The sequence below is a fragment of the Tyto alba genome, unplaced genomic scaffold, assembly GCF_018691265.1.
Source record: "Tyto alba isolate M040663 unplaced genomic scaffold, T.alba_DEE_v4.0 Super-Scaffold_40, whole genome shotgun sequence".
NCBI classification, from domain to species: Eukaryota; Metazoa; Chordata; class Aves; order Strigiformes; family Tytonidae; genus Tyto; species Tyto alba.
In genome coordinates, this window is record NW_024881316.1 from 45,891,783 (window position 1) to 45,963,871 (window position 72,089).

The following is a 72,089-nucleotide window of genomic DNA, read 5'->3' on the forward strand; positions in this document are numbered from 1 at the left end:
CAGGCTGTTTATTCGTAGATGGTACTATTTTAAATCAGTCATCATCATTTTTGCATGGTTTTAATTATATACTTTCAAAGACTAACTTACTCATCAAGGTCTAATGCTACATTTTGAAGAATAATTTATTATCTGGAAACTCTGACATCTTCCACTACTTCTGATTCCTGCAAGACTTCTATTAAAATAGGCTGGCTAAATTGTACTTTGAGTTACTACATTTTGCTCCCAATATCCTGTCTGGTTCCCATATCCTGCTGTGTTTCCACTTCTGGATTTTATGATAAAACCAAGCAAAGAAAAATTTGAACAAATAAAGACAGGATGAATGCACAACAGCTAGATCCAGTAGATTACCAAGCAGTTCAGTATGAGAAGAACTAAAAATCCCTTTGGCTTCTGCAGCTGTAATCCCATAACCAGCATTCTAGCTATGTAAAAAGTAATAACAACTGACATATTGATGCATAGGAAACATTTAAAATCAAAGGAAAGCTCCTTTTCTCAAAGTACTTGTTTTTATTGATGCTTCCTTTCTCTTTTCCGCAATGGGTTTGTGTGAGTGGCAGGGTTTGTGGTAGCGGGGGAGGGGGCTATAGCAGTGGACCCTCTGAGAAGCTTCTTGAAGTTCCCGGGGCTCCAAGTCGGACCCATCTCTGTACCAAGGCCAAACCAATTAGTGATGGTGACTGTACCTCTGTGATAAAGTATTCGAGAAGGGGAATCTGAGAGGGGGTTGGGGGACTCATGAGGAGGAATTGCAAGCAGGACACCTGTGTGAACACCAAGGTCAGTGGAAGAAAGAAGGAGGGGAGGGAGTTGTGCTGGAGCAGAGAGCCTCCTGTAGTCCATGGAGGTTCACAGTAGAGCAGATGCCAACATGTAGCCTGTGGAGGACCCCACACTGGAGCAGGCGTCTGCATCTGAAGATGGCCGGGACTCTGTGGGAAGCCACCAAACATTGTAGTTCATCCCTGGGAGGACTCCAACACATGGGAGGCACCCACGCCAAAGCAGCTCAGGAAGAGCTGTGGCCTGTGGGAGTGACTCACATTGGAGAAATCTGGTGGGAGACTGTCTTAGTGAGAGGGGGACTGCACTGGAGCGGGGGAAGAATGCGAGGAGTCCTCCCTGAGGAGGAGGGAGCAGCAGGACTGCCCATAACCTCCATTCCCTGCTCCCTGAACTGCTGTGGGCGAGGAGGTAGAGAAATCGGGAACAAAGTCTGTCCTTTGCCCATTACCTAATGGGTGAACCACCCCTCCTCATCCTTATCTCTATTCCCTAGCCTTTTGTTTTATTTTCTCCTTCCCATGGGAGGGGGAAGGGGTGAGCAAGCAGGTGGATGGTGCTCAGTTTCCCTCTGGGCTCAAACCATGACATTTCCTTATTAAGTATCTTCAGTGATAGGTCCTTGATAATGAAATGGGTTATCTATTCCAAAGCAAGTTTTTCTTAAATCCTTGTTGTTTATTTATACATTTAGGAATATGTACACATACACATTCCTAGAAGGGAATAAGACTGCTTGATATGACATCATTCTAACAACCACAGTGCTGCCATGTTTAAGTGATGATCCTTAAAAGACCGTCTTGGTTAGATAATATTATTTTATGTTCCAACTTAAAGAAAAGAGACATAAGGTCATAATAAGTAGAAGTCATTGGCCTTAGCTGTACACATCTGGGACAGGATTCAGTGTGAAATAAAGGACACAATTCAGTTGAACTGAATCATACATCTAGGTCAGGTATCATCACCCAAAGCTCCTTTATGCTCAAAGGAAACAAATAGGTGCTTCCAACTGTGAATCATCTGATATACTTTGAATTTTTTTTTGTTTTAGGATAAGATGAACCACCCTCTAGAGACAGAAAAATCCCTTAACAGTGACTTCTTAGCAACCTCTGCTGTTAAACTATAGGCTAAAAGAGAGAGTGTATTTCTGAAGTTACCTCAGAAAATCTTCTCTCCAAGAAATTAAAAATTTACTCAGCACCATGATGAAGGTAAAGAATAAAGCCTCTATGTCTTCTGATTATTACATTTTGACACCAAATCCAGGGATTGCAGTGTTTTCCAAGATGTATCACATTCACAATCCCTCTAACTTTTTCTTTAAATCTTTATTTAATTGGTATATACTCTCTGCATTCCTGTCATTTATAGTTAAGGTACAGGTCTCTGCCTTTTCTTCCCAGTTACTCCACCTTCTCTATTCTACCCTCTCTTATGTAATCCAACTAGTTTCCCTTGCCCTTCTCTTCAGGGAATCTTAGTATTATTTTTATACAAAGTATTCTTGTAATTTTGACTCTGCTATGGTATCACAGTAGCGCAGGAAGCTAAATATATCCTCTAGGTAGTATGGGCATTTGGAAAAGAAAGATGTTCTAAGAATACAGTCTGAAGCTGTATTTGAATTAAAAATCCAAGTCTTTAAAGTATTAAACAGTTCATTGTTAAAGAATTAAAATGTTTTTATTAATTTAATTTCCAATCATTTCATTTGAGCTTTTGTGTTATATTAAAACATTAAATATTTATTACATTGCACTAAAAATGGTCTGCATGAATAAAATGCAGTATTTAAATGCAGTGTAAATATTTTTTAAACTAGATAAGATCAGAATGATAATGGAAAACAAAATATATATGCCCCTTCCCCCATTATTCCCTCATCTTTTTTATTAGTATTAAAGCTTTCAATATTAGAAAATATGAGTTTGGGAATGAAAAAATGATGTTTCATTTTTTCTTTCTTTGTAGATTTATTCCTGCTGTCAACAAGACCTGCTTATGACCTCCTAATCCATGAATCAAAAGCCACAGAAATAAAGTAAAAAAAGACACTATTTTCCTCAAACACTTCACTGAGTAGATAAGCTTTACTAGTTACAAATCTGTAAATACTGTGATTGAACTGGCACTTGATGGAAGCTGCAGTGGTAAAAAGCTCCTTACTGTTCTTTAAGAAAATAAGAAAATGAGAAAGGATGGTAGAAAGAAAGAAGATGGAATAAAAAGAAATCACAGCTTAGAGGCTTACTCAGAGTTAAAGTATAAGTCACTCAGTTGTGTTATGTTGTGCTCTAATGAGCAGAACTCTATACAAATTCTATCACCTTCTAATTAATTTTTGCCATTTCCCAGTCATCTGATCTTAATATACTATGCTAGTGGATGTGAAATTCTTATTTCACTCCAGAGCCTTCTACTCTTCCAGTATGTTAAGAAAAACACTGGAGAACTGCTTCTTTTATTTCCCTTGCATATAGGATGCTTACCAGAAGAGAAAACTAAACATTTGTCCTTGCTTATGCCCTCTGTCACAGACAGAGATGACCAGAATTATTTCTTTCAGTTGGCTCCATGCAAGAACTCAAAAGTCACCCCTAATAAGAACAGGATTCAAAATGAGTTCTACCACCAAGTAGTAAATAAGGACAGAAAATGTACTTTTCATAGTTAAACAAACATTGAGCCAATTTATTTAAATAATAACAGCACATTAATTTATGAAATATTTATTCTCTAATTCAAAACCTATTGGGATATTTCTAGATATCTGGTTTCCATTATGAAGAGGATTGGGTTAAAATACAGTTTTACTTTAGAATCTGTAAATCTAGGTGTATTACACCACCTCCCTGTCACAAGTAGAATCTCCCTACAGGAGAACAGGAACTGTAAGTGTTGTGTGAACTACGTGAGCCATCTGTAGTGATAGCTTAAACTGAGAATTCAGGTAAACCTGGAAAAAGAGCAAATATATTGCAATAATCTTGAAGACTGACTATACTGAAATAAAGCCTTGAAAGTATCATTCTTTTATTATATGAAAAAAGTAAATAGTTTAAAACTTGTAGCTCACCAACGTCTTTGAGTCCACTTACATGCCTGCAGGTCCTCCTGTTTGGAATGCCACACAAATTTATGTGAACTTTAAATCTGTTCTCTGTGGGTTTCTATACCTCCCTTAACTCAGAATTCTCTCAGAGGCTTCCAAGGCGTGGCAATAATTGGTGAGTAGAATTTACCACATACAGGTTGCTCTCTCACTCTCTCCTGAGAAAGAGAATTGTTTGAACAGCAGGGTGTTTCATTTCATCCTGAATTTCACTTTGGACTTCCTTATTATTTTTCCGTCTGCACACTACTTTGAAAGTGATATAGTTTCATATCAACAAAATGTTTTCTGAAAGGTCTTCTGTGGTCATTCAGCAACATATGGACTTCATTTTTCAAAGTCAGTAGTTACACATGGCCAGAGTTGCTCTAATTATAACTGTGAAGTTCTTTTTGTCTCTGTACTTGGAATCTTCTGCTTCAAGTAAAGCTGTCAGGCAGGTATATGGCAGAGGAAGAGAGGTCAAGGGGCTCAACATCTGTTGCAACTGCCCTCTACGTTGTCCATGACATGAAACAAACACCCTTCTGCAGGACAGCCCTGAAGGCTCCCTTCCAACCATCAACTCCACACAATCATATCAAGCATGTGGTGTCCAGAGCTGTGTTTCTGTAGTGCTTGGCTATAAATGTGAGAGGTGCAGGTTTGGCTTCAAGGGAGCAGAACCCACTGTCAATTTTCTAAGACCCAACTGCTCTGTATTGTTTACTTTAACATAGCTCTTAGAAAACTCTTTGTGCTGAAAACTCTATTGTTACAGACAATAGAATTGTCTTTAACTATGTAAAAGTTTCCTGGTTTTAGCCATGTAAAAGTCTGCATCAGTCGTCAATATTTCTTCTACAGGTAATGGAGAAAGAAAGAGCATTTCAGGTGTGATTCATCCTATTCTAATAGGTATATCTAAAATAGATATAAAGAATTGGTCTCTGGAGATGCTTGACTCTTGACTGCAGAAAAAGTCAAGACTGATTTAGAATAAATGACTAACTTTTAGACAATTTTATTTAGACAATATGACTACCTCCTAAATTTATCTGCCCTGACTCAAAGGCTTGTTATATATTCAGAAAAGACCAATAAGGAAAGTAGCATGTTTTAGTTTCACAGGCAGAGAAGCATGTGGTAAAGAGGGTAGCATTTCCATGTGCACTTCAGTGACATAGGAACCCAAATTTCAGAATATTTAGATGCTTGCAAAAATGGGTCCAGTAAGATCAAACAACTTGAATAAAGTCACACACAAGGTCTGTGTATCGGCAGGAACTGAAGCCGACTCCAGAGTCCCAAGCCACTGCTCAACCTCAGCACCATTGATCCTTCCTCCATCAGCCTCATGACCTGACTGAACATCACTGTGAGTGTCCTTTTCTTTTCTTTTTTAAGGAAAAGCTGTGCAGGTCTCTGAAGTTAAGCAAGTTTCTTCTGTTTTACACATTTAAATTAAAATCTATTTAAGAAAAAACTACAAGACATAGTGCAATTTTAAAGTCATTTGGCAAACTGATTCTGTCAAGAAAGCTTAGTTTCATTCTGTTTGCTTGCAACAGCTTTTTTTTTCCATAACTCTGCTGTTCTTGTTCTTTTAATACATTTGGGAGGCCTGTCAAGGCCTATCCACTCTCTAAATAGCTTTGCAGATTAAATTTTTAACTCTACTCTCTTCATGCAGATGTATATTTCTGACAAAGAATTGCACTGACATGTCATCTCCCATCTTTCTCACAAGAGAGGAAATAGCTACGTGCCAGTACTGTTCGAAACTCTGACTACCCAGCAAACAATAAAATAAAATAATTATAATTATAAACCCTTGCATCGAGAAAACCTACTTCTTTATTTGAGCCTTCACTACAATAATTCCATTTGTCACAGCAGTTTTGAGCTTTCCTCTTCTTCACCTTCAGCAACACTTTTAGCCAACTAATGAGAAACTACAGAATATGGGGCAGAATAAAAATGGGGTTTGTTGATTTTGTTGCTGCTACAGTCACACCTGAACTTTTAACCAGACAGTGCAGTACATCCCGCCTAACTTTTGGCTCTTGTTTTCACTTGGAAATGTTTTTTTCATATACATATTTTTTTTTTACACATAAATATGAATAAAATCCTACGAATAAATGCCCTGCCTAGGAAAAAGGTGAAGGAGTCATAGGAATTAAGGTATTTTCTGATTTACTAGACCAAGAATGATGGGTTAAGGACTTTTCAATAATAGTTGTTTCTTAGAAGGGGACAATAGACAGTAAAGAAGTGACAAACTGAAATTCAGTGTACAGAATCCATCCTCAGATTAGGTATGTAAATTAAATGGGTCTTCAATGTGTCGTGTAGTTTGTCATCTTAGGTTCAGTTTCCTTCTCCCCACAGAATCAATTGCATGTAAATAGGTTGTTGCTTATGCATAAGTCATTGCTTATGAATTCTTATTATCAAACACTTCTTTGGGACTCAAGATGCTTTTCTGAGATAAATATAGAGCAGAAATAGAGGAACATGTAAAAAAAATACTGGTAAAGATAATGGGAGATCTCTGGGGTAACTCCACTGTATCTAGTACAAATGCCCATTAAAGAGTCTGAGCATTTATGGTCATAAATACTTATTCAAGGTGTGGAGAAATCAACAGGAATACTTCACGAACCAAGATTATTAAAAAATAAAGGAGACTGTGCTTTCTGATTCTGCACTTTGACAACAAATGAGAAATGTCAGTTTTTGTCAGTTTAGGGTATCTTCACGTTTATGTGTAGTGCTGGAGAGAGGAATTAAGCAAGGTACTTCCTCTTCTCATTTTATTACTGTGAGCCTAGTTTATGTCTCCTATTTAGAGGTTCAGGTTAAAATTTATTCTTATAATTGGAATGCTAAAACAATTTTTTCCAGTTTTAGCACAGGGCATGTCACGCTTCCTAGGATTATTACATAATATTAATTAACACATTCCCTGCTATCGTAGACTTATGGGCTTTTGGTAATATTGTTGCTCTCCCCTGCTTACTTTGTCATACTATGGATAAAAATTTTGGTCATGCACAGCAATCTGTATAACAAATACCTCCTATTGACTATGAGGCCAGCAGTGTATAATAGAGTATATAGCTGACATTGTGGTTTCTTCTAAACAAGACACCTATTATATGGTTGCCCATTTCTTCAGAAGATCAAACATCTGGTCCTTTGCAGTCCAATATTCTGATCTTGTCCTTGGTTTTTTCTGATGTCATGTACGGTTGTTCTGTGCATGGTGGGATTTGTGTTTTAATTAAGAGAATTGTTTCAGAATTGGAGATTGTGACATCAGGCATGTTGTAAAAGACAGAAATTTCATCCAAAGTATTGTAAAATATAAGTTCAATGTATAAATATAAAAATGTATAGAAACAAATTTAACTAGTCCTACTTGCTTTGCTATAAAGTATTAGCATATTAACTTCTTATAATAATTGTAAAAATTTAAAAAATTAATATAAATCCATCACGGATAAAAATATATTAAAAATTCCTTCATATATATTGTTGTAAAATTTTTACATGCTTTTGTGCAGGCTCTTTACTATATAGCACCTCTACACTATTAAAAGAAATCATAAAAACAAATCATTAACTGCAAAGCTTTAATTTACATTAATACTAAAGTAAACAATTTCAAACTGAGTCCCTAAAGTTAAACACTCTTGAAAAGATCTAGATGCTTAGCTGCTAGACTATCCACTCTGTACTGAAAATGTTGTCTCTGATCCCCCTCTTCTATAACATTTTTGGTGAATTGCTCCTCTCTTTTGAGGTTCTGGGTTGTTCCAATCGATTAGAATCAATTAAACCATCTATGGGACTTAGGGAGTGTTTATTACATATTCAACAGGAGCAAGACTGTGTTGCAAAATTTGAATGAGTTAAAAGTAATAATAATTCATTTTGAAGCAATTTCCTTTGTGCTTGTTTTGCCATGCTTTTTTTTTTTCCTTTTAGAAGATATCTTACTGACAACTTATATGCTAATACAATTTTATCACTCTGAATGGACATAGGCAATTTGCTACTGAATGGAAGTGATACTTGTTTGGGCCTTGCTCTCAAAAAAAAAAGAAAAAAAAATGCTTCACATTCTTTAGGACCACAGTTGAACTTCAAACATCATGGCTATTCAACAGCAGTCACAGAAAAGCTCCATTATTCTTTTACATGTGGAAATTTAACTAAGGAAAGGAAAAAGCCAAAATGCTCAGGGTTATTGATTGTTAAATATTTAAAAATCTTTTGAAGCTCTGGCTTTCAATGGCTTAAATGACCCACTCAATTAGTCTGTGAGAAACTGAGAAAGTGAGACAAAACACTTCACACTGGATCATCACCCACTCAGCTGCTCAGCTCAGTTTCTGACAATATGTTTTGAAGTGATGGAGTTCATCACTGATTATTGTGTGTGACCCTCTACTAGAAAGAAACAAAGGTTTTCACTGATCTCTGTCTGGAAAGAGGAGTTGGATGTTTTTTTCAGATTCAAGTACAAACATTTATTAGTATTGTACCAGAATTTGGTATGGAACATGTTTTTGTGTGTGTATGCTCTTGGTCTCATTTCAAATGTCAATATTCACCAAAAATAGTGCAAAATATTAAAGAAGGGGGGAAAATCCATTTTCATTTAATCATTTAGGTTGGAAAAGACCTTTATGATCATCAAGCCTGACTGTAAACCTAACACTGCCAAGTCCACCACTAAACTATGTCCCTAAGCATATCAACATATCTTTTCAATCCCTCCAGGGATGGTGACTCAACCACTTCCCTGGGCAGCCTGTTCCAATGCTTGACAACACTTTCAGTGAATAAATTTTCCCTAATATCCAAACTAAACCTCCCATGGTACAACTTGAGGCCATTTCCTCTTGTCCTGTCACTTGTTACCCGGGAGAAGAGACCGACACCCACCTCACCTCCTTTCAGATAGATGTAGAGAGAGATAAGGTCTCCCCTGAGCCTCCTCTCCTCCAGGCTGAACAACCCCAGTTCCCTCAGCTGCTCCTCATAAGACTTGTGCTGCAGACCCTTCACCAGCTTCATTGCCCTTCTCTGGACACACTCCAGCACCTCAATGTCTTTCTTTTGGTGAGGGGCCCAAAACAACACAGTATTTGAGGTGTGGCCTCATCAGTGTTGAGTATGGGGGATGATCATATCCATAGAATCAGTCTCATGAAATGTGAAAAACTACATGTTTAGCTGTTCAAACCAACTCAAGAATTTGGGGTGTTAAATATATGATCCTTTTAATACTGGAGCCTCGAATGGTAGAGTATTCAAACATACAGAACATGCACACTCCCAAAACAGTCCAGAGCCTGAATTACAGACATTAGATATTTTAAAAATGTCTGTTACTGGGCAGTCACTCTGCATTGTTCTGCTGTAACCCTTAATCCTTTGTTTAACCTTTGGGAGGTATTTAATTACATTGCGATTTTATGTGTGGTTAGGGAGGGAGGCTGAAGTAAACAAGGCTTTCTGTAGTAGAGCTTCTGAACCAGGTGTGATGGAAAAGAGAATTAAAGAATGGAGTTAAAAGTTGTTATTAGTAATTGAAATACTAAGAGGTTGTTTTTTTTTTTTCTGATTCATCTGCTACCATGAAGCAGGTGAAGACTTTAAACCACAGCTCAAGAGTGAACTTGACAATTTGTTGAAAAAGTGTTACATTTGAAAAAGCATCCAAATCTGTTTTGCTTTTACTCACATCTTCCTTAAGGAATTTCAGTACAGAGCATAAGGTCTGTCAGAACAATATTTTAGAGGAATAAATCTATCAACAGCAAAATAATTCCAATATGAGAAAAAAAAAATATGCATTTGCAAAATACTATTCCATTTCTCATTTTCTGCATCCATTACAGTTCAAGGGATTTCAATTCCACATAAAATCTGACAACATTTAAAGCAGTAAAAGCAGGTTATTTCCATTGTTTCCCTCATTTCTGGAAGTCCTGAAGGGCTTACTGATCATGGAAGTTCAAGTGATCTTGTAGATCAGTTGTGCTCAGCACTGTACAGATACACACACATAAATCCCTGCCTGTAAATCCAATATTTCCAATACAAAACCCCTGCTAAACAGAAAAGAAAAAGAAGCAGTGAATTCATATCACTCTGAAAACTCATGGTCCCATTATATCACAGCAGGACAGTTGAATGACATATGAGGTGTGAGGGTGGAAATGTTTCCTCATAACATGAGGATTTCAGGGTGCAATCTGCTGATTTATTTACTTTACTGAGTGAAGCTGCAATAACTAGCAGAGAAGAACTGAGGGATCCAGGTAGCAATTCTGGCAGACTAAAAACAGTTGAAGGTTTGTATCTTCACATCTATTCTAATTCTTGGTGTGTTATTTAAAATATTATTTTGCATTTCTTTTTCAGAGGGACTGTCAGTTCACCTTTAAGAGAGATGCAATTGCTGTTATGTCACCTCTTGTGAAAGGTTTAAACCTGATAAATGATAGCAAAGCAGATCTGCACAAACAGATGTACACTTTGCTTTGCTTATGTTAGTTATACTCTTTATGGCACTTGTAAATTAAGGAACAGAATGATACAGAAGAATATTAAACAAAAATGCTGTTACATTTGACATGTTCCCTGCACCCATTTGGTTTTGCCTTGATCTATTCCACTTCAAACTGGTTTCCTGTCAGACCACCTTGTTCCATACTTTTTCCCTTCTTACATATATTGATCTCCATTGATCTGGACCATAGTAATTAAGTATTTTCTCAAAGAAATTAGTATTTTTGTTTCCACCATGACCTTCCTCATCTGTGCAAGTGTTTTAGGCAAGAAATCTCCTGCTCCCTTTTTGATGCAAACTTGACCTCTGTTGTCTTAGTTGGAAAATGCACTTGATTTCTAACAAGAGCTTTTCAAAATGTAACACTGCTGATTTGTTGGATAATGAAATCCAAATTGTTCCACAAAAAAAGGTGCAATTATACAGCGTGTAATACACAAATAAATTGACTTAATGTTACATTATAATGAAAACTGTGCAAAATCCTCTACACAAGCACAATAAAATAATAAAAAGTAATAGAACAGGTAATAGATGTAAAATAAATGCTAAAAAAGTAGTTCAAATCATTTTCATACCAGTCAAAAGATACTGAGAAGGGCGCATCCAATCACAATAAAACACCAGAATGAAACACTTCTAAATAGTAATATAAATTTTTGTGGACACTTCATGTCCCATGATGTGGAATTGACATATAGTTTGATTTTCTTTTTCCTAATGTAAGCCACAGTTTTACAGTCCTAGTGAAAACATTTTATTGCTGGGGATGTATTAGACATGGTTCATTTCCCTTCTCAGTATGGCTTTAATTTTCCACATCCATGGCTTGACACAGACCCAAACACCAGAAGATGGTTGTCTGCTATAAAGTGTTTGGTTTTCTTTGATTGCTTTACAATTTAATCTATAGTTCATTCCATTAACCCTTTCCATTTTAACACCACAAAAGTCTTCCCCCTCTCCTTAATATAAAGATAAACTTCCCCTGAAACACTTATGTTCTCATGTCCAGAGGATTACAAAGAGAACTGGAAGGAGAGCAGTACTGGGGGGGACAAGCAGTCTCTTTCTTAGTTAACTTCCCAATGGCCATATGTAATCAGTAAAATAATTGAATGCACCACAGCAACAGGATTTTCCCTTCTGTTTTCATAATACATTCATAATTATTCATTCATTTGGTTTGGTCATATTCATACCAATGCACAGAGCCAAGAAAGTGCCACTGTCATTCTAACTTTCTCCGCAATCCCTGCTCTTCAGGGGGGAAAAGAAAAAAAAAAAAAAAAAACATTCCCCGTCTGCAGTGTTGTCACATCCGATATCCAGTTCCTTCCGGCAGAGAAAGTGTATCTGGGAGGGTCACCAGATCAGCCTGTGCCTCGGGGCTCCTCGCCTAAAGTACAAAAGACTCGACTCAACTCACGTTAGTCATCTAGGTGGCCTATCGGTGGTGACGGACTGCCAGCTCGGTCTGTGGGCTAGCCGTGATAACTGCCTTGAAATGCTAAGTGCTTAATTAAGGACCTTTCATATCAGTTATTGAGGGCTCCATCTCCCATAGCCCAGGGCATTGTACTTTACAGAGGACTCCCCAGAGCCACAGCCAACTTTATTGCAGTGACAAGTTAAAAAAAAAAAAAAAAAAAAAAAAAAAAAAAAAAAAAAAAAGGAAGAAAAGAAAGAAAAGAAACAAGTGGTTTTAATCCTCTTGCAAGCTCCCAAAATCTAAATACAAGCAGACAGCTGAGCCGACATTATGATCCCCTACTAAAAATACATTTTTTTTTTACTGTTTATGAGAATATTGCTTGCTTGTGTTTTGGGTAAGGTATGGAGTCATTTCTGACAAGATGATCAGACCACTCGTGTTAACCCACAGTGATATTTTGCAGTGTGCATCATTTCCCTTCCCCAAGAACACTCAGTACCAGCTGAAGGGACATGTTTATTTAAAAGCAGCAAAAACAGATGTTTGTGACTAAAACTTGTATAATTAATACTTGCTTTTCATAACAGTAGATACAGTTCTGACAAGAAAGGGAAGAAATATTTCACAACCGAATAAGTAGATGAGGTTTGGGAAGAAATACCTTTTATTTCTGTCTGTGGTAGAGTAGAAGAGCCCTGCATAAGAGCGATTGGTTCTGCTTTTGATTACTTGTGAGGGTATCTATGAGCAATAACTCTGCTGAAGTCATTAAAGTTACATCACTGTGAAACCACTGTAAGGACAATCAGAGTCAGGCCCACAGTGTTCATTCAGGAGGTTCATAGATGGGATAAACACAGTGGTTACATTTCTTATTGTACACCAATTTCATACCAGAATTATTCTTAATTTGCAGCAGTGTAAGAGAAGTTCAGATTCAGGACAAAGGGCAAAATGTTGCTCCCTATTCCTTTAGAGCCTAATTAAAGGAGCATTCATAACGTAATCCTAGGCTGAAACTAGAATCAACTGAATTAATCATTATAATAACAGGCCTAATTGCCATCTCATTTACCCCCACCATAATGCAGCTGGGGAGATGGACTGAGTGCAAAACCAAAGTAATTAAAACCTGAGTAAGGCCCAAAAAGCTGTTCAGGAAAAACGTTCTCTGCAAGTTAAACTTCAGTTCGTAGAGCCTTTTGGGACCTCCTGAACCTGTGATTGGGCTGGTCCAGGTGCTACAGGCTGGACAGAACCTCATGAAATCATCCAACAGGATGCACTCCTCCTGTGTCCCAGCAAGGAACATGTGTGCAACGTTGCAATGCAGATGTAAGAACCCCCTTGCCATCATCCCCAGCAAGATAATCTCTAGGAAGCCAAGCAGGTACAAAGAGCAAAGCAACCAAATCAAAACACTCAGCAGGCGCAGGCTGACAATTCTCCTTTTCATATCTTTTCTCCAATATCCCTTCTTCTACTTCTTTTCTTTTTATCAACTCATTTTGACTTCTTTGATGTACCTGCAGCTCTGCACCTCCTTAGTTGTCAACTGATGTGGAAGCACTGGGCGTCTAAAAGCCAGTGACACCAATATGATACATTTCTAAAACACAAATGACAAGTATTTAAAGTAAAATGACACTTCTTAACTAGTGTAAAACATTAACAGCACAACTGCATAATAATTTGAAAGTTACAGGATCTTCTTCCTCGGTCTGGATGTATTTTAATATAGACCAAGATTTGTGTTTTGAATTTAAATATGGTATCCTAAATATACTAAGTATATATTCTATTTGTTATATGGTACTGTATATACTATATTTAGTATACAAAATTTAAATATAGTATAGACAGTTTATAATGCGTTATAAATAGCTTATGAATACTAGGAATCAGAAAAATAGACCAAGTTTATCCTGGGGCTTGCATAGGTTTCCACTAAGAGTTTAGGCAGGATTTCAGTAGCAAAGATCGGTGTTATCCGAGATATACATTACTTACTGCATCTAGGAGAAAGATCCTGCAGTCTTGTTTATATGAAATATTCTCATACTCCTTCTACACTTCACAATCTCCAAATAAAGGAGAAAAGATTAAACCTACTGCTTGTTCATTGTGGTGAGATCCTTTGAAATGAAAAAAGCTGTATAAATGGAAGATGTGATTGCTTCTTCATCTGAATTTGTAATTAAAGTCACTTCTTTTTCAAGGCAGAAATCAGGGAGCCTTCTCCTTGTGTACAGTTTTTCATGCCTAATTTAGCAGATTATATTTCTCCCACATCCTGTGACAGTTAAATAAACAGGCGTAGGAAATATCTTTAAAATCATTTAAGGTTTGCCATAAAAAAAAAAAAAAAAAAAAAAAAAAAAAGAGGACGACATGCTGAAACACACAATATACACCCAGAAACTGGGAATACTAGGGCCATTGTTTAATTTCTGAGACCAGGTTACCGGGAAGATTATTGATGATTCAGAGCTTGAGCATCTGTGCTCACTCAACAGTGTGATACTGACAATTATTAACTACAAAACTGTTGTAGCGGGGTAAGAGTAAATAAGCTATCACCACGGAGCTGCATGCGAGAGCCGCATTCCTCCGGACCGTATTTTACGGCAGCAAGCTCCACCTGATGACAGCTACAATCAACAGTGGCTCCAGGCAGCTGCTTTGCTGCAGGCCACATTCAATTATGTCGGCCTGCATTAGTCCCTGGCGAAGCTGTCACCTTCCAGCCTGTGAAGTGATAGCATGAAGAGTCTCCTGAAGTCTCTGCAGTTCTGCCTTCAGTTCGGGGAGCAAGGGGAAGCGACGTGAAAAAAAAGACCATTAACACTGTGACTGCTCGCAGCATTCATTTTGCTCATGGAGGGGGAAAAAAAAAAAAAAATAGCTTAGGTGAGCTGGATTTGGAAAGTTTTCTGGTGTTGGATAATTGCAGATTATTTTTTTTTTCCATAAAAGCCTTTTTTATTTTTTTTTTTTCCCCTACAGGGTTGGGAGCAGAAGCTGTTCCTTTTCCTGGATTTTTGGAGTTACTCAGCCTTCTGGAGCTCAGACCGTACTTACAGCAGCAGGGAACTGTGCTGTACATTGCCTTTTCACGGTATTTTCCCAAGCAATCCCATGGCATTGCAGGAGGTAGGAAGTCCTGAAGGAGCCTTTGGGTTTAGCTGTTCAGCATCTCCCCGCCCCAGAACAGCCTCACAAAGGCTCCTGCGGGCAGGTGGGGAAGCACAGGGGCCATGGGGGGGATTTTGAGACAGAGATGAGGAGTTTCCACTGCCCAGCCAGGCAGCTCACGCTGGGACCAGGGCAGCCTGATGGGGAAACGGGTGACTTCTCCATGCTGCCAGATCTAGACCTCTGCATCTCCAGCACAGAGACTGCAGGTTGGATTTGTCAGACCCATGGCTATACGGCACCCAGCACCATATAAGCCCAAAGGTAGATGTGAGGCAGGGCATGAATGGATTTTTTTTTTTTTTTTTTTCCATTAATGCAGCTTTGAAATGGGCTGAGCAGTTTTCCAAGCCAGTGGATAACTGTGCTCCTGTGCAGGGCCTTCCAGAAAAACTTAAGGTCCTTCTGCCCAGAAATTTCACATCCCATCTTTCAGAGGTACAATAGCACTAATATTAATAATAGAATATAGTAATAGCTTTGCAATACAGATGAAATCTAGTGTGCATGCATTTATGATAATAATGTACTAATATTATTTAATAATAATACTGAAGAGATAAATAATGAAGTGGCAGTCGACGTGGCACTGGAAATAATCTTCCTTAAATTAAATTATATCAAAGCAGGTGGGGTTTTTTTCCCTTTAAGAAAGACAATATAAGCCATAAAACATATTTTTTTTTCTCACAGACATCTTTAACTTATAATATTCCACCAGCCTGATATATTTGATTAAGATTCTCTCTGTTTCATTTCAAGACATTGTTCTGCCTCTCTGCATATTTTCCTTCATCAGAGAAGATAAATCCACTGCATTTCAATTCCTCTTTTAAGGAGTTGTTTTCAAAAGTGCTTAGTTCCTTCATACAGATTACTGAATAGTAATGGGGCAAACTCCTGGCACACAACCTACTATGTAAAAGATCTGCTGGAGCTCTTACTGTCCTCTTTGAGAAATGTTACGTGGGAATGTAACATGTTTATAATATTTATTAATCATGTATTAGCCCTTTTTCAATTATTAATACAGATAAACCTTAATACAACGCATGCTTAGAAATTACTTGCACTTGAGCTGTAAAAGAAGATGTGTTTCCTGCAGTGTTGCTCTCCTTGCAAGAGAGAAATGGCACAGGCACGAATCTGGCTTTTGGCAACCTGCCTCTGCCTATGAAGGTTTACTGCGATGTTCCTCAGTTTCCCTACCTTAAAAAAAGAACTGATAGCACAACTCTGTTTCGTACTACTGTTGAAAAATCTTGATTCTTTCCTTTCTGAAAAACAGCAAAGAAGCCCAGTCTCAGGCACAAAAACCTTCCCCTTCACAGATTTTTAAAAGTGAATCATAACCATTTGCCTCAGTGCAGCAAAATAAAACTCTAAAAGTCCTACTAAGCCCAAAAAAGCTGCACAACGAACAGATTGAGCAAGTGCACCTGGGGATAAATGCATTATGGACTTAGATCCATTATCACACCTCTTCTCGTCACAGCCACTATCCGAACCCCACAGGAAATCATTCATTGAGACGCAGAATGTCATTTTAGTTGTAGCATTAATTTCCCAGCTGCTGGTAAAGATATATTGTGCCCCTTCATTGCGTATAAAAGAAAATGAGCACAACTCCATTTGATAACTTCGCTACTGGATGTAGGTTTTATTAAGGGCCAGGATCTCTGTAGTGTAAATGTTGGTAACATGCGTGTTTCTTTCTAAAGATGGGCCCTTTGGTTTTATTGTCTCTCCAAGCAGTGAATAACATGTATTGACATGCTGAAGAGGAGGTTCCAAATGAAGAATATGGCCATAACTAAAATGATATTATTCTGTCCCCTCAAGGGAAGGTTTTGCTCTCAAATCCCAGCAGGAGGCACTTGTGATAAAACTCAATTTGGGACATTATCCTCCTCATGTTTATTTACTTTTCCCCTTTTTTATATATACAATCAATATGAAAATGGAGCCAAATGTATGTAATACCACATAAAACCAACTGCTTTCTCCCTCTCTCTTTTTTCTTTATGCAGCAGATTGAATCCTAAAAGCTTCTACCAATCCAAGCACCGTGGAGCCAGGTTTTTTTCTCCTGCAGTAGTGCAGATAAAAAGCAGAAAATATACTTGGTAGCAATGTGCAGTCTGGTTCTTTAGTTTAATTTGCATGACCTATATTAGACACCTGAATTAAGATGAAATCTATAATAACCTAGAGAGCTTATTTCTTTCCACTGATTACTCAGAGACACTATAATGAGCACCACAGATTTATATTTCTACACTGTAAATGTTTGAATTTGGTAAGATGAATCCTCACCTTATTGTCCAGGGGACTGATGTTCTTGGAGAACAAGACCTGGAGCTGTGGCCCATAGAAATTAGAAGCATCTACTATTAGTAAATACTCCTAGTATCTAATATTATGGGTTTGTCTAGATGAAAGAAGCCACATCTGTCCATGTCACTGGAGGGTATTCTAATGTTAGAACAGATGAAATCGGTCTCAGCCCTGTGGTATTCTACCAGTCTGATTCTTTCAACTATCACTTTAAGTGGATGTTCAACAGTAAAAATTACTTCACGCCCAAATATAAATATTACCTCAGAGAAATTAGTCCTCTGAAGTGCAAACAATGTTTTGGGTTTTGGTTTTTTTTTTTTTTTTTCAAGGAAAATAGCTGGATATTTTACAAAGTTCCTTGTAAATGTGGCTCTAAGTTTTGGTTTTGTCTTTGCCAGATCATTCTTCAGAGTTTAAATCCTGGGAACCCTGATCTCAACCATAGACTTGCACAACTGAGTTAAGTCCCAGTGAAGTATCTCTGTCAGATGCAGATGCAGAGCTAGAACAAGCTTCACTGTCTTAAACAAAGGGTTTATCATCACAGTGAATTTAAGGCAGTCTAAGGTTGTTTTCAGGGGGAAGATTCCATGCTAAACACCAGCTCTAAACAGTCTCCACTGAAGCATCACAGAGCTCCTGAAATACCAGAACCAGGATATCAGGAAAATAGCTCTTCTGAATGCAAAAGAGATCAAAAAATACCAGTAGTTTTCATCCAGAGTCTTTCTGATCCACCTGATCACTCATCCACATGATTTCCAATTCAGTGTAAGGAAAATGAACGGGATAATTACTCCAGAATTGCTTCTGAAGGAATTGCTCCCTTAATCAGTTGCATGGACTTAGACTAGACTGAGTTGTACGCATTAAACCGTAGTCATAAGAAGAATTCATAGTAGACCTCTTTTCCATTACTCAACCTTTCTATTAAAAAAAAAAAAAAAAAAAAAAAACTTCAGGAAAACCAGAGTCAAATCAATGGGGATAGTTTACCCCAATGTTGTGAGATCTCCACTTTCCAGAGGAGGAAATTCCATCAGAGAAGAATGAGTCAAAAACTTTTAACACTACATGGCTGGAAATTGCGACAATGGGACTTGGCAACAGAAACTCCTTCCTCTTCAAAAGCCTGAATAATGCACATTTTTAATCTTCTAACTTTACATCTTTTTACTCTGAAGTAGAAGTGTAGCCTGTCAGGAGGAAGAAGTGAGAGATGTTCTGTGTGGTATATAGATGACCATGCTGAAATAGTACAACTGGAATTATAGCTGATGAAGAAGACTCTTTCAGTTAGTAAAGCTCTATATTTACTAATAAGTCAGTGTTAAACCACCAGACTGGCCAAGGAACTACATGGTCATTAAGACTTTCATAGTGCATTAGGAAAAAAACAGATCTATTAACTGAACTTCATGCACCAAAATACCTGTGCAGATGCATGGATGCTGTTAGGAGCTCAGCTACCCATACCTGAGTTAGAATAAATGTCTAACAGAGAAAGGATTATTCTCTCTAAATATATGTATACTAATAACAACAGTTCTTCTCTTCAGAACAATTATCCCATAATTAAAATTATGTTGTGGTCACAGTCAAAGAACACACTCCTGGGAAAAGGATCCATCACCTCATTTCTGTCCCCTTTCTAGGAGTCAGGCTCCTGGACTCCTTATGGATTGAGGACATTTTGCCATTTCAGTGCTAACGTTCAGAAATAGGGGATGGTTCCACTTTGAGAATTGTGCTGATTAGGGCAGTCCTGTGAAATGAAGGAAAGGTGGTTCAAGATGCTCTCCTGAAAGAGAGGATGTAGAACCCTGGCTGTTTGCTTTCTAGACAGACATGGTAATTACTAGTTTACTTATTAGAAGAAGAAAAGTGAGATGCCAGATCAAGCAAATTACATTTCTCAGACTGCTCAAAAAAAAAAAAAAGAAAAAAAAAGAAAATTAATTTAGGTAGGTTTTTTGTCTAAAACTGGAGAAGCATAAAGGACCAATCTGACAGCAATCTCCCAGAATACAAATCTTGTTGGTTATTGGTGAGGTTAAGTTCCAACATGAAGACATAGCAGAAAAGTAGATGATAGGAGGGAGTTTCTTATGGTGATGTACATGAAATTCAAATGCCTAAATCCCCAAATGAGGAAAATTAACTGAACCAGCTTCCCAATATTCTACAGTAAAGTTTTCTCACTCCCTAATTGTGATTGTGCCACAAAGTGTCTCAAAGCTGACAGAATTCAGCAAGTTAATACCTACACTGAGTTCCACAATTTAACCCTTATTCCACCTGTCTCACTTGAAGATCCTGATTTAGTAGGTGTTCTTAGAGTACATCTGTCAGGTTGGATTGTGTTCAAAATATGGTCACACCATCTCCTGTCTTGTCCTTATCTAGGGTTCCCCTGATCTTGATAGATCAAAGAGAGAAACGTTAGCCAAAGTCCTTCCAGCAGAAGCAGAGACTAAACCCAAGATTTCCATAAATGAAGCAGACATATTAAGGTGTGACTCCTCTGGTCCATCCTGGAAGAACGTCTTTATTTCTCTGGACTATAAATAGACTCTCAGGTGTCTCATTGTCACATAGACACTGGCACAACAGATTTCCAAATTAGCTTGGACTGATCCCAGGCATAGTAATTTATGACTAACACAGAAATGTGCCAGTGACCATCTTTAACATCATTGCTTTCTTTTCCCTACATCTCCTACCCTAAAGCATTTTCTCGTCCCCACTTCAGGAAGTGAGAATGGTTCGTTTTACTGCAGTTTTGCTTTTCCTTCCCTCTTTCCAAACTTGTGAGTTTTCCCAGATATTGAAGTGTGATATTCCACAGATCAATTAATGTAAAGGTAACTGAAAATACTGTATATTCAGGCAACATGATAGAGAAAGGGTTGTAGCAGTGAGCTGACTCATAGTGCATATGTCCTCTGTCAGGGATTGTTTGATGATAGAGATCTGGTAGATGTCATCACCTTATTCACAACACTATGAAATCTTTCTTTGTGGCCTCATGTACCAAGCCTTAACTGCACTGGAAAAAAAATCACACTGTCCTACACACACTTGAGATGGTAGCACCAGCAGGAGGCTGCAGGAAAAGGGAATAATAAAGTGTGCCTACTATGTGGAGTGTACAGGCTGATACATCTCATCCTGAAGTTACAATGCTCTTTGGGATTATGACAATGTTAGTAAAGGAAACACTGCTGGGCATGGATGCAAATACTGGATGTTGACCACCATTGTTCTTAACTTAGTAGATTGAAGCCTGGTATACAGTTAAGCAAGGCAAAGAGGTCACTGCCAAATAACATGTTAATACAAAACATTTCCAATATGATGTTTGGAAGAGGTCATCCTGTTTGGAATCTGGGAGAATACTGCAGTATGAACATAGTCAGAACATTTAAACTGACCTCACATGGAGAGCAAGGAAGGCCTCATTCTCCAGCCAGTTATACAAACTGGGAATCACAGAGTTTATTATCCTTCTCGTGTCTTCAGTCCTTTCAGGGCTTGGAGTTTAGGGGACTCCTTCCAGAGCAGGACACTGTCTCTATCTCATAATTTACAGGAGGTTGCAAATTCACTATATATATATAAATATGTAGCATACACATGGGCATTTTCAGGGTGAGTGTCTCAATTTGGAGAAGTTTCAGACCTATGCTACTCTTACAATAAGTCTGAAGAGTTTGAAGTATGTTGGATATTAGCTGTGCACAGTTTGAACCTGCAACAAATGTCCAGTGGATCTGAGGTATTCAGGATGTGCATGAGCAGTGAGACCAATTCTACAGATTCAGTAGGACTCACTCCATATGATCACTCAGACTGCACATAGATGGTGGCCATCTGCAGAAGAGTTACAGATAGCAGTCTAGTCCAGCTAGGATTGTTCTAGTCCAGGCTGTTGAATGTTGGAAATCAGAGACAAGCATATTATAACACAAAAGAGAGAAGGAAAGAACATAAACCCATTCTGATCTTTCCCCTCTCACAAGCCAAAGGTAGATAAAATTATGACTAACAATGAGAAAGTGAATAGGAAAGTTTTATTCATTGTTTCTTATAATATACAAATCTAGATGGCATGAAACAGAATTCACTGGTAACTAAACAGGCAAAACTAATTACATTTGCCACACACAGTTAAACTGTGGAAATCCTCATCACAGTGTGCTGTGGAGTGGATTCAAAAAGTGATGAGATGAATTCATGAAAAAAAAAGTCTATCAGAGGCATCATTATAACTTGTCTCTCAACATCCCCAGGCAAGAAAAGTCCCAGAATCTAAGAAGACATAACTGGGAAAATGTTTCATTTCTATATACATTTCTGTGAGACCAACCAGAGACAGGACATCAGGTTAAGTGGACTTTTGGTCTCATGCAGATTCCTGTGCTTTTATACTCTGGGAAATATTCCAAGATATCACCCATAAGACAAACAGTGTACTAAGCCTCTAGACTGCATTTTACACCATTAATTTTCTTGCTCAAATATCATACAGTAAAGCACTTTTTTTCTAACTTACGCCAAAGTTTTCTTTGCATGCCCATATCCACTCATGGTCAAAAGGATTGTGTTCACACCAAGTCTTATGCATGCGTAACTCTTCCAAGGGTCTTTTTATAGTTCCTCCATAGAACGTGAATCTGATACCATTTCAAGCACAGTGCTCCCTGGTTTGCTCAGCCGCTGGCACTGTAAAAAAATGTTGCCCACTGAACAATATGGCCTGTCCTGATGTAGAATCAACTCCTTTTAGAAATTCCAGCTGACAGCACCTTGACAACTGATTCATTATATCAATTCATTCTGGAAATGCTGATATGTATCCTGGTACTTAGGGGATTGACTCAGAGGGTAGGATTGCTGATACCCTGCACCCTCATAGAGAGAAGAGCTGTACCCCGTATTCTGAGTGAATCCCCTAAGCCCAGGTCCTCTAGATAAAAATGTCATGTCCTTGTCCAAAGGAGACTTGTGAGAGAGTGTCCCTCACTCCAGAAGTGTTATGGATGGATGATTTTTATTAGACAGAGCATCCAGTCTATGAACCCCGCAGAACACCATAAGAATGAAAGCTCCCCTCCTCTTTACATTCCCGTCTGGCTGCAGGTGACAGTCCTTGGTCAGAGGGATGGTTTCCATTCTTAGGGTCCATCCCATTCCCCACCTATTATGTGCTCTGACTGCCTAACACAGATGTACTTAACAGGCAGGCAAGACAAGATCATTGCTTGTTGCTGTCAAAGATGCATGGCCTCCTTCCTGCTTCTCCTTCCCCTGCTTCTCCCTGTGATCATCCTCGGTCCCAGCTTTGTAATCCTTTCCTCTCATCAACTTTTGATGCTGCTTCACCCATATTCACAGCAAGACAGTTCAGCTCACTAATCTAATGAGAATTGATTTCTTTTTGGCCAGGTTATTTTTCAGCCTCTTGAGAGGCTTGAGTTGGTATTATCATGCCATGAGAAGTACATAAAGCCTGGCTAAAGGTGAGTGAGAGAGGAAACAGGTCCTAATCCTTTCAGTTGCAATGAACAGTTAAATCAACTCAAGCTGCCTGTAAAACAATCCCTTAAACTCTTCTGGAGATATCTAGCTGAGATCACAAGGATAGTCTGTGTCAGAGCAGGAAGCTGACTGCTGCTCAAGCTCTAAGCTAAAAATTTAACCACTGGTCTTCCTTTCTTTTTATCAGTTTAGCTCCTCTTCATGAGAGATATTCGCCATTTTTGCAACTTTGCTCATGCTGGACAAAATGTGCTGAGTTAGACAAGCTTATTTTAATCCAATCATGAGAAATGTATGAGACTCCCCATTACAGGCACTGAAATGGGTTCATCAGTGTTGCTCAGCATGACTGGAGATCGGAGGCACCATGAGGGACAGTTTTCCATTTGATCACCTGTTGGTCTTCCACAGCAAACCAAGCTAGAAATTGGTTAGTGGTGCATAATAATTCTTGCACTGGGGCAGGTTGGGGACAAAGCCCATGGCAATACCTGAAAACAGAACACCTCTTTTCCTGAGCTGTCCTCATTTACCCAGATCTTTAACATGGGTGAACTGGTGGAAACATGCACCAAGGAGTTTTCAGTAACCTAAGTCTAAAGTGCTATATTTAGGCAGATTTGGCAACATTAGTACAGAAAAATCCATAAAACCTTGTAAGAGCTGGAAATGTGAGTTCTGATTCTCCTCATATTACACATTATGGACAGCACCACTAAATGCACATCAGTTATTTGGAAATGTGAGAGCCCTGTAGCTCGTCCATGAACCGGGAGAGATGCACTTTGATAAAGCTAACATAAATGAGAATAGAGACAGTTTAGGACCAGGTATTTTGCTTATGGAGAAAGGGTTTAATCCTCCAGTTTAGGACTGGGAAACTCCAGTGGTTTGGGACAAAACATCTAGGCTTATCTATTTGCATATATGGGATTGCCTGGACTCCAGTGATTTCAGTGGGAACTGAAGACCTCTGAGTTTCCAAACCTTGATTGCCTTAGCTCCCCAAATATAAAACTAGACAAAACGATACTTCCTACCTCCTTGGTCTGTTTGGAGAAAAATCCTTAACAGACTGAGGTGCTTACATGTTTAGTACAGACATACAAGCCCCTAAAACAAGCAGCTAGTATAAAGCGTCAAAGTACATATGCTTGATTTCTACAGCCTTGCAGGCATTTGCACCTGCACAAAATGAGTGCCAAATAAAAATAAAACTCAGAGTAATATCATTTGTGTACACTTTTTACAAAGACAAATGACTACACAAGCTGTGAGGCACTGACAGTTGAAAATATAAGCACATTTCAGTATCCAGAAGCCCTGTGTTTTCAAACGTTGATTATAAACAGATCTGAAGACTCATCCCAAAATAAAGATTTGATTTTCCTCTTAGGTAAATGTTTTTCTTAAGGGGAATGTGAACAAAACCTTAATTTTATTTTGCTAATTACTTTTGAGGACACTCAGACTTCTGTGTCCCTTTTTACAATATATTTTCATGGTAGCTACTCTTCCATTAATTATCCCAATAGGAATAAATATTCTCAACATAATAGCATCATATTCTAGTGCAGCAGAGAAAATGAATTTTTTTTTCTGTATTTGTGAGTGACAGAAAAAAACATGAGAAAAGTAAGTTACATTATTGTTTCTTGTTTAACTAGTGCCCCCTCTTGTGGTATTTTGACAGCAATACCAAACCCCCAAAACTGCTTTTCTAAGATGAGAAAAATACAGGGTATGACATAGGTTCATTTCAGAGGTGTTTTAAAAACAAGGTATAGTAAGATGGATAATAACAAGGTATTAGATGTATAATAAAGAGGAGATCTATGAGCTCTCACTATTAGATAAAAGAACAATGCTAAGGAGATGTGGTAGAAAGGATGCAGCAAATAGGAAAATATGTTGTGCCTAGCTGCTAAAATCATTACCCTTCCTTTCTGAACTGGACTACTTGCTCATGAACATCTAGCTGACATTTTAGTTACAACTTTTCTCAACACACAGATCATCTGAACATCCTGTGTCTCCTTATCGTCTTCCCTTTCCTTCCTATCTCTCTTGACCATCTTCTTTTTTCTTAGTTTCTGTTTCATCTGTAGCATTAGTTCTGCAGTTTCTCTGTTTTCCAACTTTTTTTTTCCTTGTTATTATTCTGCATTTTTCCTGCGCGCCAATTTTTTTTTTCCTTGTTAGTAACTCTGCAAGCCCCATAGACTTCTCAGGTCCAAAACAATGTTTTCGTTTGTTTTTTTGGTTTGTTTTTTTTTTTTTTCCTTGTTTACCACCCCCAGCTTGCCTTTTCAGAACCACTTTTTAAAGACTCTCTGCTGATGCAGCATTGATTTTTTTTTTCAGATTAATTGTGTTTGTGCTTACAGGAGCAGGAGGGAAAATAACCATAAAATGACCATTTTGAACAACAACTTGCAGGATTCTTCATGGAGAAGTTTTAAGCCAGTAGATGTATCTTGTTCTACAGGGATCTCTGTCAGCTTCTCTTTTTATGCATTTAATGTTCTTCCCTAGCGATAGCCTAAGGGTGCTTTCACTAAACAATTAATGTAAGGCATCTCCTGGGAACCTAATGGGTATTTAGCAATAAGTTCACTTCCAGTGAATTGTATAATGTGATATTTTGACAATGGATATAGTGAGGTTCTTGAAAGGTGAAGTTTTCTCCAAAGAAGCGATAAAATATCTAACAGAACTTCTCATAGCATTTTGTGGGGTGGGATAGGATAGAGAGTGGGTCAGAAGGAGTAGGTAATTTAGCAAAGTGTTATGTGCTGTTGTACAGTATGTTCTTTAATTTTAGTGTCATTCTGTAATAATGTTCACTTTCACTAATACAATGTACAAGTCGTAATCTATTAGCAAAAATAAAATTTACTGTGACATTTGATATGAAAGCCGCTAGCAATGAAGGATGTAGTACTGAAAGTGATATTTGTATTATGTTAATAAAAAATGATATTAACATATGAAACTAATACTAGGCAAGGAAAAGTGCTTAATATTAAGGCTTGAAATGCAGAAAGTAACATGAAATCTAATCTGGTCTGATGATGCTGCATTCAGAATTACATGCACTGAGAAGACTGTAGGCAGTAAGTAAGTTTCTTGAAAGGTAATTTTTAATTGTTATTAAAAATAATGCCAAGAGTTATCACAACAATAATTTAGTATATTAATCCAGCTATTTAGGTATAGAAGGTGTCATTTTAAATACAAAATATTATGGGCTGTGCATTCAGAATTGGATATTTTTCTACTAGAATTATTCTCACTGCTTAATCTAAATAAAACTAAAACTTCAAAGATGTGGTGTAGGATTTTGTGACATTTATCTGTAATGTGACAGCTTGCAAACTGCAAAATACGTACAGCAGTTTAGAATTGTGTGTGCAACATTTTTATAGAAACAGTCTTCTGTAGAGTACAACATGATATGATTTCATAAAAAATAAGTTGCATGTTGGAATGCACATAAAATCAGCTTTGCTGTTTCTATTTACTCAATTGAAAAGAACAGGTTGTGAGGGTTGTTTTATTAGTGTGTTTTTTTCTAAGAGAACAGCATTATAGTAAAACTGAATAAATTTGAGTCTATGATATATTTCTATCAAACACATACACATATATAAAGACAGACAAGCAGAATGAAAATGAGATAGATTTGAAAGGGAAATGGACAATATTTTTACATTGTTTCAAATGTTATTCAAAAAAGCAAAATTAAAGTTTTACTTTAACCTTTCATTGTTTTCATGTATATAATAATGAACATCCTAGAATCAGTGAAACTACAAGTAACAAACTAAAAGCAAAGAGAGTTCTCTTAAACCAGTTAACCCAGTTAACTCAATTTTACTGATTTTATCTTTCCTTTTGCTAATAAATTTTAAAATAAGAATTATTGATCAAGATGAACTGTATTTACTGATTCACTGCAAATTTTCAATTACGATGTGCTGTTAGTTTTATTTTCCTTCTAAAACAAAACTGTGAAAGGTAATTTTACTCAGAGTGCAGTCTACATAATACCTAACATCAATAGCATACAACAAATGGCTCTCGAAATGCTTTATTTCACAGGGTGGTATCTGCTCTTCTCAGGCTTTATGGTAAAATTAAGCTCATTATCATCTTTGTTTGGTTTGGGTTTTTTTTTTTTTTAAATATGGAAAACAATATGTTAAGATTTAACAAGGGCATTTCTAAGCAATGAAATCATGCAGGTTCTCTTTTATTTTTCAAAAGGAGCTATTGCCATTAAAACCAGTGACAATTCTGATATTTACCATTCATTCCATAAAACAGCAATAAAACATAGCTTACATACGTATAATTTTTTGCTTTACTAAGTTTTCAAAATCAGATAGTAAATCATAGTCTTACAGCAACCCTCATACCAATTTCTAAGCTTCTAAAGATGATCTGAATTATTGCTAAACTAATATATAGTCAAAATAACAGTAAACACAAAAATAGAAAATGCAGCGAGGGAAAATAACTGCAGAAGCTTTTTCATATGGTTATTAAAATAACACCCTATGGCAATAATTTCTGTTCAATAAATGTAGCCTAAGAATTTCCAAGTAATGAATTTTAATAGCTGAAACTGTAAATAAACAGTCATTACTTTCTATGAAAAATGCCAGATTCTCTGCTGATGAAAATTGGTGTAGTTCTGTTGACATCACAGAACTCTGCTGATTTACACATACCAACAAATTTGGGCCATTTGTCTTAAAAAAACACTTCTATTTGCAGGACAGAATATGGCAGAGTTGTCCCTTGCAATATAAACATTTCTCAGGTTGTATTTGCATACTGATTTATCAGTTTAGCACTACAATACAATGCTTTAACGTTCAGAAAGATGACCGCAGTATTAGTCTATGTGTTAAATATAACCATAAATAAGAGTTTATGCCCAGAGCCTTAAACCTGTGTATATATATATATATTCAGCTTCAGACACTTGACCTTAATGATCTACTCAGAATTGCACATGAACACAAGCATTTGTAACCTTACGTTCTAAAAGATCCTCAGCTGCTTATGTTTATAGAGGCAGAGCATAATCACAGTTAATCAGGGTAAATATGGAGTGTCTTAACTGAGGTCTGTAGGATTGCTCAGGATTCGTACCTGAACATTTCAATTAGCATCTGGCCTTTGGGGTCTATATTTCAGTACAGACTGCTTATCAATATAGTGCTTGCTGTTCAGAAAGTATTTGACTGCAGAGAGATGAGAGATACTTTTGTGCTTAAAATTATCTTCTTGAACTTATTTTAAAAATTGTCACACATTATTCTTTCTTCCTCCTTCCTTCTTTATTCTCTAGCAAGTGCTAGAGCCAAAATAGAGCTAAGGTGGACTTCAGACATATTGTAACCCACACTTAGCACCCTTTGGATTCCCTCAATGAACATTCCGTGTCTAAAGCTATTCTTCGTGGCTGTTCTCTGGAGCATTACCAACTTCATTTTTATTTGAGTCTCACCGGGTCTTTATATCAGGCAAAAAGATGTCCAAATCCCCTCACTTATCTACAAATCTAATAACTGGAGACCCACTTTACTAAGAGGATTCTAAAGTAAACTTCATATCTCTCTGGAGAACACTCAAAGATGTCAGCAAAAATGAATGAGTGAGGTGTGTGGGGGGTGTGGTGCAGAAAACAACTCCTGACAACTGATGTTGTAGGGAAACTCATGAACAGGAACAACCTCAGTGGGGCTGGAAAGACTGCGAGCAAGAAGGGGCACAGCTATTAGTCTGAATGCTCCAAGAAGAGGAAGACCTGGGTTCTGGTCAATGGATACCATCTGTACCTTGTCCATCAGCCATTTTTTTATTATACTCATCAAAGCATCATACGTGAGGATCAAAGTCAGCAGTTCTCTTTCCTTTTGAGAGAAAGTTGTTTTGTTGGAGAAACTTACCATGCCAATTTATTTTGGAGTGTATCTGTTTTTTGTTGGATAACTAAAAGATATTGCCACTAAAAAAAAATAAAAATAAAAATAAAGCACTTTTCTAAGAATACTCTGCTTTTCCTCTAATTTTTTGAACAAAAGTTACACTCTCTGTGGAAAGTACTAAATTATTGTCTTGCTTATGGCAATAATGCTCTTATAATAATCCTTTATTACACAATGGATTTAGAGATATTGTTGAACAATGCTTTTATTCTTGCAGAAAGCTGAACACTGCACGTGAAATATTACATTTAATTGCCAAGCTAATCAAAAACAAGTTATCAGTTATTCAAACCAAACCCGTGCTCCACTCTGTCCATTTTTATCAATAATTAAGTACTTGAAAGAACAAGAAACATTACTGGAATTAAAATAAAGAAATACATTGATGCAGTTTATAAAGAACAGGAAGAATCATACAAATAGTCTGTCAGTATTATTTATTCTTTTTCCATTACATTGGAAAAGCAAAAAAAAATTGCAGCTGAAGTTTCTGCTTATTAAGCATTTCATCCATCTGTGATTTATTTTTAAAAGACAGATGAACTACTTTCTCCATTAAACACACTGCAAATTCCTCAGAGTTACTGACTGCAAGTTGCCCTTTTTTGAGGCAACAGCATCACTTACAAGAACATACTGGAAAGCTATTTTCTCATCATCTGAAAAATATGGGAATTTTTTAAGCTAGCTACATCCTATTAGGACTGAAACTTCTGATGTATGCCTTCTTGTCATAATGTTGCATGAAAATTTGATCTAGTGTGATAACTCAGTAAATATGTGGTTCTTGATTATAAAGCCAGTTAAAAACAATTTGAATTTTTATACTAATAAATTATAAATTTAATAATACACTTATTAATTTACTAATAAGAAAAGGCATGGATAAATAGTGCTTCAAAATTAATGGAAAATTACCAAATAACAGGTGCCAGAGAGAATACAGAATGCAGTGAGAAAATGGGACACACAGGTTTTTTCTAGCTAAAACCTGAAAATGTATTCTTATGCAGGATGTTTTTTCAAAAACAGTCTTCTCAAGCATGTACCAATAAAAGCCTTCATGGTTTAATGGAAAATGTAAATCTGAATGCATTCCTAGCTAAGCTGATTTATAATTAAATCTGCTTCTCTCTCTTTTTGAAGTAATTGAAGACTTTTTGAGTTTCCAGAGAGAAATGTCCCACCTTAGGTTAACCAAGGCATCAGATCACTTACTTGAAACAGGGGAAGAAAAATTCAAACACCTGTGCTGAATCAGGCAGTGCAGAGACAACCTGGGTCTCCCCTGTCCCAGGTGAATGCCTTAGCCCTGGGCTATTAGCTGTTCTCCAGCATGCTTATAGCTGGACAGAAATTCTTTCTTGGACCTGAGAAACCTTTCCCAAAGCAAGATGTGTTGACAAAGTGATTTTCCTAGAACATATTTTTGTTATTGACAGATCGTCATTTTATAAATAACTGTTCAAACTAGCTCTACTATCCACTGTGCCCACAGCTAAGCATATATATAAGATCTTCCAAACTAGGAATAAAAATGATGGCAGTCAGGGCCCTGATAGTGATGTCTATGCACTGTGAGTAATCTCATTGCCTTTAATGGTGCATGTAAATTTTCACATGACCAAAGGCTTAATGAGTTATGACTTACACTTTCCAACTAAAAGTCCATCCTGTGATAGGTCCAGTTATCCTAGCTCTTAGGCTAACATCTAACACTAAGGGTGGTGTCCACAAAGGCTAATGCTAGCCTGCAGCACTTGGTTCTGTTGGGTCAGAGAGAAATACACTCTTCTGGAAGAGACTCTCCTTAATCATTTCCTGAAGGACCCTCTCTCTCTCTCCCTATTTATCCTAACTATAGGGTAGCTCAGAGATATCTATCTCTTCAGGCCAAAATTAGCCTTTGTGAATTATCCCCTGCAGATCAGTTTAGATGTATGTACATACACGAACAAAAATGCTTTCTCTCCATAAATCCCTGAGAACATCAAGCTATTTTGCTTTGCTCCACCTTTAATACCACTGTTGTCCTCCCAAAAAGCTTTACTAGTCACAATGTAAAGGCAACTGCTACCAGGTGACATTGACTACTACTTAATCAAGATCACTTTGGTTAAGTCGCTTGGGCTGTCTTGCAAAAGACACATGGGATTTCAAACAAAATGATGAAAAAAACTTAAGCTGTGGGAGAATTTAGTGACAAATGCAATGCACCTAAGTGAATGAATGTGAAGTTGGATGTGAGCTGTGAGCTCTCTGGATGCCTGAATTTAGCAGCTCCACTGAAAACACTTAGCATACACAAGAGTGAGCAAGTATGTAACTAGAACAAAAGACAAACTTCAGGTTGGAACCTGTAATGCCTACCTTGCTCCTCATTTCCAGTAAAATGACATTTTTATTTGGGCAGCTGTGTGGTGCTAGGATTCTGCCTGAATAGTCCTTACACATCCATCCCTCCCACACCAGGAAACAAATAAAAGAATAACTGCTCTGAATTAACACTAAACAATATTTTCAGTAAAACTACCCCTTCTCTTCTTCCTTCTCTATGATGCCAATGGCCAAATTACAAACATGAACTCCTTCAGTGAACTAAGCATGGACTTCCAAATCTCCCTTACAAGAAGAGTTTGGGAACTTTTCAGATTCATCCTGAACTACTCTGTATGATAGAAATCATCCTAGGAACCATTTGCAATGATCAAAAATCAGTTTCAGACGGTATTTTCCCCTTGATTTCTCATCTTTGTCCATTTGCATGACAAATACTCAGAAGCTGCTTTTTACTCTGTTACACTTATACTCGATTTTATATATTTTTGTTTATCATTCACTGGAAAAAAATATTTGATATCTTTAGTTTATCTCATGTTCAGTGGCCAAATGATAATGTATCTTACAGTCAAACTTCATCTTATTTTAATGTTGTATTAGCTGATAGTAACAAGAACTGACCTGATGACTCAGGCAGTGTTGATAAACATCTTTTTCAGGAAGTACTGATCAAACACGGGATCTGTTTCTTCCTACATGTTGATTAATTGATTAAACTGTGAAAATACACCTCAACTCATATGGTTTAGTTTTAGGTAGTCCTGTGAGGAGCAGGGAGTTGGACTTAACGATCCTTATCAATCCCTTTCAACTTCAGATATTCTGGGATTCTGTGACCACGTATAAATTACGTTCTTAACTCTCCAATGGATGCAGTGTGAGAAAAGACACAAAATAAGATACATTTTATGAAGGCTTAAAATAAATATAATGCTAATGTATTTGACAAAGACAAAATGCTCACAGTATCCCCAAAATAACATGCAAACAAAATATTCCACTAGACATTCGGCCTTCTATAGTGAAGAACACCTCTAAATCTTCTTCAGGAGAAATATAGATTGATAGACAGACAGGTAGCTAGGGAACAGACTTAGAGGTAAAGATAGAGTATTTTTCCAGCTGTCAACCCCACCTACTCAGTTTCAGGATCTGAAAGTCAATCCACGCTCTTTCCATCTCATGCATCATCAGAAGTGACATGATTTCTGAAACTGCAATTGCTGACTGAAGTCGGTGCCGCTAACTTTATTGGAAAATGGATCAACTCCAGTTAACAGTGCAGTTCATGACACAGGCGCCAGTCCACAGTCCATAGGAGTTGGGTCTGCAAGACTATCATCAAAGGCATTCAACAGTTAGGGGGTTTTGGTCACAAAAATAAGAAAAGTCATGAAAAATTTGCAATTATAACCTAATCGATTCCTAACCAGGATCATGATTCAGGAAAAGGAGACTTCAGTTCTCTCACCCTGCTTTTCTTCCCCCCAGAGGGATGTCCATGCAACACTAGTGAAATGATCAGTTACATGTAGTATCTAACAGGTGAAAAAACTCTTTTTGAAACTGGTAAGGTGTCAGGTTTTTCCCTTCTTCTCACAATAGCAAGTACCAACTCCTCTTCACCTCCGTTCCTGGTTTTGCTTTGCTCTCTGAGGACTCTGCAAAGCAAAGCAGGTTACCAGGATGCCAATGGCTGTCACCAAGGACAGCTGTGGAAGTGGCTTGTCTAAAACCCACATCTCTCAATATCCTTCTCTGAATGTGCAGGGATGGTGCTGCTGTCATTATCCTTCCTAGTGATCACTCTTGTTTGCATCTATGACAACATGGCATTTGAGGGCATTAAAGACATAGGTCATTTTGTGGTTAAACCAGTTTTTTTGTTTCCTATATAGACAGGGAACTGACTATGTCAGTAATGCTACACACATGGCCTTGTGCACAGCACAGGAGATATTTCTTAAAAATTGTGTTGTGAAATTTGAAATATTAATAAAAAAGAAAAAAAAAAAAGTTATGGTAATTTTGCATCCCTTGTGGTAATCCCATGCATGTAAACTGCTTGCCACAGAATGAATAGAAACATGTTTTTCTGAGTCTGCAGGTAACGCACTCTAAATATAAAAAAAAATATTCCTGAGAATAAGAGCTGCCTGCAGAAATATGTGTTGAGTCACTTGGCAGTGTGTGAAATACCTATAAAATGTCATTAGCTACTGTTTAGTGACATTTCGGGTTGAAGGATGCAGTCAATGGATTTGGGGAAAAATCCCAAGTTGCTCTAAATAAATTGAGAGTCTGTAAAGGCTGGAGTGTTTCTTATTCACTTCGCAAAGCTGCTGTGTAATATGACAGCCTCCTTCAATGCACATACGTGTTCTGAGTACAAAATTACATAGCACAAGTGAAACTGAAACATGAAGGGCAGATCAAAGCATAATGAAAATAACTTCAGATTAAATACTTTCAGGGAGGCATGACTCATCAGTGTGCCTGATTCAGTAAGAAAGTTGAACTCCAAGGATCTACTCACTCCATAGCAAGTGTGATTTCTGGAGGCCATGAGTTCCTTAGTGACTACAAAAGCAAAATAGAAGGATAGCTTAGTCTTAATATCTACCTCCTGGATTCCCAGAGTTAATTGAGATGATGCTGATGATTGAAACTTTATGTTTTATGAAAGCTTTATGAGAGTTGTGCTATATAAAGACATGAAGTAAATAAATAAATACATAAACCCAGGTTTGCAGCACCACACGTTTTTGGTTCTTTCACTGCTGCCTTGTATTCCTGTTCAGTTACTGGCTTAAAACTGTTCTATTTCATTACATAGTTTTGTCTGTGGAGGAAGATTTTCTTTTAGTTTGCTCCTTGAAGAGAAAAAAGACTGATATAAGGACACTGTGTATGAACATGTTGTTGTCCCTTTACCATCTCCCAATAACTTTGAACCCCTCAGCCAGTTTCAATGAGAAGCCTGAGATCAGATCTCAGAGATGTTAAACCTAATAAGTTTAGTAACTGCAAGCAATTGTGTTCCACAAGAAGACCCTAGGAACATTACTTTTTTATTAAACACTAGAGAATCCAACCAGAAGCTTTCATTTTCTGGTTTGGCACTTGGTTAAACTCTTCTTTAATTTGCATGCCTAGGGAACTCTACAGAATAGGTAATGTTACATTATTGCTAATGGTGGAAGTATTTGTTCTTTTCTTTTTTTTTTTTTTTAGATGGTAATAAAGTGTCCACTATTTACTTTATCATTAGCTGAAGGAACTGAGGGATCTTGAATGTGTGTTTGTCATGTATCTGCTGAAAGTACCTATACAAATCTTTGGATTCTGTTTTAAATGGGTTTTGCTTACCATGTCCAGCACAAGGTGTAGACTTGATACCCTGAAGGCTATACAAAATGTATAAGAAGTAGCAACGATATGCCGCTTTGATATATGTTTTAGCTTTTCAGCTTGAAAAATCCTCTTACACTTGTCTATTTCTGTTTCATCATATATGCAGAATCTGCAATAAGAGACAGTTGACAACAGGAGAAGAATGAGTGCACTTTTAAAAGTTTTAATAACTATTTACATTAGAACTGTCTTACATAGTGTAATAACTACTATAAAATCCTTACTGTGAAAGTAAATCTGACTTCACAGAGCATGGTGTTTCAGCGAGAAAAGGTGAGGGAAGGAGAAAAGGAGGGAAAGCTGACAAGAAAGAGGAAAAGAGGGAGAGAAAGAGGGAGGAAGGGAAGAAGGAAAGAAGAGAGAGAAGAAGACCATATTTTTCCACATTATTTAATAACAGCAAACTAGAGCTGTCATGCATACTCCATGTCATTCAGAATCATGCTTTGGACTGTACTTTTTCCTGATATGTTTTCTTTTTCAATTTGGAAATTTTCTTTGGGAGAAGAGGAAATCTAGCCAAATTTCTGCAGTTTCCAGTGTCAGGCATTCAATCAGAACATGTTTCCTGACACTGTTCCAAAGCCACAGTATGAAAATAAATTACATATAATTGTATGAAATGATGAAGCAAATCCTGCGAGGCTTGTATAGAACAGACTTTTTTTTGGCCAGATTGCAGGACTTTAGACAAGGCTGAGACGCATCTTGATATCCATGCACTGCTCCTGGGTCTATATGCCTACCTGGTCTATATTGCTACCTGGTGTATTGAGAGTGAAACCAAACAAGTTCTAGCCACAGTCTGCAGCAAGTTCCCTTGATTTCAATGAGCAAATGTACATACATGTTTTTTAATGTTCATAAAGATGGGGTTTTTTATATATAGGCAAAGCAGATAAAGAGTCTAATGTCAGATTAAATTATCCAAGTGGTAAACTGGACCCAGTAAGACACTCTATAATTCCTCCACCTACTTTGCCTCTGTGGAATAGAAAAATAATTTGGTTTTGGTGCAAGTTATGAGGCCCATGCATCTGATATTTGCCTCTGATCAGCACAGCAGAGCAAAGATAACCTTTTAATTCCTTATAAAGCTGTTTTTGCAAAAGGAGGTATCAGGATTTATGGGTTAATGAGTCTCTTAAATAAGTTTTTTTGTTCCTAGAAGCATTAGTGACAACTCCCATGGCTGTTCTAAGTAACAGCAGGGAGTAACTTTCCCAGTTCTTTGGGACTTTTGATCCCAGATAAATTTTTTTTTGCCCATGAGTTCCACATGATTACTCTGCTGAATAAACTTGGACTGGCTTTTCAGGCAATTAGGCAGAAATTTATTTTGTTCAGAAATATTCTAGTATGTCCATACAAACCAGGCTACCCAGTTTCACAAGCAGGTTCAGATAAGGAAGGTAGGATGCACTGCATATGTTAAGGCTGGAAAGGGATATGGAGTTTAAATACAGAACAAGAAAGAAAAACTATAGGAAAATGAGTAGGAGGAAATCAGGAAGATGGGGTATGTAGGCAGTTCTGGTACTTTAAACTAAAAAGACCATGATTAATAGATTAAAGGCCAGAAGGGACCACTGTGAAAATTTCGCTTTACCTCCAATGAACTTCAGGGAACTCTGTTTCGTGTTGGAGTTGAGTCAAAACTGTTGCGATTGGTACATGCATGCAGAACATCAGGGTAAATCAAGCTTGATAAGAAGATTCCCAAGGTATCTTTTCCAAGATGGTGTAATTGCCTTTTACTGTATGATGAAAGTTGTTATTTCTCCATCTAATGGTGTTTTGAGAACACTGAAAGCAATTAGGATTCAGGAAAATGTGTGCAAATAATCAGTTTGAGTTGTCTCACGTTGTTGCTTGGTTTTATATTATTGCTTTGTATATCCACTATCTGTTTCCTCGTTGAAAGGGAAAATGAAGATTAAGACAGGTCCTTGGAAATCTGTTTTCAACATGGTAACCTAAGATGTGTAATATAAATTATTATATATTTTGCTTACAAGATAATGTCATTGAATTCTCATTCCAGAGAGCAACATTATATCTCTGAAAGGATTTATGCAAGTCAATCTATAAAGGATATGAATGCATTCCACATTAGATGAATAATAGCAAAGAGAGTTTCATAGTGTTATTATTTTTTGTTGTTAATATATTATTATTATGATAATACAAAACATTTCTATCATTTGTGTGATATATAAAAATAATTAAATGTCAGCACAGTTGAGAGACAATTATGACTTCTTGGTCTTGACTTTGTAGTGTTTAAGCACATGCTTGGAGTTAAGCATAGCAGTAATCCTGTGGAAAAAAAATATTCATGTGGTTAAAACTAAGCAGAAGTGCTTTGCTGAAGTGTGTCTATGATTTCCATTTTACAGACTGGAAACTACATTCTAAGCTTACTTACATCTTATTTCAGTCACAGAAGTCCTGCTGAGTTCAGGGGGACTGGAACCTGATTCACTGAATATGCGATACAATTTGCTCATGGCTCTAAAGAGGATACGAAATCAGGGGTTATGACAATGCTGGTGCCAAAGGTGACTCAAACTATTATGAAATATCCATTCCAACGGTGTCCGTACCTTCCAGTCATGAATTCAAACCATCACACAGCAGATGCCTCAATAAAATCCTGTTAAGGATCTTGTAAGATGGACAACTGTCCATTTGAGAGCAGATTTTCTCATGGGTGGGGACTGCATCCTGAACCACTTCCTTCATGCAGAAATCCTTTTGCCTGACTGAGGTAAATGGGGGGGAAACAGGATCTGATAGCAGGGTTAAAAAAAAAAAAGGTATTTCTGAAAACTTTAGAATGAAGGAAGTCAGGCAAATAAATTACAGCTGTTAGCAAAATGGCAGGGCTACAATGGAATGAATATGAATTTGACGATACATTTAAAATAATGGGAAGTAAAAGTCAAACCTATCTGAAAATGGCACAAACTGAGCTGTGCTCTCTTACAGTCATGGTCAAATGTTCCCAGTAAGTCACATGGCATAGACATAGATCGAGTCTTGCAAACTCAGAAACATTAAATCTAATCTATGTATTTATAGTTTGATGGATGGGTAAGATTCTTCAGAAGTGGACCCGTAGTTTGCATTCAGAAAGTATGCTGGATATAATTCAGTTCCTCAAGTACAGACTAATCCAAATGTTGAAACTGGAGATTCTTAAGTCACTGAGGACTGTATATGTCACCAAGGGCATTCCTCATGTAGGTGAATCCAGCTTCATCTATCTATCTAGAATTTATTTTTTCATAATTTAAAAGTCTAAAACGTATGTCTGATTTAGTCTAGTCATATTCTAAGAACTGTGAAAAGATAGCTGTTTCTCCAGAGGTGGTTTTATCAAACCAGTTTTAGAACAAACTTCTGAAAACATCTCGTGATCTATCATCTGTAAAGAGAACTTAAATGGCAAACCAGAATAGATGTCTGATTTATAGATGATTGAAGTTAGATGGTACAAATCCCACTCACTGAGCTTCTAGATAAATATGTAGAAGTACTTAGCTTAGAGCTTTATAAAGTTATTCCATTTTTCTTATTATTATCTAGAAAAGACTATTTTTCTTATCTAAAAAAGACTTGTTATAATTAACGATTGATTATTTATCAGGAAAGTCAAATTTGAAATTTCCTCTAGACTACCATTCTACTTCATCATATTATATGTTTATAAAACTAATATTTTATGGATTTCTGAAATACATACCCTAATTTAATAAAGGGTCACTTTTTCCAGTTTTTGTTAAATTTTGTATTATTATTTTGTAAAAATATTCAATTTTTCATTAAAAGATAAATCTGAGTAACTGAAGAAGCAGCTGAAAAAAAAAAACTAAAATAAATTCAATTTTTAGCCATATTTGTTTAAAAATCCCCATTTGTCAGGCAGTCCTGATACTGTAAGTGAACAGTCAGTCATCCGGTTGTTTTTATTGCCTCTGCTGCTGCCCCATTTGGAGCCTCCAGTGGTCCACATGCTTCATGCATACCCAGCAAGAGCCTGTCCTTGCTTCCAAGAGTCAGCAAGCTAAACGAGCAAGAGATACAAAAAGCAGGAGATGAAGCAATGCCAGAGCGAGGTCTTAACTTGCTTTCAGAGTCATGAACAAGCTAAAGATCAAACATTGACAGGGGTAGTGCTAGAACCAAGGGCCATGGAAATGAAACCACAAGACAGCCAGCAAGGATTCAGCCCTCACCACTTAAGGAAAGCAGAGATTGTTGCAAAGTCTAAGCCAAGGGGGAAGAAGTGGAAGAGCTTCCCAAAAGTACCTTTAGAGTGTCTGTGTTAAAGTTAATTACTAAACCAGACCAAATCACTAACAATATCCTCTTCACTGCCGCCTTCTCTACACCACTAGACCAGCCATACTATGAACTGTCTTCTTTAGCTTGAATGTGAACAGAAGAGCATGTGGGCAAAGTTTAGAGAAACATTGAAATGCTTTTTTCAGACTACCACCATGCTACAGTTTGGATCATTTCACTGGTCTTTTTATTGCTTATGCTTTTTTGTCCTGCTTTCTCTGCAGCTGGTGCTGTCTGGGCCAGGGACTCTGGAGCCCTGACCCATTTTTTATCCCCTAAGTGGCCTAATGGCCCCTAATGGTCCCTAAATTTATCTCCAGAAGAAGGGCATAACAGAGTAAATTCCTCTATTCTGTTGCAAGGAAGTGGAAACATTTAGAGATGGAGAGAAGGTGACTTCCTTTTCCAGACAATAAATATAAAAATCTATCTATGCTCTGTTCTCTGAAGGGATGCCACTAGCATTACTTTTACAGGTAAAAAATTATTTAAACATTGCATCAATGCAACCCCCCTCTCTGGTAGTGCTACATGTATCAAATACATTTTCGGTGTCAAATGGCCTAGAGCACCATCCTTATGCAACTGGTAGTAGACAGCACATCAGAGACCACAACTCTGTGGACAGAGATCTAAAATATATGTCAGTCTGACCCCTGGTTTGTCTGTCACTAAATACAGTGAGCGTTCTTCAGCAGGAGCAGTGAGCAAGTTTCTTATCAATTTCTGCGAGCCTAAGAAAAACAAAACTTTTCTTCATTCCTCTTTGTCTTTTCCAATTATAATAATAAAGAAAAAAAAGTAGGAACTGTATCAGTCAAACAATATTTTATCATGTGGGAAGGAAGTACTTTTTCCTTCCTGAGAACAGAGCACACTGCTAGTCTCTTCCAACATAGACCATTGGGAAGTTCTCTGTGATGGTAACGGTGTAAGCCATTATGGATCCTGCTCAACCGGTATTTCTTTAGTTCACCTAACAGAAACAAGAGAAGACACTATTTTCCTTGGACACAGATTTATTTTTTTTTTCTACTGAAGACAATGCTTTATTTCTTACTTCATAAATATAATGCTGAAACATATTCTTCTTTAGAACAAGATTATTTAGAGAAGGTGATGAGGATGTTTTGGTATTGAATGACATGGTCATTTTGTTAAGATATTTGTAAATCTCAGCTGTTTAAACAGCAAAGACTTTAATACGATTTTTGTGTCATATGCCCTCATTAGTGTTGCTAATTAAGAAGTGATACTCATGTGAGATGTGTGAACAACGAACTAGACCCAAATATAGTGTATTTTATAAAAGGAATGTTTGGCAAACAAAAATAACAAATAAGGCCAGACCCTATTTAATCTCAGTCTTGTCTGATTGTCAACACATTGTCTGCTGTAAACAGTATTTGTGGAGAATTTTGAACTGTTTGCAGATCATCTACCCTGGTTTTGAAGATGCTTCTGGTTATGTGAAAGTATTTTCTGTGTAGTTTGAATTAACTAATTTATTTTCATTGCCCATTGTCAATCTTCCGATAATTACTTTTAGCTATTCACTGTTGCAGTATGTCATTAATAATGGAAATCTGCTGCCACTTATTCTACTATGTGGAAACATGCTAACAATTTGAACAAGACTAAAATTAGTCTCCAAAAATTTGTAGGATTCTAAAGAAATTACATTTCTCAATAGAGAAAAATACTTGCTTGGCTTGAAGGATAAAAAAATCTTATTGCTGTCTGTAACTCAGATATAATTTTCTGTTAAATTTTATGTAGTTTCACATCATTCTCAATATTTACTAAGAGGCAGTGTTTTCATTAAATTAAGCTTTCAAGGGAGATTTCAGTACTTTCATATACTGAACACAGATACATAAAAATACAGGTAGATCAAATCACGAAGGAACAGAAGATGGAACAAAGTTTTTCAGACCAGTCTATACATGAGATATTGATATGAAGGTGGAGGTTCAATTAACTTCTTGGTTTAGGTTTTGCTGACTGAGAGGTCTGGTGTTTGTAAGATGCAACAAGAGATTTGGAAATTAAGAGGGATATAGAAGATACATGAGAATTCAACTGGGTCAGAAAGAGGGCAGGAAGGAGGAGGCAAGTCACAGAAGTCTTGCAGAACAGGTAGGAAGCTGATAGGAGAAATAAAGATGGGAAAAGAGATGAGAAGGGAAAGCCTCAGAACCAATTATCCCTCATGGATAATAACAGTCCTCATTTGTTCATATCTGTTTTTTTACCTTTACAAGGCCTTCTCAAGATATTTTTTTTCCTTTTTTTTTTTTTCTACCATGTGCTTTCTTTCTTCTTTATCATGACTTGGCTGCACTGTAGCTGTTCTCTTCATAAGCAAACACAGTACAAGAAAACAAATAAGTGTTTTTTGCTTTGTGGTCATTAGTCTTTTTGCATTCAATCTCCAAAAACATCTAGCTGTTTCCCTTTCTATCTCTTCCCTGTCTTATACACAGGTTACTTTTATATTTCTCTGATATATTATTCTCTACGATTTTCATGATAAATAGATCATGTTTAATTTTATTGCCATGCTCTGCAATGGGGTTAATTGACTTGTTCTCAGCCCTTGATGCAGACACAGGGACTCATCTTTTACTTACTCAGTTTGTTACTTCTCCTTCTACTTCAGAATACCCTTATAAATTTTCCACATGCTAGGACTAGTTGTTCATTATTCTTTAACTTTCCATCTTTTACTGAGCTTTAGAGTCTAATTGTGAAACAAGTGCTTGGGTTAATAACTCTGAATAAATGCCAGAATTTTAAGGAGAAAATGGAACAAAATGAATGGACATTTTAACAATTGCAATTTTGGCAAATGAAATATGAAAACAAAACCAAAATACTAGTTAAGAATAGTTACAACATTCAGTGTCACATCCCAAACAGCATAGACAGCTTTCCACTGTATTGAAATTACAGCAGAACAAGACACTCTTTACAATGTTTAGCTTAAACACAGTTCTAGAGACTAACAGAAAACCTGAATACCTTTTTGCAGCAATAGATAAAGAAATGTCTGTAGGGCTGTAGTTCAAGACACCTGATTCAGATGCCTAGCATCAGCTAGGATGTCTAGAAAGAACACATAAAAGTTAGCATAGGTTAGTGGAACACACAGGTTTTTACTGTCACCAATACTTACACACTTCAGGTTAAAGAAAGCCAGCAGATTGCCTTTCTATACCAACTATCTTCCAGAGATTGCTTTGTTCTGTTTCAGATGAAACTATCAAGAGGCAGGAACAAAGAACACAAAAGGAAGTTCATTACACAGTCTGCAGTTAAGCTGAGAGCCTCCTTACTGAAGGATGCTGCACGTGGTTAAGTCTTTAACATTGGTTTGCAGGAAGATGGGACACATTCATAGATTACTGAACACATCAAAAACATGTCTGGCTTAGAGAGTTCTGAAGCTACAGATGGTTAGAGGCTGGGAAAGAAGCTGGAGGAAATATGATATGTTTGCCCTGTTTTTATGGCTCTTCCCTGGGCATCTGCTTTTCGACAGCTGTCAGAGACAGCATGATGAGATAGATGGTGAGATTCAGTAAAATCTCTCTTATGTTCTTATGATCTTAGTAAAACTCAGACAGAATAATCTGACTGTGAATTAGCTGAGCATTGCTTGTACCTCTGAACTGTTGAAGGATGGAATAGCACTCAGGGGGTACTTTAGACTTTTTTAATGTAGACATCTACATCTGCCCTTGAAGGAAACAGACCCATTCAGGCTTGATTCATTTGACCTATTTGAATGCTCTACTTTTGGTAAGATCAGTTACAGCCTCGAGATACCTATTCCTCAACAATGACCACAAAAGGAGCCCAGGGTGAGTAGCTCAGAGGTAGACCTTTACATTTCAGACATCAGAATTACATTAGATTAATTCTATCTGGAGTATCTTTACAATGATTTTGAGGCATGTGAATCATATTTGGAAAGAAAGAAAAATATCTGAAAAACAAATGAATCACTGATTCCGCCCCCCACCCCAAAGAGCCGTGATTCAACCCACAGATGAGATGAGCTACAAAATAAGGCAACACTTGCATTTAACAGTTGTATAGAGAGCAGGTCTAAATACACATCAGTTTTACAGTGTAATGACTTTTTTCCACAATGGCCAACATTATGATAGAAACAACACGTAGTGACAGTGTTAGACTAACATGTTCTACAACAGTCTTAACTCCAAGAGTTACAATAGTTATGATTTCAGACAGTGTCAAGTAAGTGTAATAGGACTGATGTACTGCAATGTGTTTTCCCGTATCACTCAGCTTTAGGGAATGAATGAGATACAATACATCAGGACTAGCACAAACCAGTAGGCTCAGATCATAAAGAGCAGTTTTATAGCGCCTGATCGAACATCTCCAACTTCATATATCTCCATATTTCTCTCTAAAAAAATGGCCTCAGAGCAGGTGCCTTGAGAAGAACAGAACATTAGATACCCCTCTTGAGTACTATCTGATCCTTCAGCAATTTGTGGCCAATAAAATTGTTGCCTTGTCTTATCTGCACACCCTGTGGATTTCTCCTGTGTGAACTTTCACAGCCTTTCATTAAAGCCATATATATTTTTAACATCCAATTAATATCAGGTGACTAGATTCCCCTTCTCTAGCTGGAGAGAGGGGTTCTTCTAGACTGCAACTCAGTATTACATAGGAGAGCATCTCAGAAAGGTAGGAATCAGTCCCCTGTGGATTATCTCTGTCTATCAGTATGACATGCTTAGATGAATACCTTCTCGGTTTCATTTGCCAGTGTTACGTGAGGTGAGTTTCATAGTTTGTTGATGCCTTTCCATTAATGACTTATTCTGAGCTTCCAAATTACACATAAGGAGCTTCCAACTCAAAAATATGGTCTCTAAAAAAAAAAAAAAATTGCTGTATGCACATGATTAATGTCAAGGAGCAGTAATTTCTACTGGTTCATCTGTCAACTTTTCCCAACTATGCTTAAGACATCAAATTTCACCTTATTACACATACCATACCTTAAAACACTGTAGCTCAATGAAGATAGTTCCAACGCAGATTTGCTACAAATCATTTTAATGACAATTATTAATCATTGTAGACAAAGTGTGAGTACCATGAGACTTAATGTCTAAGATCATCAGCCTTTCTCATATTACCTCCCCACACACACACCATTTTTTCTATTCAGTTATTCTTGCAGATGATCTTACTAGACATTCTCTGACTGGTGGTATTTAAGCATCTTCACAACCTCATACAAACTCAAATGAGAAACTGGCCAGAAAGACAGTACTTCACTAGATGGAACTTGTAAACCTCGAATACACAAAGTGGAGAATTCAAATATTTTTCCCCACCATAATGGATGACATTTTCAAAAAGTGTCTCTGTTGTATCTTGAGAAGATTTGAGAAGATTTGAGAAGATTTGAGAAGATTTGAGAAGATTTGAGAAGATTTGAGAAGAGAGAGAAGAGAAGAGAAGATTTGAGAAGAGAGAGAAGAGAAGATTTGAGAAGATTTGAGAAGATTTGAGAAGATTTGAGAAGATTTGAGAAGATTTGAGAAGATTTGAGAAGATTTGAGAAGATTTGAGAAGATTTGAGAAGAGAAGAAGAGAAGAGAAGAGAAGAGAAGAGAAGAGAAGAGAAGAGAAGAGAAGAGAAGAGAAGAGAAGAGAAGAGAAGAGAAGAGAAGAGAAGAGAAGAGAAGAGAAGAGAAGAGAAGAGAAGAGAAGAGAAGAGAAGAGAAGAGAAGAGAAGAGAAGAGAAGAGAAGAGAAGAGAAGAGAAGAGAAGAGAAGAGAAGAGAAGAGAAGAGAAGAGAAGAGAAGAGAAGAGAAGAGAAGAGAAGAGAAGAGAAGAGAAGAGAAGAGAAGAGAAGAGAAGAGAAGAGAAGAGAAGAGAAGAGAAGAGAAGAGAAGAGAAGAGAAGAGAAGAGAAGAGAAGAGAAGAGAAGAGAAGAGAAGAGAAGAGAAGAGAAGAGAAGAGAAGAGAAGAGAAGAGAAGAGAAGAGAAGAGAAGAGGATTTCCAGTTGGAAGTGGCCTTCAATGATCATCTAGTCCAACTGCCTGACTAATTCAGGGCTGATCAAAAGTTAAAGCATGTTATTAAGGGCATTCTCAAAATGACTCTTCAACACTGACAGGCTTGGAGCATCAAACACCTCTCTAGAAAGACCATTCCAGTGTTTGACCACCTTCTTGGTAAAGAAATGCTTCCTAATGTTCAGTCTAAACTTCTCCTGGTGCAGCTTTGAACCATTCCCGTGTGTCTTGTCACAGGATCCCCGGGAGAAGAGCTCAGTGCCTCCATTTCCACATCCCCTCCTTAGAAAGCCACAGAGAGAAATGAGGTTGCCACTCAACCTCCTTTTCTCCAAACAAAACAAAATCAATGCCCTCAGCTGCTCCTCGTAGGACATGCCTTCCAGTACTTTCACTAGCTTTGTTTCCCTCCTGTGGACATATTCAAGGGCCCTCACATCCTTCTTAACTAGTGGGGCCCAGCACTGCACACACTATTAATAATGATGTCACATCAACACTGAATACAGAGGGATAGTCCCCTCTTTTGACGGGCTGGTTACGCTGTGTTTGATGCACCCCAGGATGGGGTTTGCCCTCCTGCCTGCCAGGTCGCGCTGCTGACTCCTAGTGAGCTTGCTGCCAACCAGCACCCCCAGATCCCTTTCTGCAGGGCTGATCTCCAGCTACTCTTCTCCCAGATTACACCTGTGCCCAGTATTACTCTGTCTTAGGTGCAATATTTAGCATTTGGGCTTGTTAAATATCATCCCATTAATCATTGCCCATTTTATCAGCGACAGATAAACTCCAGCTGTAGAAATAGGTATGGGACATCTTGCTCTTTATGTATTCACAATGCAAAATCCAGAAGTCATAACATTTTACAACATGTCCTTGATTTCTCCTCAACTAAAACATTCCTGCTCTTTAAAAAAAAAAAAAAAATAGAAGAGTGGTCCATCATTGGAAGAATCTACCGATCTATCTTGGAATCTTAGACAAAGTGCTTACCAAGTTGAGGAAACCAACTCTAAGAATTTTTTTCAGGAAAAAACCTTTTTAACTTGTCATATTGGTGAAAAAAAATCATAAATTATTTGATTTTAGAAACAAATTATTTACATAAACTGTAGAAGTCATGTCTTAGACTCTAAAGAACTGATTTTTTGTTATAGGGATGTAAGGAAGTAAAAAGGAATGAAAGAAATGAAGAAACAGTGCTTCTTTAGGACAAATATTTTTTCAAAATGTAGATATCATTCTTAACTACAGGATTCATGAGGAGCACCAGCAGTGATTAAGGCATTTGACCATAAACCTGTGATACAAAATGAATCCTCCCTCCAGATTCTTGCCAAAGGCAAGTTGACCCAGCTGTCATTCCATCCAGGCTGAAATTGGGGGTGCCAAGGTAACTAATCCTGATGCTGGCCATACTGCTGCCCTGGGCTACAGAAGCTAGAATGCCCTTGCCATGCTAGTCATACAGGCTTGCATGGATCACTGGCCACTTTCGATAAAGGATCATGTTCTTATGCATGGGAATGATTTTACACAAACATCTGGGCTTCAGCTGCATACCAAGAATATTGATAGTGGTTTCTCATTAGGAGGACAATTTTGGTATACATATGTGTGAATCCAGCACCCTTTCCCATGGAACTTTGGCAAGCAATTTAATATTCTACTCTTAAAACACTGAGTATGGATCATATTTTTATAACCTCTGGATATGTGTCTATAAAAGATGGAACAATATTCTTTTTATTTTATTTGGATTTTAAATTGTTGTATCTTTACGGATATATTAAGAGTCCCAGGGTCTAATCTCTGACTTTGACATCACCGGGGACAGTCTGGGCACATCTTTTTAAAACACAGTGACAATTCCTAAACTACCTGCTGAGAATGATGTCTAGCCCATGTTCACCGTTGACCACGCCTAGGAATTATTTCAGAGACTGCTAGCTAGATCAAGCAAAAATGATTCGTTAATAATTAAATAGTAGAGATGACCAAGTTCCAGTGTTTAGTAACAAACCCTGGCTTTGCTTAGTATGTTGGAATAAGTGCCAGATAATACCCAGCTGGGCCACATAAAATAATTTCAAAGACATGAGGAAAAAAGCAAGTACTTGTCTTTGTTCTTGTATATACACAAACTAGACGCACAGTCTTCTCACACTCGAGATATTTTCTGAATGGCTGCCTCCTAGAATGAAGACCTGTAGGAATTAAGATGAAAAAGGTCATACATCACTACACTGAAAATTCCTCACCAACTTGAGAAGCCAAACACAGTGACTTGTGAATTACCGATCCACTGCTGAACACCATCCATAGGGGAACTCAGCACAGTGACAACTGCTATCAACAAAATTATTATTTCCAGCTGCATCTGGGAGCCCATCACTTTATTCCAAGGCACTCTTATAGGTACAAGAGAAACTAAAGGTATATACAATCTATCTCAAGAAAGAGTACAGAAAGTAATATGGGAAGTAACATATTTGCCCATTGTCTGATTCTTAGCTTTCCTATATATAACCATAAACATATTTGGGTTGTTTGTGGAATAGCTATTGTTCTTGATAATTTTTTTTACAAAAAGTCATTCTATTTTAATACGAGTACTTTCCACCCTTGGATCACAAATTGTTTGTTCCAACAATATTACAATTTACCACTCCTAGTGCAACAGCAGAGAGAGGCCTTAGCAAGGTAACAATTCACTGTGAGAACTTCCATACAGGCATAAAGTTAGTTATAGCCCTTTCTATCAAAGGGCCTGAAGTGAAGTGCATTATAAGATTTTTTTTTCTTGATGTTTAAGACTGCACTGTTCTTTCATAACACCTCACTCTCTTTATGTATCTTAAGATAAGAATTTCAGGTGATCTTCCTAAGTGTAGGAGAATGAGAAGGAGAAAGAGAAAGGAGCTTTATCTGCTTGGGTTTTATCAGTCGTGTGAGGAGGGTTTCAGATTAATCTAGGTACCTCAGTGATATGTATCCTATGTAAACCAAGATTCTACCCTTCCTCGGCAATTAGTGGAAGGGCTAGGCACTTCCAGAATGTGAACCACATCATCTTTTCCACATACCTCTATTAGGAAGAACCAAATTAACACTTGGAGTCGACTAGCTCTCCCTATTGGCTTACTCCATAGTTAGAAAGTTAATCTAATTTCCTTAGATTAGAGCTCAAAATCCATTAGAGTGCATACAGTGGTATTTGAGATGCTTTACAGGGCATAAGACATCTGTCTGGGTCTAGCAGATGTGATATGACTTAATTGCATATTCACCTTTCTGGACTGGCAGCTGAAAATCAAGTGGGAAAGACCTACTGTAGATTCAGTGCACTGCAAGATCCTGTGGATTCCATACTGTACTGAAATTTCCAAGTCCAAAATTTTCAAATACATTAAAAGGATGGTTATTTTTTTAATTGATTTTTTTTTGCCTCTCCTCTGTAGAGCTACAATCACTTGAGACATTGTGATTTCACAGCTTCAAAAAACTTGAGGTTATCTTGCTTGCCATGCTATTGTACTTGATATGGACTGCCAGGCAATCATTACATTAGCAAAAAGATATATAAAAATATCTTAAAGAAATAACCAGAGAAACTCATGATACTCTGGAAGTAAAAGTATGATCCATCACCTGAGCCATGCCATTTAAGAAGCCTCATGCATTAAACATAATGGAAGGGAGTAGTACAGCTCCAGTTCAATATGTGACTTGCGAGCTATCACAGGGCTTCTGACTCAGTATTACTAAGAAATGTTCACTGACTGTCACTGCAAAGGTATGCGAGGGAGATTCTCTAAGGACCAATTAATGGGAATGGAAGAAAATTCTGGTAGATTGGTTGCCAGTGGGAGGAAAGTGAGTGGAGAATGGTGAAGAATAATGTATGTTTTCAATTTACTTATTAGCCCTGAAAAAAAAAAAAAAAAAAAAAAAAAAAAAAAAAAGCAACACATGCCAAATGAAATAACAAAAGATCTTAGCAGCATTTGTAAATACCATTTTAATTATTTAACCTGAATGTGAATAGGAAATTGCTTTTTATTTTTTTTAAAGGACACTTGCTAATCAACTCAACAGCCCTATTTCATGTCATAAAACCACAGTGTTCTGCCACAGTGGGAGCTCACTGCTGCAGTTTCTTAAAGCTTGTATCCTTTAATCACAGCTGAAATAATGGCATCTTAACTCTGGCAAGCTCTTGTAGAGATTTATTATTTTCCTATTTCCCTTTCTGTTCATTTATTTCCTTTTTCACTTGTGTATCAATTTCTTTTATCTGAGGATCTCCAACCACAATACAAAGGCTCGTTAATTAAGCCTCACAGTACCCAATGTGAATTAGGACTCTGAGGATAAAATTCACCCAGTGCTGCATTGTTGTAGTTCAGTTTGACGGCAAAGTGTTTTGAGATTAATTATTGCACAAATTTGGTTGGTGTTGTACATTTTATCTCCTGATTCCATTTATGTAATTGTGTTACATCTCTTAAAGACTCATAATCAGTTTAGTCTCAATCTTTAGCTGACATGTTCTTTGTAATGGAAAAAAAACTTTTTTTCAAGCTTCTGTATTCTCAAGAAATAATCTAGCTAGCCTAATTCTATCTGAGGAAGGTAAATTGTTGTAATAAAAAAAAAAAAAAAAAAAAAAAAAAAAAAAAAAAAAAACCTCAAAGCCAAATTCTTCTTTCAGTTACACCTGTGCAAACTATTTTGTTTTCATTAGAGCTTGGGTCCTGATACAGTCCAGTATGTAAGTATGATCTGAACTATGATTATCTCATTTTTCAAGTCCAGAAGGGTTCATACTGTCATCTTATCAAGTGAATAGGCCTGAAGATTAAGAATTGTAATGAATTGCTGCTATAATATGGCCATTAGTCTAGCAGAATAATTAAGCACTGTGTTTATTTTTAATTTTGACATTTAAATCTGGCCTGGTTTAGAAATGTTCCATTGTCACTATAGCTGGTTTTACTTGACTCCTAGTTGCGGTCATAGACAGAGTAGAAAGTGAGACAGCTTTGGCATCTGCTTCCTTAGGAGACTGCTTGCTGGGCTTATGCCTACAGCCTGCCATGATAGTGAGAAGGAAAAAGAATGGATCTGCTGCAGTTTCCACCAGGTAGGGAGTGACCCAGGAGATTATTTAGGGTTTTTCTCAAAATAAACTTCCTTTGAGTTAATGTGAGAGATATAAAACTAGTGAGTTACCAAGGTAAGGGATGAGGATGAATTCAGCTAAGAATTACCACTTCCTTTAGTCTTCAGAGAACAGTTTTGCTGGCATGCTAATAGAGGCACAGTGTCTTGCATTGCTTGGAACATCATATAAAAAGTTATATAAAATCAGTCTTTCCTACTTAGCTGGCAAAGAGTGTAGTGTGAGAGTATGTGTGCATATATATACGTAAACCAGTTTTCTCCACTTGGGAATTATACTAAAAAAACACAATTATGAGACAGGACTCATTAGGGAAAATAGATGTCCCCCAAATATTCACAAATGATGTGAATTCTGTTCGTACTGTCAAAAAATTTTTCCTTACACGGAAGCTCTTACAAAAAAAAAAAAATGCTTAGCAGTAAACTGATCATAGAATGAAAATTAATTCAGTTCTGATCTAAGTTGCTAAACTTCAAATTCATCTAGGAAGAGTTTTGTTTTGGTTTGTTGTTTTTTTCTGAAAAAAAAAATAAAGTAATAATAATAGGGTTTGGTATTATTTAGTCTAGATATTTCTATTCTTATTTATATTTATGTTCCTATAAATATGACATTTTTTTGGATGTGAGTTCTATGATTATGAGTTCCAAAGAGGAAAATACTAGTTTCTACAGCCCCTGTTGTTGAAAAAGGAAACAGTCTGCATAGTTCTCAAGTAACAGTTCCAACAAAAGGGTCAAAAAGAAGAAAGAGGTCTTATCTGGTAAAAGTTATATATAAGCCTGGAGGCCACCATAGTATGATTGACATCTAAACCTAGTATTTTAGGTCTCTTCCATTTTTCCAATTCTAAATTCTGAAAATTCTTCAAAACTATTTTTTCTTTGCCTGGTTTCAAGAGGTCAAGATTTTCAGTGTAATGGGAGACAGAAAAAAAGACTAGAATTATTATGTGGTTGAACCAAATACTACAGATGAGGTAAAAAATATTTCAAGCAAAGTTTTCCCAGTACTACACTCCTGGGACAGGTCTCCAAGGATATTAGCAGTAGTGATGGACCTGTATCCTAAATGGTGATCTCAGTTGCACCGAATCGAGACAATTCATTTATGAAGTGAGGTCTGATGATCGGCAAAGGTCCTGTGGTTGGAAAATGATATAATGACAGTAAGGATGGGAATGTCCATTCCAAAGATAAAGTTGAACTCTGGTTTCCTAAATCAAACTGCTTCTATTTAACCACAGCATTGTTTGTTTTGCTTTCTGGTAGTGCAATGGTTGTTCAGTTGTGTTAATACTGTAAACCCAAAGCAAGGCAGAAGTAAGCCAGGTGCTATAAAACACCCTTGAGTCATTTAATGTATTGAGTGGTATTAAAAATGAGAGAAACAATCAGTTCAGGCAACTCATTCTAAAGGTCTTTAGATGCTTTATAAAAAATGTAATTACTAACAAAGCAATTTCCGCACATCAATGTATCAAAGCCAAAAACTTGAGGAGAATTTATCTTGAAATAGAATATTAAATCACTCCATTGAAATGGTGCCATAATCTATTTGTTTGGTAAATGAAAAACAGTTGGCAGTCATCTGAAACAAGAAGGAACATAAAGTACCAACAAGCAGTGAAAAGAACAATTAGGACCAGACGAAGTGAGGGAAAGTTTTGTATTTGCAGCTTCCAAAATATAAAATTGCCAACTTAGGATGGGATTCACCCCCTTTAAACAGAGCCATTTGAAAGTCAGATGTTTTGTTTCATCTAGACAAACATGTGGGATGCCTCTAGAATTATTGGAGAGACAGGCATCTTCAAGGTCCAATTCACTCAAGCCTAAAACAGATGCCTAAAGTAGATGAGAAGCAGAAAACAGCCATTTATTCACAACAGTGTAAAACTAAGGCAGTATGGAGCAGGCCAGGTAGAGGCATTTTTAGTTCCTTTAACCACCAAAAACATCTTCTAGAAAATTGATGAAAAGTATTCATCCAAGAAGGAAACATAGAAATAGCCGAGAGTGTGGCCCTGATGGTGTCCAAGATAACTCCTGTTGGTCACTTACAGCTAAACTCAGCTAACTGATAATAAAACACAAAACATTCTGCTTTCTGGCACAAAAGTTGCCAAGCATCACTAAAGATTAAGCCTGTGAAAATCTGATCAAACAAATTATTTCCTTTGGAGTATTCACTTAGGGCTGAGGATCTGAGGAAATGCTGAAGGGATATGAGTCATATATCAATAGTCATTGAAACAGATGAGCAATGCAAGTTTTTCTTGGGACAGCCAAAAGTTATACTTGAGCTTCCCATGGCTCAAGGGCCACCACATATATAAACCCACTGATGATTTATGGTTACTAGAAGAGCAGCTCCTGCAACAAGGTAGAGGAACTGGGTAAGCAAGAAAAAGAGACTATAGATTTATCATTTTCCCTATTATGTATGTCTACTTTTCTCTCAGAATCATCAATATCTTCCTAAACAGTAGAAGAATGTGTCCCCAGCATAGGTAGTCAGACACCTGGTCTCTTTTTTAGAACATTTTGTGCACACACACACACACACACACACACACAGAATTTTGGAAAAAAAAATCCAGAAACTTGTGTTTTCCCACATCTCTGAAGATATCTTCCACCTATACCTTCATCTGAACCTTTAGCCATACAATGAAGAAAATCCTAGTGCATGACATCTGTATTCAGGCCAAAAGAGCAGAAAAGGTAGGGTGAGTTTTCTTTCCAAGATAACACCTGTATGGGAAAAGGCACAACAATGACTGTGTCTTGTTTCATTTCGTAACTCTGAAAGATTAAATCCAGCTGACTGCTTTACTTATTCTTGTCTGACATCCAGATGTCGTGTACATGGATAGTCTGTGCCTGGAGATACTATACAGTCTTCTGTCCTGTCAGACCCCAGATATACAAGCTACATGTTTGTGGCAAAGAATGTTCCTCTCTCACAATCTCTTCTTCACTGCAAGCGCTTGTCCTTTCTTATTCCTTCACCTCCTGGGGAAGGAAAATTTCTTTACTTGCAGCATGACCTAGAGGTATACTCAGACTTCGTAAGTGTATAGAAGAGTGTTACCAAGATGGTGAGACAGGGCTACCAGAATCTAATAACCAGGACAAGGCTCATTTAATAGAGAACAAACAAGGCAATGAGATGGATTGTTGTATTCTAAAAATAAGATCTAAGAGTGTCTTTAAAGACAAAGAAGAATAATACAAAAGAAGACAGGAAGAATAAATTTTCGATGTGAAATCAGTGTCCATATGAGAACAGGTCAGCCATCGCACCTCTGAAATAAACCTGCTACCTTTGGACAGGTTTGTTAAAGGAAGAAAATGTTGCTCGCCTACAAGATGTCCACACGAGGGAACTAATCATCTAACAAAATTTAGAATTCTTGGCTGAAGTATGAGTAGCTGGATGGGACAAGATGATGATCTGCATATACCATAAGAAACTGGTATATGCAAGAGAGTGTTAAGTATTATGAATATTGTACAAGTGATATTACAGCCATCCTATTCATGCTGGATGCCACCTGTAAGCTGATTCAGGAAATGAAACCTGAGGACACAAGGGAGAGACAGGAAGACAGCATAGGAAAAGACATCTTTAAGATGATGAACTGTAATGGAGGGGGGCGGTTTCAGAAAACAGGCAAGAAAAATTTCTAGAAAAATTTCTAGACAATAAAGCAGGTATGCAAGAAGTCATTTAAGAAATTTAGGAGCTTTACACATATAAATGTGATAATTAAATGATTTAAACCAATAATAAATCCTCCAAATATTCCAAGAAGAGGGAAGGGAATGGTAGGCAGCATGAACTGGAAAAAAAAATTGAACTACCTAGACCTCTCCTGGGCTCAAAATCCATATTTGTGAAATATGAATGTGAACAGCAGTGTGCATTGACATAAATTTCAGCTTTGTTGTGATGCTTCAAACTGGAATGAGGATATTTAAAGACAGGTATGAAGTGTTAGTTTCAAAGCTAATAGGATTTATAGTCTTTTGATTGTAAAATTTTCAAGGGGATTTTGATCTCTATATACCTTTTAGATCACTCCAAAACTTTAAGCTTGTTGCTTTTCATATAATGGACAGATTGTGACACATTATTTTTCATCTGATTAGAATTGCTTTTCTTTCAGATTATGAATCCTTGTTAATGACTATGACCTGAGGCTTAGTAAGTCTTAAAACTCAAAATCCAGTAACTATCCTATTACTAAGGTAAAGAAAACCTCCAGTATCAGACAGCATAGCTACTAAGACTTTAAACATGATTACTTTTAAATAGCCAATGAAATCAGTATCGTTGGTATTCCACCCACCTAATTTCAGCCCCTAAACAAGACAATTGGTACAATATGCTCATTAGACTCGCTACCATCAATGGAAAGATGCACCAACTCCAGAAAGTGATTCAACAGGTCTTAAAATTGTTGCCCAAAGTGGGCAGGGTAAAAAATCTTCAGGATGTGTATGTCCATTTACATTGACTGGAATCTTGATAGCTATTCAGGATATTCAGTATTAGACTGTATTTTTTTAATTGGCTTTTGTGTCATGAAATGGAGTCATAATTGTAACACTAAAGGTATCTGTGTTACCTGATTTACAACCAATTGGTGTCTTTTTTGTGTGACTACCATTTGTGTCATGGTCCTGAAGAGACTCTCGAACTTTTGTCAACAAGAAGAGGCAAATAATTTGATGGACAAAAAATAAGCCTTATAGAAGTCTTCAGGAATTAATTTGACTGATCTTAGAATAAATAGTTGTCAATAACATACGATAGATGTTATCACTATTCCTTTTCTAATCCATGCCAGCAGTGCTATTCAGATAGAGATTTGTTCTAAGATATCATCATCCTGTAAACATATTCAAATTTGCCCAATAATTTATTTAATAAATTATTTGACTGAGCTATGATATTTCAAAATAAAAACTACTTTCTTCTACCCTACCCCCAGCCAAAATTCTGGTTTCAGAACTTCTCTTTTTTGTGTCTCCAGGAAGTGTTGATGATGAATCTCAGACAGAATGGTGATGAGTGCAGTATTAAATGCCAGGTCAAATCCTGCACTGGAGTAAATTGGTGTAATTCCATTGAAGTTACTGGTGCTTTGCTGCCAGAGTCTGATTCAAAACCTTTGGGAATCTTTTCATTGACTTCCCTGGTTTTGGCACAGCTAAAGATCTGACCCTTCAAGAGAGAATTGACAAGATAAACAAGGTTGGCAGTTGTGGGAAATGTGGGAGAGTTTTCTTGCTCTGGGAGCTGTGGTCAAATATATGTCAGAAGAATTAGTCCTAGTTCAAAGGTGGGAATAGTCCAGTACAAAAAAAGTATGAAGGTTTGAATGTTAATGGTAGCAAATTAATCTTTCTAGCAAAAGCAAATGAACACAAAATACTTAGCTAGCAAGATATAAGCTTTGTCTACTTCTCATTTTGTATGAACACATTCATTTTGCAATCCTCTGTAAATCCTATTGAAACAAAAATGTGTTTACAATGTTACTTATTCCATAAAACATGTTTGCTACTCAGCAATCTGCTTGCTTCTCTTAAAATGTATTTTTGTGACAAACAATCATTAAACCTCACAACCACCGTGTGCAGATAAATGAAACTAGCGCAGATATTACCATTTGGTTGACACATTTGTTTTGACATTGTTAAAAAGCGTTACGGATTTTTTTTGTATAAAACTCTTCCTTTTTTTCTCAGAAACAATAATATGTTCCTGCAAATGCTGCAAAAGATCAAAAGCTGTTCAGATCATATTTACAGTACTAAAAGCACAATGAATGCCCCTGTAAATGACATGTAAATTACCGAACGATGATTCAACTTCAGTCAGCTTTGCAGATGAATTGAAGGACCTTAATTCCACTTTAGCTTAGAAATCTGATTATTCTACTGCTTGTAAGAAATCAGCTTTAATCCTCTTTCAAATGTCATTCAACAGGTTCTTTCAGCACAAAAGATGTAAATGAGTTTTCCTTTACGCTATCTTTTCAATTTCATTTTCTTTTCGCACGACGTTCTTAGAAATAATTTAAATCTGGGCTATCAAACCAACAAGTCTCCTTTTCTATATATATTCAAGAATAATAGTCGGGATGCACATCTTAGCTTTGGATAGCATAACTCCATTGACCTGCTCTTTATTCCTACTGATGGAAATGAGATCAGAATTTGGCTTCCTGATAACATTTGCAGCTGAACGTATATTCAAGAAAACAGAAAAATTATCTTCTTTCACAGTTATATCCCTAAATCCCTAAGCAAGTCATGTCCACATAAAATGAACATTTTAACATTCTATCGTTATCACTTTATCTTATTCCTTCAATTTCCTGCATTCATGGAGTAATTCTATGCTACACCGAGATGCTTCTAAATTAAGGACTGTCTTTTTGGCACCTAGCAGTACAGTAGATCCCAGTTCCTGATTAAAGATATCCTTATCACAGGCAAATGATAATGCTATTTTCTGTTCATGAAGAAAACTAAGTGCTAAAAATCACAGGCTGGCTGAGCCACATGTCCAGTGGGTGTAAAATCAACACATGTCCTTTGGGAGTTATGCTGATTTACACTAATGGTATATCTGGTACCCCAGGTTAGAATGCTGTTATTTAAGAGAAATGTCCTAGATGATCCACTTATGCAAAAAAATGTAACTCCACAGACCATGTGACATTTAAACACTTGTTCCTCCTATTTCTCATCAGAACTTTTGCTCTCCTAGTGACTGAAAGAAATCTCAGGCCTGGATTAGGACTTCAAACAATGCAAAATTGCAAGTGAAAGGAAGTTCACTCCTCATGCACATGAAGAAGCTTAATCAACACCTGAAATAGATTTATGTCACTAGTATTATGTAGGTGTGCTGGGCTTGTGTGAGTGGTGGGGCTTTTTGGTAGCAGGGGAGAGGTCTACAATGGTGGCCCGTGTGAGAAGCTTCCTGAAGCTCCCCCAGCTCCAAGTCAGACCCCACCTAGGCACCAAGGGACCTGAGAGGAGGAGTTGGAGTTGTGAGGAGTTGCAAGGAAAACATCTGTGCAAACACAGGTCAGTGGAAGAGAAGAGGAGAAGGGGGGAGGCATGCTGGTGCAGAGACTCCCCTGAAGTCCATGATGAGACAGCAGGGCTGTACCCCCTGCCACCCATGGAGGTCTGTGGTGGAACAGATGCCAACCTGCAGCCTGTGGAGAAGCCCACAACACTCAGCTTGGTGTCATCTGCAAACTTGCTAGGGGTGCACTTGATCCCACTGTCTATTTCATTGATGAAGATATTAAACAGTACTGGTCTCAGTACAGACCCCTGAGTGACACCACTTGTCACCAATCTCCATCTAGGTATTCAGCCATTGACCGCTACCTTCTGAATGTGAACATCCAACCAGTTCTTCATCCACCGAACAGTCCACCCACCAAATCCTCATCTCTTAAATTTAGAGAGAAGGATGTTGTGGGGGACCATGTCAAAGGCCTTACAGAAGCTCAGATAAATAACACCTGTAGGCCTTCACTTGTCCACTGATGTAGTCACTCCATCACAGAAGGCCACTAGGTTGGTCAGTCCAACAAGTCGGTCTTGTCCGTGATGAAACCATGATGGATGTCTCGAATCACCTCCGTGTCCTCCATGTGCCTTATGCCTTAGCATAGCTTCTAGAAGGATCTGTTCCGTGATATTCCCAGGCACAGAGGTGAAGCTGACAGGTCAGTAGTTCCCAGGGTCCTCCTTTCTACCCTTTTTAAACATGAGTGCAGTGTTTCCTTTTTTCTAGTAGCCAGACTTTTCACCTGACTGCCATAATTTTCAAATATCACAGAGTGTCTTGGCAACATCAGCCAGTTCCCTCAAGACTCTGGGATTCATCTTGTCAAGTCCCATTGACTTATGTATGTTTAGGTTCCTCAGGTGGTCATGAATCTTATCTTTTCTTACAGTGGGAGGGACTTTGCTTCCCCAGTCCCCAGCTGATGGTCCATCTATTTGAGAGGTGTGGGAAGAGAGTGTGCCAGTGAAGACTGAGACAAAAATGTTGTTGAGTACCTCAGCCTTCTCCTCCTCTGTTATTACCAGTTTGCCAGTCTTGCTCATTGAGGGGTATGCTTTCTTTGACCTTCCTTTTCTGTCTGACGTGCCTGTAGAAGCCCTTCTTATTACTCTTTGCATCCTTTCCCAAGTTCAGCTCCAGCTGCATCTTGGCTTTCCTGACCTCAACCTTACGCAACTGGGTAATGTCCCTATGTTCTTCCCAGGATACTTGTTCCTGATTCTGTCACCTGTTCATTCCCTTCTTGCCTTTTAGTTTGACCAGTAGGTCTTGATTCATCCATGCTGATCTTTTGCTGCCCTTTCATGATTTCTTACACCTGGGGATCAAGATCTCTTGTGCTCTATGGAAAGCGTCCTTAATGATCTGCCGGCTCTTTTCTTCTCCCTTGTCCCTGAAGACACTTTTCCAGAGAGTCCTACTAACTCCTGGAACAGCTGGAAGTTTGCTTTCCTAAAATTCAGGGTCCTGAAATTACTCAGGGCTGAGAAGTCTACCAGTGCACTATCACTGCAGCACAGGCTGCCTCTACTCTTGACATCACTGATTAGCTCATCTGTGTTAGTGACCATCAAGTCCAGTATCACATCCCTTCCAGTAGGGCTGTCTATTATCTGTCTTAAGAAATTATCCTCAATGCACTCCAGCAGTCTCTTGGATTGCCTACAGATCGCTGTGCTATTTTTCCAGTAGATGTCAGGGTGGTTGAAGTACCTCAGCAGGACAAGAGCCTGAGAGCATGATGTCTCCTGTAGCTGGAGTAAGAAGGCTTCCTCAATAGGCTCCCTTTGATCCAGAAGCCTGTAGTATACACCAATCACAATGTTCCCTTTCTAGCCTCAGTCTCTGATTCTTACCCATAAGATTTCAACCTACTCATGGCTGTTCTTCAGAGACAGCTCTTCACCCTCTATCTATTTCTTGACATAGAGGACAACCCCTCCATCCCTCCTCCCTTGCCTGTCCCTTATGAACAGCCCGTAGCCATTGATAGACACACTCCAGTCATGGGATTTGTCCCACCAAGTTTCAGTAATTTCAACTAGGTCATAGTTTTCTAACAACATAGTGACTTCCAACTCCTGTTTGTGCCCATGCTGCATGCATTGGTGTAAAGGCACTTCAGCTGGGCTGTCGGCCATGTCACCTTCTTAGAGGAACACCCCCTAATTCCTTTAAAGTATTTCACTGGTGTTTCCCTTTTGGCTCCTATTACCTTAGGAGCCTCTGGCTAATCTCCATAAGACTTCAAGTGTGCTCCAGTGTAGCCAGCACATCTCATAGAAACAGGCTGAGGACCCTCACTAGCACCCTGTATCACTAACCTTAGCATGTCATCTCACAGCTTGTCATGGGCAAGCTTGATATTATCCCCCTCCCCCTTGAAGTCTAGTTTAAATAACCATACCTAGTGTAGCAGTGTTTCATTTACCAGTGCAGACCAACCAACCAATACCAAACCTTTCACTGGATTCCTCATTTCGCCTTCTCAAGCAATGGAGTGTCATTGTTTGCCAATCATCGTAACAGACCCATGTTTTTTATATGGACCTACAGGCAGGCCGTGACACAGCAAAGTGTCTCAGAACAAATTAAAGTGGATCAATTCTTTAAGCAAGTCCTGATGATTCAAGGTTTTATCCTTCTTTTGTTCCCTAAAACAATGCAAAACTTTTATGTTTTGCATTTTGAGTGGCTCAAACTCAAATCAAGGTTCCCATTCTCTCAAGTAACATACAGTCACACATCAAGACTCAGTCTTCACGTCAAAGAGCTAGCATTGCATAGAGGTAAGACATAAAAAGAAAAGAAGAAATGGATCTGCCACACATGCAAAATATGAGGAACATAGCAATAACTTGTTAAGTGATTTGTCCAAGGTGACACAAAAAATCAGTAACAGAGGCAAGGACTGATCTTCCACACACAGCTCAAAACCTTTACCAACCCCCATCCCAATCATCCACTGTCCTCTAATCACATGGAGGGCCTACTGTGTCACATATTGCAGCACACATCGTGGTGACTTGGAAAATTCTCCCCTTGGTCTGTCAAGCATAAACTTATAAAGTGTTCTTGTAACATGGTTCTAAAGGCTTTGAAAGCATTAAAGAGTCTCTGCTGAGGATGTGGTAAGGTCAACATACCAGAAGCTGCTACTGAAGGAGAGACATTTTTCTGCATGACTTTGACAACGAGCAACATCCACCTATTCTGTGTAACAGGTGTAAAAGACTTGCACTGACATTTCTTTTCCTAAAGTCCAGGGCCACCACTTGGAAATATAATCTAGCAGAAGCTGATAAAATTCAGTGACATAAATCATGATTAGTGAGACAATTCAGCCTGCAGGATAACAATAAATAATGCAAAGCAGATGCAAATGCATTGCAGTTCAGCAAGTGCTGACATAACCCTATTGAAAATACCTGCACCGACTTGAGTCTGAAGAGGTTTCTTTCATGGCAGGAGGAGTTTTCACATTTAAAATGATCATGTATAAATATTATTAGCCAAGCCTATCTTTGGCCTGATGCTTTCAGTTTGATATGATGTGACCCGAATTTCTGCCCTAATGTAACTCTCTTATCTAGTCCTCATCCAAGCAGTCTCAGGGGCAGCTGCGTTTATGCTTTGAATACAAGAAACCATTCTCTGCGTTTGAGTGGAAAAAAAGCACAAGGTACAAAGCCTCACACACACACACCAAAAAAAATGCTTTATGTCAAGGGCAGGCTGATATTCAGACACACCCAAAAATTAAATTAGTCTGAAAGGACTAAGAGATATAAAACACCGTAAACAAAAGGGAAGTTTTCCATTAATAATAAATAAATAAATAAATAAACAAACAAACAAACAGAGAGACAGACAGATAGATAGATGGATAGATGATAGATAGATAGATAGATAGATAGATAGATAGATAGATAGATAGATAGATAGATAGATAGATAGATAGATAGATAGATAGATAGATAGATAGATAGATAGATAGATAGAAGCAATAGATTGTAAGAGCCAAAAAAATGTCTCCTGGGTCACTATATAGTGAAGATTATTTCTTACACCTTTTATATCATTCAGGTATTCAGGAAGTCTTCTTGTCAATTCCCAGGAATGCTCTTCATCCATAGTTTGCAGGAAGAATGACTGGACAATCCTAGAATAGGATATTCTCTTCTGAATCCAAAATAACTGGGTGTCCAATTTGATGAGGCTTACCCAGGTCTCACCCCATACTTCACCACTTTAGAACAATGCATTGCTTAGTTCAGTTGATAAAACCTGAGATTTAATTTCAGCACTGAAATTATATTCTGGATTCTTGGCAGACATATGTGCACTTTGGAGATGGGGAGTGTACGTAATAATTTTTTTTCTGTATCTCCACACAAAGCCAGTGACACTAGATTTTTATTACATTTTTTGACAGGGCAGTCTATGTTGTTATTTGTGGATGTTGCCTGACTCAGGATGGTGCCCAAAAGGACTTACCATAAAATTAGGTTGTGACTTGTTGAAATCACAGCACAACTTCCAGTGAGGCTACTCTTAACAGTGATAACTCCACTGATACAATAAAAATGGTTGGCTATGAGTCATTCCACTGTTCAGACACTGCAAAGCAAAGAAAGAACTTGATGATAAAACTTGTCTTGTCTTAATCCCTTCTTCCCTTTCTATGGAAGATCCAGGGCTTCTTTCTTGACAATAATAAATGTAAACCACTCCACTGAGTTTTTACTTATGAAATTAACAGAAATTTGTGTCAATGCACTCATTCTCTTAAATGGGACTAGAATTTCACCCTTAGCTCATTTTTCACCCAAACAGCCTGAAATATGAATAAAGTAACTCTTGATTTGAAAATCAAAGAACTTATACATCGCTATTTGAGGTCTGTTTAAATGGATATAGCTACAGTAAGTCTGTAGAAGGAATGTCAGGACTAAGTGCAGAAACCTCTACAACTTAGGGAGAGCTTTAAGCTGTAACAGTCCGTCATCTCTCATTAGGCACAAAAAGACCCATGTTTCACATGACAATGTCCTCTTACACACCAATTTCCCTCCCAGTTGAGAAGTTCACAACAAGGTATTTCTGTACCTGCCTTCATTAGATTTATGGTCTTTGTTTCTCTACTTAGTTGAAGATAACTTCTTCTGGACTCTTACCAAAAATAGTGTATTTTTAGCTACTGCACTGAAAGAGGAATTACAAAGGATTTGCACACCTGGTGTATAGGGAAACTGAGGCTAAAAAAGGAGATGGCTTTAAACAAAGCCATCATCTCCCATGTCCCAAGACCTGTGTGATCTACTAAGTTATTCTGCTTCCCTAGGACAACAGGTCCTTAACCCTCCATCATCATCATCAGGAATAAGCAACAGGCTGTGGGAAGGAATGCCATGCTCCAATTCATGCTGGTTTGTTTTGTTTTGTTTTACCTTAAAAGACTCTTTGATATTTTTATACCATCAGACAGCAGCCAGCTCTTTTTATTTTTTTCTTTTTTTTTTTTTTTTTTTTAACTTCCTCCCTCTGGACAAGTAGGATATTAATATTATCCCTGTAACAAGCAGCAGAAGGAATAAAACATCTAGGTAAATACTGCAAGTGAGATTAGAACTCTCTAGCTTTCTGATGTAACCCTGTGACATAGCGTTTCTAGTGAATTAAACCAAATGTACAAGTATTTAACGACTAATCCTTTTAAGTATTTTAATGCCCCAATGAAGATTTCTTATAGGGAGAGGCAAAGCATATGTGGTTTCCGTTAGAGTCTGCCTGCAGGCAGAGGATTGAGCAGATTGGCTTTTTTTTTTTTTTGCTTTTTTTTTTTTTTTTAAGCTCTCCCCCCCTCTTTTTAATTAATTAATATTTCCCTTCTTTTGTTGGTGTTTTGGCGGGCGGGCAGGCAGCCCGTGGGCGCGGGGTGCTGAAAGGACAGCTCCCGCCGGCGGGGCCGAGGGGGGACCCACCCGCCGGCCCCCGCGGCCGGGGGAGGGAAAGGGGGCGGGGGGGGGGTGGGGGGGGTGGGGGGGAGGGGGATGTCCAAATCGCAGCCTGCTTTCTGCTGCAAGAAAGAGGAGGGATACTAAACAGGCTTGCTTTATCCCTTGGGTTACTACAAACAACCAACCTAGCTCAGGGGGCTCTTTGAAGACGATAAAGAAAAGTAACTTTTCATTTTAGAAACCCGCCCTGCAGGGCAGCAGGTATTAAGCTGATGGTAACATTCCATGTATACATCTAAAAATATACATATATATAAAAATGCACACACATATATATACATTTATAGAGATTCATACTAGATACAAGGAAGAAATTTTTGATGATGAGGGTGGTGAAACACTGGCACAGGTCACCCAGAGCAGTGGTAGATGCCCCATCCCTGGAAATATTCAAGGTCAGCTTGGACAGGACTCTGAACAACCTGATCTAGTTGAAGATGTCCCTTCTCATTGGAGAGGAGCTGGACTAGATGACCTTTAAAGGACCCTTCCAACCCAAACCATTCTATGATTCTATGATATACAGCTTCTTTTTATGTTATAGAACTTCCTAGCCATAGGGAATAATACTTTCTCCTCTATTAATAGCCAGGCCAATGTCATGCACTGCAGGGAGAAAAATCAATGCTCATTGCTATAAACAAAATTGATCTTCTGTTTAAGCTAATCTTTAAGGGTTGTAAATTTAGGGTCAGGGTTAAGGTTACATGGAAAGTGAACATTCATATTTTCAGCTGAGGGAAACATGTCCTCTTCCTATGCACTTTTCATACACAACAACCAAAATGGGAATTTGGGAGAATATGAGTGTGGGTGCAAAGTCTACACTATGCCCTTACATATATACAAGCAGATGAGATTGTTAACAGTATCTCAGCACTTCTCATTGATGTAAAGAGGGATTGGAAGTACATAAGGAGTGTGTTCCTATATTTCAAAATAGTAGACCAGAGGTTCAACTGATGCAAATAGGAGGTGAATCAATTGCATTAATATAGCTGTGTTGATTCATCTAAAATGAAGATACGAAATAGCTGTGCAAATTATTGCAAAATATCTCTTTTTGTCATATATACCATAAAAGTGCCTCTGTATGATGCATATATATGTGATATATGTTTATAGAGAGGAAGTGATAGGGTCTTAATTTGCTATTGTCACAGATTTGTTTCATTCAGGAAATGGAAAAATATACATGATCATTGATAGAAATAGCAGTGTGGAGTCTTCTTATGATAAAAAATATATTAATTTGACCATCATTTAATAAGTGGCCCATGTCCTTTGTGCCTAAAACATATGAACCAAAATTCTATTCTGGTCTTTGCTAACCTGAATACCAGTTTCTGTTTTCATCCCGAATGTTGCTTCCTAGTGCCAAATTCACTTCCTTACATATATTTTTTTTTTAACTCTAGACTCAGAAATAATCAGTTCTTTGAATTCCAGAAAAAAAAATAATTCCATTGACTTAAGATGATCTTTAGATCAGGTCCCTCATACAAGAGAGTACTAGTCTTTTACCTCTTGACCCCTCCACCTTCACTAGTGCGCTCAGGCCCATAGAGGTCAAAGAGACAACTGGCTTATACAGGGATTACGGACATGAGCCAAGGATGCAGAATGGAGCTCACAGAGAGTTCTATCGGCACATTCATTATCAGCCCTCTAGTAGCTATTGTCTGGTGGTGAATGATGTCTCGTCCATCAGAGATATCATTCCAGAATCAGATCCTGCAGACAAGATCTTATTTCTGAAAATAAATTTTTAAAAAATTTAAAAAAATATTTTTAAATCCCTAAACTTCTGCCAAATGAATTTTAATGCCCAATTTGCAAGAAAAAGAAATCCCAAAATCTCTTGATTTTATGCATGAGCCATTATGATCAATTGGGAAATTAAAATATAGTTTTAAAGCATAAATACCTATTCCCTCAGTGAAATCTTATGTCTCTGAAGTAGCTGGCTTCAGTTTTGGGGATACATCTTATGCATTTTAATAGGAAATGCCTGAACACTGAACCAATAAAAAATATATAGTGCTTTCTTCACACCTACCCAGGATTCTTGGGTCAATACTAGTCCCATTTTCAAATATGTTAACAAATATATGTGTTCAGTGAAAATTATATGTTACTTAACCTAAATGCAGATTTATTTGAGCTATTCAGAGCACTTCCAAGCTCTTGAGAAAATAATCTCTTTAAAATATTAATACTATTACACCTAATTTTAAAGTGTTAAGGCTTAAAAAAAATCCATGAAAATGTATATCCATGCAGATACTCAGGTGGAGAAAAAATAGAGGAAGTTATCAATACATGACTCATGAACCAAGGACAAAGGCCTTACCTTTGAATTTACTCTTTTAAGTTCATGACACAACCTTAATGCTATTTAAACACATAGTAAAGCACAGTGTTTAATTAGGTAAGGAAACTTGTTCACTACTACTGCCGGTGCATAAGTATATGAGCACAGCGGAGTACACTCAATAATCCAAAGAACCTGACACTGTATTATTTATTGGAATGTCTGCATTAATTATGGATGATTCTAATATAAGGTACATCTTTAATACATCACAGTCTACAAATGTTTTCATTCTCCACTACCAGAGAGAAGTTTAATGACAAGATTTTGCCTCATATATTGAAAGACACCCAGAAAACAACATGGGTAATGTCACCTTAGCCAGTTCATGATCAGGAGAATTTCTAAAGTCCTAGTTTAACTGATTATATGTGGAGAGCTTGGTTTAAAATTGCCCCATGGGCTAAGAGAAAAAAAAAAAAAAAAAAAAAAACAAAACACAACTTTAATTAAATGCACTAGTTAACTGTAAGATTTCCAGTTTCATTACCAGTGTTTTCTCTTGAGCAGCAGGATATAAGGTTGTGATGACAGTTCCCACTGAACTTTGATGACATAATAGAAAATGCCCATCACATATGGATTTTTCCTATTGCTTTGGTTGAGTATGGTTATCATTCTACAATAATGAGCAGGAATATCCCATACAGCTTCCTGTAGTGCTTTCTATAGAAGCAGTCTTCATAATTTTTCTTTGGTAACTAGTTTAAAAAAAGTCAGTGAAAGTGTCTTACAAATTTTATTGAAGTCAGAAAATTTAAGGGAAGTATAGACTTCACAGTTTACATAGCCAAGCAGAAATGTCAGCGAATAGTTCTTCTAACTCTGAATTTTCCACTGTTCCCTTCTGGTCCTGAGGAATGTCCCTTTTGAAGCCCATAAGCTTTTCCACAAATTATTAGGTCTAGAAGGCCTAGATTCAAATATTTATATCACAAGAAGTGGAGCAAGAATTTGATCCAGGACTTCTCTTAATTCTCAGGTAACATTTTGAGGCTTTTTACCATCATGTGGTTTTCGAGAACCAGGTTTCATTCTGCTCTACCACTAAATTTATAACCTCATCCCATTTCATGAACAAAAATTGTTATGTCCATGTTTCCTTTTAACAGTTTGCCAGTGTGTCATTAATAGTACAAATAACTTAGAGTAGCAACATGGCTAGAGAAATCCTATGTGAAGCAGTTAGAATGTATGATCAGAGCAAGAAAATACACAATCACAGTTTGGGGGAAAAAAAAAAAAATGTTAGCATAGAGAAAGATTCCTTAAGGGAGAATTTCTGGTTTCTTCCTTGATATGAACTTCAGGGCACCAAACATTGCTGAGATATCTGTGACTGCTTCATTTCCAAAAATTTAAAATCATGAATCACTTACAAGCAAAAAAGAGTTGATGATGAGCTACTGATATGAAGGAAATACTTTTACATAGAAGTGTATTACAGTCTAGTTAAGTTTGTGATCATAACCAAAATTCTCCTTTCAGAACAGCAAAACACACAGACTACAAGGAATTTGACAAATCATTGGGTAAACAGGAAAACTAAAAAGATTATTAAAGGATTCTCTAAAATTATTGTGCTTCTGTTGCCCACAGCAGTAAATACCTTCATATAGCCACAGAATCAGAAAAGCATTTAAGGGTAGAAAAGGTGACATACATGAGTGAGATCACAGAATCATAGAACAGTTTAGGTTGGAAGGGACCTTAAAGATCATCTGGTTTCAACCCCCTGCCATGGGCAAGGACACCTTCCACTAGACCAGGTTGCTCCCAGCCCCGTCCAACCTGGCCTTGAACCCTTCCAGGGAGGGGGCAGCCACAGCTTCTCTGGCCACCCTGGACCAGTGTCTCACCACTCTCACAGGAAAGAATTTCTTCCTTATATCTAATCTAAGTCTACGTTCTTTCAGTTTAAAACCATTACCCCTCATCCTATCCCTACACCCCTGATAAAGTGTCCCTCCCCACCTTTCCTGTCCCCCCTTTAAGCCCTTGGAGGCCACTCCAAGGTCTCCCCAGAGCCTTCTCTTCTCCAGGATGAACCCCCCCAACTCTCTCAGCCTGGCCTCCCCGGGGAGCTGCTCCAGCCCCCCCAGCATCTTCATGGCCTCCTCTGGCCCCGCTCGAGCAGCTCCGTGTCCTTCTGCTGTTGGGGGCCCCCGAGCTGGTCCCAGCACTGCAGGGGGGTCTCCCCAGAGCGGAGCAGAGGGGGAGAATCCCCTCCCTCGACCTGCTGCCCACACTGCTCTGGATGCAGACCAGGACATGGTTGGGTTTCTGGGCTGTGAGGGCACATCGCCAGCTCATGTCCAGCTTTTCATCCACCAGTAACCCCAAGTCCTTCTCCAAAAGGCTGCTCTCAATCCATTCTCTGCTCAGTCTGTATGTATGCTTGGGATTTTCCCAACCCATGTGCAGGACCTTGCACTTGGCCTTGTTGAACTTCACAAAATTTGCACAGGCCCACCTCTCAAGCCTGTCAAGGTCCCACTTGATTGTCCCTCTGGAGATAGATCAGATAAAGAGAAATGAGGTCTGGGAGAATTTCCTAATGAAGGGAATTAAGTGTAAGATATGTGAGAGAAGCCAAGTTGAAGAATGGAAGAACAGCACAAGAGAGCAAGATAGAAAAAGTAATAGGACATTGTTAAAGTATTGAACAGGTCAGTGGAAAATAAAAATGATCTCTAAGAGATTACAGGGGCAATTGACAGAAGTAGTTTCTGCTTTCAAGAGAAAGATGGAAGGAGGGAGATGGGTTGTTCATTCTCTCTGTTTACAGAACTGGAGAGAGGACAACTTCCACAGGCAGTCATTATGTTACCCCCCTAAGGGATGTGGTAGAGACGCTGAAAGAAATTAGGAACATGGCAATAAAAGGCACTTGCAAAACTGCAGTGTTATGTGAAGACTGAAAGGGGGGAAATCCCAGAAGAGGAAGAGTGGAGGCACCTTATTTTTCCTGATGCAGGTGCCTAAAGGAGAGAGAAAAGGTGGATAGACAGCTTGAAAACACAACAGTGGTGATGAAATGAATGTCTTAAAGCAGGAGTTTGCGAAAGACCAAGATACACCGGAGGCTATTGTCAAGGAGGACTGGGTGGAGAGGCCTCCATGGAGCCAATACAGCCCTAGGAGTCATGTAAGAAGGGACCCTAGGCAGCTTCCTCTGTAGGATCTCCACGCCTCTACAAGCTTAAGCCAAGAGAATGTGCTTTCTTGGGGCCTGGCTGAAGAACAAAGAGAGATAGGATGGGACACTCAGCAGCTCAGGGAGCTGTGAGGAAACAGGTGATGGAGAAAAGAGATGACTGCAAAATCAGTTGAGTGGAGAGGATAAACATGAGGAACAGCTACATATACAAAGTAAACCTGAGGTTGTGGGACAGGGTATTTGAAGGAGAAAACAGGGAAGTCACATCACCAAGACCCTTATCAAAAGAAATAACAGGGCAGGTTCACAGACCCATTTGGCCAGCAATAGGCAGCAGCCAGCAGGGAGGAGAGAGACTAAGGAAGATGAGGACAAAGAGAGGTGAAACAGAAAAAGGAGGAGAAGAGGGTCTCTCATTGACAGGCAGTCAATGAATCACCCTTATCAAATGTCTAGAAAGTCACATTGCAATGAATTGACCACAAACTCTGCCCTCCTGATCCTTGCACAAACTGGTATGAATGACATTCACTCCAGGTGAGCATTGGCCTGGTTTTTTGCAAGGTAATATTGGCCAATATTGACATCTTTGAAGCCATCTCACCTCTCTCTTTTGCATTTACAATGAGTGATGCCAGGCACCTGGGTTGAAATATAGATACACGAGCCTTTATGAAAACCTCAGCAAGCAGGAAGTCTTGCTGCCATCAAAGAAATGACTGGAGACACCAGTTATCCCCTTTAATTTTTGACTAATATATTCACAGCATTTTAATTGCTTGAAAATGCTTTCTCTGTCCCATTATGTTGCCTTTCGGCTGTGGCAGTGAGACAGAATACAAATTTGTAAGGAGGAGGAAACATGGTGGTGGTCATCAGAGAAGTTAGCTATGTTCAGAGAGAAGGGGAATGGGCAGTTTTCTGCAGGACATCTCTGGTTTTGCAGCTTGAAGAATCCATTTCCAAAACTCCCCACACTCATTTCCCACAGATATAATCTGTGAACTCCAGTGTAAAATCTTTCTCTCTCCTTTTTTTTCCTCCTTGGAAGAGAAAAAGCAATATAATGTAACTTGTACTTTCAAAATAGTGTTACTTAAAGGGAAACAATAGGAAAAAAACAAACAAACATACAAAATTTCTGACTATGGTCTATTTTTTTCCCCCTTGAGAGTGTATGTTTATTTATTTACCAGGCAGGGGTTGCCTCTCTCTGTATGGATGAGTGGAAAGGTAAGGATGTGGCGGGGTACTACCAGCTCCCTCCCTCCCGCCCAGTGAGGTCTGGGCCTCTCCCATGGTTTTCCCTGCATGCGAAGTTCAGGGAAGGGAGATGGGGTGGTGATGCTCAGCACAGACTGTGTTCAGATTCTCCCCCTCTTCCAGACAAGCGAGAGTTCAACAGACCAAGAGAGAAAAATATTTGTGAGGGGGACGAGGGGGATAAGACAAAGGCTCGACAGCAATGTATCTGCAAACAATGGGCAGGACCAAGTGATGCACAAAAGCAATATTAGGGCTACTTTTTTTTAGGCCAGCTGAGTGTCCCCAAAGCTCATGTCCACCAGACTTCAGGAACTGCACAAGACAAAGGGGATGGAAAAGAGTATTAAGCAGAAAGACTTTGCTGGCTGCTGAAGAGGGACTTCTCTTCAGGTCCTTCACAGAAAAGGGCATCACAAAGGATGGACTCTGTTCCAAGAATGTCCTGGCACTGTTGATCCCAGCTGCCTGTGATGGCTTGAACTTCTTTCTGCTCTCATTGAGACACAAGAAGCTCCAGGAAAAGCCATCAGAAGTTTAGGTACAGCAAGGACCAAGTTTTGGTGATTATGTGCAGAAGAGAAGGCTCTTAATTAGGAAATAAAATAAACAACTATTGGGATACCAGCAAAATACAGTAGCTAAGGCAGGAAGGAAAAATTAAAGGAAAACTTGTAATTTCAGGCTCTTCAACACTGGGAAAATTTTTTAAGTCAAACACGAGGTGAGTGAGCTCTGTGAGTCCAGGGAGCTGCTCTCATACAGCAGCCTGTCGTGGTTTGGGCCTGGTTGGCAGCCAACCACAACGCAGCAGCTCTCTCTCCTTTCTCCGCCGGCAATGAGAAGGGACAGAGAGCCAGGCTTGGGGTTCGAGATAGGATTGGGATGGGGAAAAATCCCCCTTTATGATCACAAGCAAAAGGCAGACTCGTTAGGGGAAGAAAAAAAAGAACATACATTTATTACAGACACTAACAACACATAACAGAGTAGGACAGTGAGAAGCATTGCCACATCTTGAGAACACCTTCCCCCCACCCCTCCCTTCTTCCCGGGCTCAGTTCTGCTCCCGATATCTCTACCTCCTCCCCAAGTGGTGCAGGGGCAGGGAATGGGGGGGTGCAGTCAGCGCTGCCACTTCCTTCATCTTCGGTGAGGGGAGTGTCCAAAACTTGTTCCCCCTGCTCCATCGTGGTCCCCCTCTCACAGGAGACAGTCCTCCACAAACTTTCTCCAACATGAGTTCCTCCCATGGGCCGCAGCGTTCCCCACACTGCTCCGTCATGGGTCACTAACTTCCTCCGACTGGATTCTCTCCCACAGCTGCAGCCCTTCCCGAGCTGCTCTGGCGTGGGACACCCCCACATGCTGCAATCCTCCCAGTGCTGAATTACAGCAGCAGATCTCCCTTTTCCCACGGGACCCTGGCCTTCTTCGGGCACAGCACCTTGATCAGGCAAGCAGAAGCCACAGGTCATAAATCAATGTCTGCTCCACCGTAGATCTTCATGGGTGGCAGGGGGGGCCGCCCTGCTGTCTCACCACAGGATACAGGGGGGGCTCTGCTCCAGCACACCTCCCCCCTCCTTTCTTCCTCCATTCCTCCACTGACCTTGGTGTTCATGCAGCTGCAGCAACTCCTCCTCACAAGTCTCCCTGTCCGTCACCACGTCCCTTCTTAAATACGTTATCGCAGAGGCGCAGCTGATTGGCTCAATTTCCCAAACAGAAGTGGAGCTGACGTGGAGCTGGGGGATTTTCGAGAAGCTTCTCACAGGGGGCTGCCCCTATAGCCCCC